The sequence below is a fragment of the Tachyglossus aculeatus genome, chromosome 7, assembly GCF_015852505.1.
Source record: "Tachyglossus aculeatus isolate mTacAcu1 chromosome 7, mTacAcu1.pri, whole genome shotgun sequence".
Lineage (NCBI taxonomy): Eukaryota > Metazoa > Chordata > Mammalia > Monotremata > Tachyglossidae > Tachyglossus > Tachyglossus aculeatus.
The window spans coordinates 15,008,057-15,072,257 of NC_052072.1; the positions used below are offsets into that span (position 1 = coordinate 15,008,057).

Here is a 64,201-nt window from a genome sequence, read left to right on the forward strand (position 1 = left end):
AGATACAAACAAAGGCTCATAGCTCCTTTCAACATCACATTCCCCTTTCAACAACTTGAGAAGCAAGCATGGCCTAGTAGAAAGAACGCAGCCTAGGAGTCAGAGGGTCTGGCTCAATGGAAAGAGACCGGGCTTGGGAGTCAGAGGTCATGGATTCAAATCCCAGCTCTGCCAACTGTCAGCTGTGTGACTTTGGGCAAGTCACTTAACTTCTCTGTGCCTCAGTTACCTTATCTGTAAAATGGGGATTAAGACTGTGAGCCCCCCATGGGACAACCTGATCACCGTGTATCCTCCCCAGTGCTTAGAACAGTGCTTAGCACATAGTAAATGCCATTATTATTATTATTAGTAGTAGTAGTAGTAGCGTTAAGGCCTCTGACCCCAAATTCCCAAGAGTTGCGAGGCACGTTTCCTGCCCCTGATACTCTTACAGTCTAGAGGGATTATCTTGCATCTTGTAGAACGAGTTGTCTACACTCGCTGCCTAGAATTCCTCAACAACAACTCTCTCCTCGACCCCCTCCAGTCTGGCTTCCGTCCCCTACATTCCATGGAAACTGCCCTCTCAAAGGTCACCAATGACCTCCTGCTTGCCAAATCCAACGGCTCATACTCTGTCCTAATCCTCCTCGATCTCTCAGCTGCCTTTGACACTGTGGACCACCCCCTTCTTCTCAACACGCTATCTGACCTTGGCTTCACAGAGTCCGTCCTCTCCTGGTTCTCCTCTTACCTCTCCGGTCGTTCTTTCTCAGTCTCTTTTGCAGGCTCCTCCTCCCCCTCCCATCCTCTCACTGTGGGGGTTCCCCAAGGTTCAGTGCTTGGTCCCCTTCTGTTCTCGATCTACACGCACTCCCTTGGTGACCTCATTCGCTCCCATGGCTTCAACTATCATCTCTATGACACCCAGATCTACATCTCTGCCCCTGCTCTCTCTCCCCCTCTCTCCAGGCTCGCATCTCCTCCTGCCTTCAGGACATCTCCATTTGGATGTCTGCCCATCACCTAAAGCTCAACATGTCGAAGACTGAACTCCTTGTCTTCCCTCCCAAACCTTGCCCTCTCCCTGACTTTCCCATCTCTGTTGACGGCACTACCATCCTTCCCGTCTTACAAGCCCGCAACCTTGGTGTCATCCTCGACTCCGCTCTCTCATTCACCCCTCACATCCAAGCCGTGACCAAAACCTGCCGGTCTCAGCTCCACAACATTGCCAAGATCCGCCCTTTCCTCTCCATCCCAACCGCTACCCTGCTCATTCAAGCTCTCATCCTATCCCGTCTGGACTACTGCATCAGCCTTCTCTCTGATCTCCCATCCTCGTGTCTCTCTCCACTTCAATCCATACTTCATGCTGCTGCCCGGATTATCTTTGTCCAGAAACGCTCTGGGCATATCACTCCCCTCCTCAAAAATCTCCAGTGGCTTCCAATCAATCTGAGCATCAGGCAGAAACTCCTCACCCTGGGCTTCAAGGCTCTCCATCACCTCGCCCCCTCCTACTTCACCTCCCTTCTCTCCTTCTACAGCCCAGTCCGCACCCTCCGCTCCTCCACCACTAATCTCCTCACGGTACCTCGCTCTCGCCTGTCCCGCCATCGACCCCCGGCCCACGTCATCCCCCCGGGCCTGGAATGCCCTCCCTCTGCCCATCCGCCAAGCTAGCTCTCTTCCTCCCTTCAAGGCCCTGCTGAGAGCTCACTTCCTCCAAGAGGCCTTCCCAGACTGAGCCCCTTCCTTCCTCTCCCCCTCGTCCCCCTCTTCATCCCCCCCATCTTACCTCCTTCCCTTCCCCACAGCACCTGTATATATGTATATATGTTTGTACATATTTTTTACTCTATTTATTTATTTATTTTATTTGTACATATCTATTCTATTTATTTTATTTTGTTAGTATGTTTGGTTTAGTTCTCTGTCTCCCCCTTTTAGACTGTGAGCCCACTGTTGGGTAGGGACTGTCTCTATATGTTGCCAATTTGTACTTCCCAAGCGCTTAGTACAGTGCTCTGCACATAGTAAGCGCTCAATAAATACGATTGATGATGATGATGATGATGCATCTACCCCAGCCCTTAACACAGTGATTGGCACAGAGTAAATGCTTGATGCGTGTCACCGTTATTGTGTTTCCGCTCCACCTTTTCCCCACAGGCAGCCAGCCCACTGCTCCGAGAAAGCTTAGACCAGCCTCATGCCTGCTGACAGGAAGTCCTGGAAACAAGTAACATATCTGGGGCGAGTTCCAAAGCTGAGCTTCTAGGATGAATAGCATCCTTGTTGGGCAGAGAGAGACCAATCCTGTTCAAAACTCACTAAAGTCTTTGGTCCCTCTGACTCCCCCCCATATGCATTGTGGATGAAACAAATTCCAGTCAATCAATCAATCAATGGTATTTATTGAGTGCTCATTCTATGCAGAGCACAGTGCCAAGGGTTTAGGAGAATAAATTAGAGTTGGTAGGCACAATCCCTGCTCCCAAGGAGTTTACAGTCTAGCAGGGAGACTGACATTAAGTTCAATTACAGGTAGGGCAAACAAATTCCAATCAATCAATCAATAATATTTATTGAGTGATTCTTCTATGCAGAGCCCAGTACCAAGTGCTTGGGAGAGTACATTAGAGTTAGTAGACAAAATCCTTAATCCCAAGGAATTTAAAATCTAGCAGGGAGACTGACATTATGTTAAATTACAGGGAGGGAAAGCAACCAAGTACAAAGACGTGTACAATAAGTGCTATGGAGATTGGATCTGGTTGAGTACTTAGATGCTTAGGGAATGTTACGAGGTAAGTAGGTGACACAGTAAGGTGGGGGAAATAGGGAGGGGGTAATGAGAGGTTAGTCAGGGAAAGCTTCCTGGAGGAGATAGGATTTTAGTAGAGCTTTGAGGATAGGGACAGTGCTGGCCTGTCCGATGAGAAGGGGGAGGGATTTCCAGGCAGGAGAGAGTGCAGGAACATGGTGGCGTTGATGGCTCCAGAGATGAGAGAAAGGCCCAGTGACCTCTCTCTTTTGCATCTTTATATTTTTTATCAATCAATTGTATTTACTGAGCTCTTTCTATTTGCAGAGCAATATACTAAGAGCTTGGGAGAATTAGCAGACATTCCCTACCTATAACAAGCTTGCAGTCTACAGTTGTGTGCACAGAGTTCAGTCTCAAGTCAGTTGCCTATCCCTTGTTTTCTGCACTCCCCCCAAGTGGTGTGCTGTGCACACAGTAAGGGCTCAATAAACACCAGTGATTGATTCATTCAATCATATTTTTTGAGCGCTTATGGTAGGCAAAGCACTGTTTGAATGCTCCTCATGCCAGCCCATTCTATCCAATGGTGTGTCTGAAACTGCCCTTATTCCACTGAGCTCCTTGAACTCCCATCAGCCCCTATCAGAGCCTCCTGCACCCAGTGGACAACAGGAATAGACTGTGGAGGATGACAGAGAAGGGTTAACCTCAGAGTGGCTTAGTGGGAAGAGCACGGGTTTGGGAGTCAGAGGTCGTGGGTTCTAATTCTGGCTCAGCCACTTAGCTATGTGCCTTTGGGCAAATCACTTAACTTCTCTGTGCTTCAGTTACCTCATCTGTAAAATAAGGATTAAGACTGTGGGCCCCTCGTGGGACAACCTGATTACCTTGTATCGACCCCAGTGCTTAGAACAATGTGTGGCACATAGTAAGTGCTTAATGAATACCATGATTATTATTATTATTGTTATTATTAACAGACCACCCCCCCTTCCAGCCCCTAGAAGAGAGGCTTCCAGGCACATTCTGGTGAGTCTTTGAGGAGTTTTAGATTATCATCTTCATCAGTGGTATTTATTGAGTGTTTACTAGTGCAGAGCACTATACTAAGCGCTTGGGAGAGTACAGTGCAGCAGAATTGGCAGACATGGTCCCTGCTCTTGCCACAGCCCCAGGCAGGACAGACTTGTCTTGTGGAGGTGGTTTGTGTCTACAAGGCAGGGGGGCCATGGCGAGGAGGAGGGCTAGGACAGCTACAAAGTGTTCAAGCCCAGGGGCTGCCTCCTTCATTTTCCATGCTAACTGCAAGATAAATTGGAGGAGGCTAATCCACCAGGAAATCTTCTCCTACTTCTGGAATACAGATCTGCCTTCTGTAACAACCAACCCTAAGCAGATCAATATTTCTCTTAGCACATCTTTGCCACTCAAATCAGAGCTTGGCATCCTCTCACCCCTCCCTCTGCCCCCATTTATCCATCCCCCTCAAGGCTTGAAATTTTATCTCTCCAAATCATTCATTTCTTGTTCTCCCCCACGCAGGCAGCTCGACACAGCCATGAATGAAGAGCGAGTGGCCATGTGACCCCGTCGCCATGGCGACAGATCCCAGCAGAAGATATAGGCATCAAAAAATCACATGAGGACCACGGAAAACCGGCTGAGGTATTTATAGAGCTGTGGCTGGTGCGTTTATGGAAATGGGTCTATATTTGAGGGCATATTAAACCTGGGTTCTCTCCCCCAGGGTTTTTTTTTTCACAGAGGGAGTGGCACAGAGCCTCCATCTGAAACTGATCTCAGAAATAACTCCCAGGTTTGGGGCCACATGGCCTGGAAAAAAACCATCTTCCTCCTCAATCCCATGACTTCCCTACTGCCGGCCACCGAACTGCTCTTTGCCCAAAAGGTCCCAAGCTCCCACAGGTGTCACGGGGAAACCCATGGGGTCATGCTGGTCTGGGGAGAGGGTCAGCCCTGGGGAGGAAGGACCGAGAGTGGAGCGAACCCCTCAGCGAGGCTGGGATTGTTCTCCAACAAACCACTTTCCTTCTGTCCCTGCTGCCAGTTGTCCTGGGCCTACACCCACTGTCTTCCCTGGGCTCTGTCTTGTCTTTAAAGAGCAAGCGTCAGTGTTCCCACAGCCCTTTCAAGACTTGCCAAAGGCTTTTTGCATTCTTCTTCATTCGTCATTCTTCCAGGCAGGCCAGGGAGAGCAGCCTCCTGCTCTGGGTGGAAATGGGGTCCAGAGAGGTCAAAGTGCTTGCATCAGATCACTCAGCAAGGCAGAAGAAGCAGGAGTGGGGTGCACCAGTTCTTTCCAGTGCTCTCCCCATTGCTCTAGAGTGTAATCTCACTGTGGGCAGGGAATGTGCCTGCTTACTGTTGTATTGTACTCTCCCAAGTGGTTAGCACAAGTAAGCTCTCAGTAATTACGATTGAATGAATGAATGAATGATCTTTCTGAGGTGTGCCTCTCTCCACCCAAGTCGGGCTCCCCCTCTGAACCAGAATTACACCAAGTAATTATCCCATTATTTAAGTAGGTACCCCATTGTTTAGACAGGGAACCCAAGCCAGAGACAAGAAGGGAACTAGCCCAGATTGTCCTACTTTGAGGATGAGGACTGGGCTTCTTGACTGGCTGCAACTGGATGAGGAGGGGAAGGGGCGTGTGTGTGTGTGTGTGTGTGTGTGTGTGTGTGTGTGTGTGTGTGTTTTGACATACAGTCCCTCTAGACTGCAAGATCATTGTGAGCAGGGAACATGTCTACCAATTCTGTTATATTGTACTCTCCCAAGTGCTTAATACACAGTACTCTGCACACACTAAGCATTCACCTTTACACCTGTCTCCCCCAATTTTTTTAAAAAATTCTCACATACTTCTACAGCTGTCACATTCACATTCACAACAACCCCTCCCCCCCACCCCCGGGGACCCTATCCTCCCTGTGATCTCCTTCTTCCCAAGATCCCCCCTCCCTCCTGTGAACCCCTCCCTTGACTGATTGATTGATGCTTTAGGACCTCCAAGGGAGGTCAAGTACCAATTAATCTACTAGAAAAGTTCCAAACCCACTCCAGGACCATGGTTTTACAGAACAGGAAAGGTGACACTGAATTATTGGGTAACCCTATCAGTTAACCAGTGGTTTTTTTGAGTGGTTATTGTGCACAGAGCACTGTACTAAATGTGGGAGAGAGTACATGCAACAGAGTTGGTAGACACATTACCTGCCCACCCTACAGGTTACTGTGATGAGATTTGCTGAGGGTAGCTTGGGTCTGTCTTCTCTTTCATTCATTCAATCGTATTTATTGAGCACTTACTGTGCACAGAGCACTATACTAAGCACTTGGGGGAGTACAATACAACAATAAACAGACACCTTCCCTGCCCACAACGAGTTTACAGTCTGGGGGGGGAGACAGATATTAATATAAATAAATAAATTACAGTTATGTTCATAAGTGCTGTGGGGCTGGGAGGGAGATGAACAAACCTCGCTTCCTCTCTGACTTGACTTGATCCATGTGGAGAGATCATGTTACCGGGACAACTTGCTGATTAGAACAAGTTTTTACTAATTCCAGGTCAATCAGTTAATCAATCAAATGTATTACATGCTTACCGTGCACAGAGCACTGTACTAAGCACTTGGGAGAGTACGAAACAATAGAGTTGGTAGACATATTCCCTACCCACAGTGAATTTACAGCTCCTCACCACTGGTCAGCTCCCATAGTGGCCTAGGGGAATGTTGAGAGCAACGGGTTGAGAATTAGCTGTTCTCACCCTCTGAATCTCTGGGTTTTTCCTGTTGGGAAACTGGCAAAACACTTGTGGCCATATTGTATGTCTTGGGGCTCTTATGGTTCTCCTTTATACCTGTCTCCTCCAGTTTTCTAAAAAGACTTACATACTTCTACAGCTGTCACATTAACATCCACAAAACCTCCCCTCCACCCCACCACAGTCTAAAGCCCTGCAAGATTGAAATTGTGAGTTCCATCCCAAGAAGAGTGTGATGGAAACTCAGCTTGACCATTCCTGATTTGGGGGAAAAACCTGGGGCAGGAGGGAGTGGAGGGAATTACACACTGTTGGCCATCTCGGGGGCTTGAAGCAGCATGGAATAGAGCATGGGTCTGGGAATCAAGTGGCCATGGGTTCTAATCCCACCACTTGTCTGCTATGTGACCTTGGGCAAGTCTTTTCACTTTTTTGTGCCTCAGTTACCTCATCTGTAAAATGAGGATTGAGACTGTGAGCCCCACGTGGGGTAGGAACCATATCCAATGCAATTTGCTTGTATTCACCCCAGTGCTTAGTACAGTGCCTAGCACATAGTAAGCACTTAATAAATTCCATAATTATTAATTATTTTTAATTATTGAAGTGGTCCAGCATGGGAAGATAAGGACCACCCCCTCCTGAATTGTCAATGCAGAGTCTTTTCCTGAATATCTATCTGGGCTCTGCCCCCTCTTCCACAACAGGGAGAGTAAACAGTCAATAAGCTTGAAGATCAATCAGTCAATCAGTGGTATTTACTGAGTGTTTACTGTGTGCAGAACACTAAACTAAGCGCTTGGTAGAATACAATATTAGAGCTGATAGACATGTTCCCTGCTCACACCGAGCATAGTCTAGAGGAAATCCACCAAATAAAACATCCCATTATGAGTCCTGACCAAATTATTGATTAGCTTCAGTCTTGCAGGGAAACCAGGACATTCCTTCCTGGAACAACTGGGTGGATGGCCAGTGCCCTTAGTTCACCAGGAAAAAAAGAAGAAACCAGGAGCTTTTCTGAAAACCCGGAGCCTGGCCTGGCCAGGACACTGCACTGACAGGGGAGAAGAGAGAGCAGGGGAAAGGGTGGCTTGGAGTGGGGGCAGGGCAGAGAGCTAGGAGGGACCCAGTGTTTGATGGCAAAGAGTAAGGAGAGCTACTCTAGGCCTTGGGCTAGACCTGTCATTTCCTTGACACTGGGATTTTCCGTCCATTTGGTTTTGTAGGTCTTCCTGCTCAATATTGGTGAGTCTTGTCTACTTCTGCTCCACTGGACTGTCAGCCCCTGACGGCTCCTCCTTCCTCTATTTCTGCCTCTCCCCACTTCAACAGCCAGACTCCAGGGCAGAGTGAGTGAGACAGAAAGAGAGAGAGAGTGTGTGGGTGTGAGAGAAGGTGAGAGAGTATTCCATCAAACTGCCTCTGCCTTTCCATAACCCTTCCATGTGACCTACCTACTCCTTCCCCGGGGACCCTATCCTCCCTGTGACCCCTTTCTCACTAAGACCCCCACCTCCCATGAAACCCCTCCCTTCCCATAACCTTCTCCTCTCCATGAGCCCCCTTCTACCTCCCTTGCAACACCCTCACTCTTCGGGACTCATTCCTTTTCTGTGTGTGGTCTCATTCATTCATTCATTCATTCATTCATTCATTCATTCATTCATTCATTCATTCATTCATATTTATTGAGCACTTACTGTATGCACAGCCTTGTTCTAAGAGCTTGGAAAGTACAATACAGCAATAAAGAGAGACAATCCCTGCCCATGACGGACTCACAGTCTGGAGGTGTGGGGGACAGACATCATTCATTCATTCAGTCAGTCACTCGTATTTATTGAGCACTCACCGTATGCAGAGTACTGTACTAAGCGCTTGGGAAGTACAATACAGCAGTAGAGACAATCCCTGCCCACGATGGGCTCACAGTCTGGGGGCGTGGGGGACAGAGATCATTCATTCCTTCATTCAGTCAATTGTATTTATTGAGCGCTCACTGTGTGCAGAGTACTATACTAAGCGCTTGGGCAGTACAATACAGCAATAGAGACGATCCCTGCCCACGATGGGCTCACAGTCTGGGGGCGTGGGGGACAGACATCATTCATTCATTCATTCACTCGTATTTATTGAGCGCTCACTGTGTGCAGAGCAATTAATCAATCATATTTACTGAGCGCTTACTGTGTGCAGAGCACTGTACTAAGCGCTTGGGAAGTACAAGTTGGCAACATATAGAGACAGTCCCTACCCAACAGTGGGCTCACAGTCTAAAAGAGTGGGCTCACAGTCTAAAAGAACACTGTACTAAAAGAGCACTGTACTAAGCGCTTGGGAAGTACAAATCGGCAACATATAGAGACAGTCCCTACCCAACAACGGGCTCACAGTCATAGTCATCAATCATCAATCGTATTTACTGAGCGCTTACTGCGTGCAGAGCACTGTACTAAGCGCTTGGGAAGTACAAATTGGCAACATATAGAGACAGTCCCTACCCAACAGTGGGCTCACAGTCTAAAAGAGTGGGCTTACAGTCTAAAAGAACACTGTACTAAAAGAGCACTGTACTAAGCGCTTGGGAAGTACAAATCGGCAACATATAGAGACGGTCCCTACCCAACAACGGGCTCACAGTCAATACAAGGAAACAGGCATCAATATACATGAAGAGAATTATGGATCTGGTGGGGGGGGGGGGGGGAGAACAAAGGGAGCGAATCAGGGGGCCGTGGAAGGGAGGGGGAGATGAGGGAAAGTGAGGCTCAGTCTGGGACCCCCCCTCCCCTCCCGCACCCGCGCACTAACTGACGCGCAGCGCGGTGAGTCAAGCGTGCGTCAGAGCGCCCGGCCGGCGGGCAGCCTCCCTCCTCCCCGAGGATGCTCAACGCCCGTGCCAAGGGGCAGAGCAGCTCGGCCGGTGCGGGCGGAGGGACGGACCCGGGGACCGAGCTGGGGCCGGGCCGGGACGTCGGAGAGCCAGGTACCCGCCGTCGCCGCCCGCCCCCGGAGGGCACAGCCGCCGCGGAGTGCCAAGGGGCGGGGCGCCCAGAGGTGGGTGGACGGGGTGAGGGAAGGGAGGGAGGGAGTGAGCCAGTGCCCACCTCTCCGCTGGGCAACGGTCCGGGCAGGGCGGGCACCGAAGGGGGCACGCCAGGACCCTGGGCAAGGACTGGAGGCCCAGGCTGGCACCCGTGCAGGGCAGGTAGGTGAAACCCGCCCGGGGCTGTCTGCGCGCATCCTCAGGGCCCGGGGCTCTGCAGGGGTATCCGATTGCATCCTCTGCCAGGCCGGGACGCTCTCCCTCCGCACTCAGGCCAGCCCCGGTTCTTCCTCCCGGGGTCAACGGAGTGCCCCTCGGGATCCCACCCCTCGCCCCGTTGATCGGTGCCACCCCTTTTCTCAGGCAGGGCAGGGAAGTTGCCTGGTACCCCAGGCGTCCTGGAGATGCCCGGAGGTGGGGAGACAACAGCTCCGTTAAAGAGCTGACCCCAGCCTGCTGCAGAGCGTGGGGGACAAGGTGCTGGAGGAGCCTCTCGTAGGACAGGATACCTCTCCTGGGGCGGGGGGCACCAGATCCCAGCCCTCCCTCCCGCCGGACCCCTCTCCCAAGTCTTTCAGCCCCAGGCTCGTTTGACCTTGACAGTAACATTGGGAAGGAGAGGCTGAACGAACGCCCTTGATGAATATTTAATTCCCAGGCCCAGGGTTTGCCGATTTTAAATTCAAAGCGGGGATCCGCCTCGTCAGAATCGAGATATTTATGGAGGTTATTGCTGGCCGGGGGGTGGACGGGAGAGAGGTGGCCATCTGGGGAGAGGGCTTGGCATTCGTCATCGCACTCCTCCCCCATGCACGAACTCGCCACACCTTCAGAAGTTCCTGGTCTGCCCAGTCGTGCTTGTTAGAAACCTGGAAGGAAATCTGGGGTCTCTGAAAGCCCCCGAACCAAACAAATCTGGAGGGATTCGACCTTTCACCACCAGAGTGCCGGGAACACCCTATAATCCACCCCCAGGGCCTGTGTGCAGATGACACTTTGTTTCATTTTCGTGGAGGCTGGAGGAGGTGTGACCTGAATTTTCAACTCTGATCACATTGGTGGAGATTTCAGTGGATTTGCTTGCCTCTAGAACAGCTTGAATAGGATAACTAGGCTGAGGGATGAGAAGCCAGTGTTAGGGAGGTCGGCTGGGGGGTGTCCTTTGAAGACACTTCCAGGAACCTCAGGGACCTAGGAAATGAATTCAGTAATGGGGCACATTTCCTGCAAGTTTCCAGAGAATAAGGTTAAACTGGGATTGCTTTTAGGTTAGTTGGATATCCTGATTTTCAGCTCATCTCCTAAATCCTCCAGTACCGTTGCTCTTCTCAGTGGGGATAGGCTGGTGATACAGAAGAAATCATATGATGTCCCTAGAACATAGCAGGCAGGAGTCACCTTGCCTTAGTGTTCAAGCTGAGGCAGAATCCAACCCAAAAGGAGATTAAAACCTATGAATAAATGAATTCATGAACTACTTTGCACAGCATCCTCTTAATCCTTCTCTTGCTCCATTCCTTCCCAGAGAGACCACCTTTTTATGGTATTTGTTAAGTACTTACTATGTACCAGGCATGGTGTTAAGTGCTGGGGTAGTTTCAAGATAATCAGGTTGGACACAATCCACGTTCCACACAGGGCTCAGTCTTAATCCCCATTTTACAGATGAGGTAAAAGGCACAGAGAAGTGCCTTGCCCAAGGTTACCCAGCAGGCAGTGGCAGAGCTGGGATTAGAAACCAGGTCCTTCTGATTCCCAGGCCCATGGGCTATCCACTGGTCACACTGCTCAGGGACAATCAGCAGTTTTGAACCGGATGCCTGTCTTGCTGCCCCTGGGGAATTTGATGGCCCTGAGTCAAGGCCGATATCCAGGCTGCATGAGCAGGTGTCCTTGACTGTGTCCACCCCACCTGGACCGCTCCAAGGCAGCTCTCATATTTCCCGAACCAGCCATCACTAAAGACGTCGCTAAAGATGTTTCTCTGGAGTGTCTGCAGCCCAGCCATCGAGCGTGACTCAGTGTGTTCAGGCAAGTCGTGCCCACCAGCTTTGATGAGCGTGAGTTTGTTTTTTCCCCAGTCACACGCAGCATCATGTGCTAGCCGTGTGGGTGCTTGCAGAATTTAACTAACAGAGTTCAGTGGTGAGCAGAGGGAAGAGAAAACATCCAGAACTTGGGAGACTCCAACTGGCTAAATGGGGCTTTATTGGTTAGGATCCCACCTTCACCCCAATTGGTGAGCGAGGAGACAGGACATGAGTGAGTGAGCACAGAACAAAAGGGTCTGAAAAAGGGTCAGGGGCCACAGTTTTTAAGACGGCCTGCTTCCTAAATCCAGGGGAGTGCAGGGCAAAGGGCTTCAGGGGTGGAAGGTGTGTGAGCCAGCTTCAGGCCCCAGCCCTGCTCCTCCATCCCCTATCTGCCTGAAAGGTATTGGTGTGGAGCTTGCTGGGAAGGTTCTGGATACGTTGACCTCTGTGATATCCTAGGATCTTGCTGTTAATCTCCCCTCTTGCTCCATCAGAACCTGTGGTCCCCTTGGTTATCTGAATTCTTTGTTGCTCTTTCCACCTCTTCCTACTTCCTGGTGTTCTGGGAAGCTGATAAACAGCCGTCACATTCCTACTTTTAAGAGCAGTAGGTTAAGAAGTGGGAAAAAATTGGTATGTGCTTCTAGAGTATTGTGATAATGGCTGCTACATGCATGGCGTTGTTCTTCTTATGGTTTTTGTTAGCCACTTATTATGTGCCAGGCACTGTACTAAGCACTGGGGTAGATACAAGATAATTGAGTTGGATAGAGTCCCTGTCCTACATAGGGCTCATAGTCTTAATCCCCATTATACAGATGAAGTAACTGAGGAACAGTGAAGTGACCTGCCCAAGGTCCCACAGCAGACAAGTGGCAGATCCGGGATTAGATCCCAGGACCTCTGATTCCCAGGCCCGGGTTCCTTCCACTAGGCTACGCCGCTTTTCAGGGTTCAGGTCACCCTCTCCCCCACCCTGCTTCAGTTCTGAGATTATCTTGCTGGGGTGTTGGTGTCAGGAGACAGCCACGTGCCCAATACTGTGACAGAAAGGCTTCACAGGGCACATTTGGCTCTGGGTGGTGGGGGCTTTCTATCCGGCCCTGCCCAGCTAGTTCCGCTGGAGAGTTTTAGAGGCTGGGGAGAATTCCTGGAGGAAAGCAGGACTGCAAGGCCCCATAGATCTCTTTCTTTTTGTCTTGCGACAATCGGAACTTCTGTCCATGTTCCCTTTAAAGCAGTCAACAACATCGTGAAATAGTCCAGTGGAAGGAAGGATGGGTTGCTTAGAGCAAGAGTGGAAGTTTCCTCTCCTGAGAATCCTTTGAGGAAAAAAAAAAGATCACCTTTAACCAGACTTTCCTGGCCCATGTTCCAGCCCTGTTAGGGTTATCATAAAAATAATAAAAAAAGTCGTATCTGTTAAGTGCTTATTATGTGCCAAGCCCTAGAATAACAGTCTGCACACAGGCACCCAATAAATACCATTGATTGATTGGAGTGAACACAACATAATCAGGTTAGACACAGTCCCTGTCCCACATGGGGCTCACAATCTACAGGGAAGGAGAAAAGGTGTTTAATCTCCATTTTACAGATGTGTAAATTGAGTCCCAGAGAAGTTAAGTGATTTGCCCAAGGTCACAGTTAGAACCCAGGTCTCCCAACTCCCCAGCCCATGCTCTTTTTTTCTAGATCACACTGCTTCTCAAGGTTATCTTTCATTCTAGGTTATCTTCCCTACTGGCTGTGGGCCAGAATCCTGTTTCAGATGAGGTCCCGGCCAGGAGTTTCTCTTAGGAACAAGTTTTTCCATTTAGTTACCTGACAAAGGGAAGATATGGAATCTAGTCAGAGAAGTGAGGCAGCATTTTGGGGCTGGGGGAAGGCCTACTACCACTGATGGATAGATACAAGATGAAAGTGAGTCATCATCTAGGAGTTGAGAGCCTCAGGCCGTTTATCAAAGTATCTTGGGGGTTAAATAGAGTGGTCATCAAGCTAAATTCCAGAGACCTTACCAGGCTCTGCTGGAGTCACCTTCAGCCTCAAACCTGGAGTCTCTTAAAACTGACTTCTGGGCTGAGTCAGGGGTTGGATGCTGAGAGGAGGGATGTGAGAACCTCAGCAGGTATAGACTTCCTGTTCCTACCTCTGATTTCTCCGAAACTGAGCAATCTGGATAGAACTGGCTTCTGATGAGAGACCGGGGAGAGGGGAAGGTGGGCTTGGATTTCACTCCTGGAGGAGTCAGGATGTCAGACTCCTAAAGACAGAGAACCCTGCGTAAAACTACACATACCGGAGATGCTTTCAGCTTTTCCTGAAGAGGGAATCTGCCATCCTTTTTTGATTTTAGCTCATCCAGAAAAGGGGGGTTATGGAGGGAAGCTGTGCTGAAGCAGTAATTGCACCCCCAAACCATACTCCTGATCCTCTCTCCAACCCTTCAGGGATAGAGTATCTGTTCCCTTCTTAAAAAAAGCTGGCACCAAACCAGTCTGCTTCTCCAGCTCTTGTGTCTCTGAGAAACCACTGACACTAACAGCAGTGGTCACACATTCTCACATGCGTATGCACAATTTTGGTCTCCTTGCCATTTCTGAAACAGCCTGAGAACAGTGTGGGGAGAAGTTCTGGTGCCTGAGGTTAGAGAATCGGAACATACTGTATCAGCAGCCACTGCCTGGAACTCAAATAGGAGATATTCCCAGAAGCCTTTGCTCCATTCAGAACCATTTTGTGAAGCCATGCCCATTTTGGGATTTTCTTTTCATTAAAAAACAAAAACAAATCCCACTGCCTACAGGTTCTGGAAGTCAATGCTCAACCTATCTGTGAGTCTGGGGAAGCAAGTCAACTCCAGTGGGAGCCCAGGATTTTGGTGTCCGTGATCATTTGCTTGCTCAGGTAAGGGGCAGAAATTTGGGCCATGTGGGGAAATGGACTTAGCTTTCAGACTCCTCTCTCTCCTTCTAACCCAGAAGTTTGGAAATGCTCCAGAGGAGTTTTGAGGCCCTCAACTCCCAGCCCGTGGACTCCCCTGGAAAGAAGTTGCTACTTATTTAACCATTCTATTATTTCTAGTTAATAGTGTAATTTGCTTTCCTCTGGATTTTGCACTTCGGCTACTTAATAATAATCATTGTGGTATTTGTTAAGGACTTACTTACTATGTGCCAGATGCTGTACTAAACGCTGGGGTGGTTACAAGCAAATCTGGTTGGACACAGTCCCTGTCCCACGTGGGACTCACAGTCTCAATCTCCGTTTTACAGATGAGGTAACTGAGGCCCAGAGAAGTGAATTGACTTGCCCAAGGCCACACAACAGGCAAGTGGCAGAGCCGAGATTAGAACCCATGACCTTCTGAATCCCAGGTCCGTGCTCTATCCACTACACCATGCTGCTTCTGGCGACCAACTTTCCATTTGAAAAGTGGAACATATTTATCGGCTTCTAGTGGTTCTGCCATTGACATTTCTTGTTCATTATAAAACCCCAAGGATTCAAAGATTTAAAAACCATGCCAGAGGGGTCGCTGGTAAAACTGTTTCCCATGGGATTTTCAATCTGTACAGGGCACTGGTGTGTGTCAGTCTGTACAGGGCACTGGTGTGTGTGTGTATCTGTGTGAATGCGTGCACATGTAATCCCGTGCCACTAGGGAAGCTGACATTTCTCCTTCGGACTGTGTTCTAGATTGGAGGGAAACACACTAGGTGAGAGTTTCAGCTACATCCTTTCTCCCTTACGATACGTCCTCCTCCACTGGGGATCAGAGCCCGGGCTTTGGAGTCAGAGGTCATGGGTTCAAATCCCGGCTCCGCCAATTGTCAGCTGTGTGACTTTGGGCAAGTCACTTAACTTCTCTGGGCCTCAGTTGCCTCATCTGGAAAATGGGGATTAAGACTATGAGCCCCCCGTAGGACAACCTGATCACCTTGTAACCTCCCCAGCGCTTAGAACAGTGTTTTGCACATAATAAGCCTTTAATAAATGCCATCATCATCATCATCACTATTTCAATCAACCTCCGTCTTCCCTTGCTAAAAAAACTAACCAAAACCAAGGCGCTATCCACGGTTCTGAAGTAACATCCACCGCTCGCTTGAGCTCTCTGAACATTGTCCTGGGCTCTACGTCAGAGATCTAACTCGGTCACGACCTACAATCAATCAATCAGTGGTATTTATTGAGCGTCTACGTTATTCAAAACACGGTAATAAGCGCTTGGGATATCACAATACAACAGAGTTGGTAGAGACTTTCCCTACCCACAGTGGGTTTACAGTCTAACGCAGACTTGCAAACTGGAGAGAAAGGACAGACAGCCTACATACATAAGAACAAATAGACCCAGTCATGAAAAGAGGAAGTTGAAGGTAGGAAAATGGGTGGCACTAATCAGGGAGAATTTCTTGGAGGAATTGGCCTTGAACTACTTACTAAAGCAAGGAAATGCTGACAGATTGGGGATTTTGAAATGGTAAGATCTTCCCTCATAATAAAAGACTCTTCCAGGATATTTCCAAAATTCAATAAGAACCCTTGAAGATGATGATCTAGTGCAGAATGCAGGATTCAGAGAAATCTGGGGCCTGATCCTGACACACTAAGGGGGCTTGGCTAAGTACAGCATTTGGATGCTCTGATTTTGTTTCCCCTGAAGTAAAGTAGACATTCTCCTCTCACCTTTCTCCTTCTTCTCCCCCAACCTTTCTCCTCCTTCTCCCCCTTCCCTGACCTTTTCTGGATTGTTTAGGGCACACTGATGAGGAAAGAAACAAATTTCTTTCATTGGTGCAAAAAAGGAGGCCCAAGATAGCTGTAATTAATAATGTTTGATAAATACTCCTTCAAGGGCTCTTCAATAGCCCAGTGTGTAACTCAGTTAAGTGGATACCCTCTTGGTTGGCCACTCTTAGAAAATAAAGAAAATGTAGGATTTAAGGAGGGTCAGGCTGAAGGATGAGGTAAACGAACACAGGGAGGATCCATCTGTCAGCAGCAGAGATTACTGTGCCAAATGAGAAGAAAAACCAAACTCAAAGGAATAAAATGGAGAGGACATTTGCATCTCTTGGACCTAGTTCTCTCTGTTCCTTTCCAGATTGCTCCGAGACCCTGCTTATTTTCATGTTGTTTTCTTGCCTCCTCCCACCATCTCTCTCACTCAACTTGCCCAGCACCTCCTGGAGAGTAACACTGTAGACCCAGGCTGCCCCTTCCTCCCCAGGCTGTACTCTCCCAAATGCTTACTGTACAGTCAGTGCTCAATAATTACAATTGATTGATTGATAATCTCCCAAGGTGGTGGTGAAGTTGCTGCCCGATTGTGATTTAGACACACAATCAGTGGAGGCAAGAATCCAGGTTCCTTGGCTTTCAGTCAGGACTGTGTCCTCTGGGGTAGTGGCCCTCCCTGAACCAAAACCTGCCAGTCTCATCTCCACAACACCGCCAAGATCTGCCCTTTCCTCTCCATCCAAACCACTACCTTGCTGGTTCAATCTCTCATCCTATCCCGACTGGATTACTGCATCAGCCTCCTCTCTGATCTCCCATCCTTCTGTCTCTCTCCGCTTTAGTTTGTACTTCACTCTGCTGCCCGGATTATCTTTCTACAGAAATGCTCTGGGCATGTCACTCCCCTCCTCAAAAATCTCCAGTGGTTGCCTGTTAACCTACGAATCAAGCAAAAACTCCTCACTCTAACTTCAAGGTTCTCCATCACCTCACCCCCTCTTACCTCACCTCCATTCTCTCCTTCTACAGCCCATCCCACACCCTCCTCTCGTCTGCCACTAACCTCCTCACTGTTCCTCGTTCTTGCCTGTCCTGCGGTCGACCCCGGCCCACGTCCTTCCTCTGGCCTGGAATACCCTCCCTCTACACATCCTCCAAGCTAGCTCTCTTCCTCCCTTCAAAGCCCTATTTAGAGCTCACCTCCTCCAGGAGGCCTTCCCAGACTGACCCCCCATTTTTACTCTCCTCCTCCCCATTGCCCCCCCAGCCCTACCTCCTTCCCCTCCCCACAGCACTTGTATATATTGGTACATATCTATTACTCTATTTATTTTACTTGTACATATTTACTACTCTATTTATTTTATTAATGATGTGCATATAGCTATAATTTTATTTATTCTGACGGTTTTGACATCTGTCTACATGTTTTGTTTTGTTGTCTGTTTCCCCCTTCTAGACTGTGATCCCATTGTTGGGTGGGGACCGTCTCTGTATGTTGCCGACTTGTACTTCCTAAGCACTTAGTACAGTGCTCTGCACACAATAAGTGCTCAATAAATATGATTGAATGAATTAATGAAATGTGGGGTCCAGAACCCCTGGGACAGGAAGGGGAGGCTCTCTGGGCCCTGGGATGTGTGCGGGGGTGGGGGTGGGGGGGGAATTAGGACCTGAGAAGAAATGAAGATTTCATGAAGGGTAAGAAGCACAGGATAGGAAGTGGAGAAGCAGAAACTTGAGAAAGGCTTCCAAACGACAGAAAAATTGGGGGGCCTGTACAGAGTACTGCACTAAGTGCTTGGGAGAGTACAATAAAACAGAATTAGTGCACACGTGCTCTGCCTATAATGAGCTTATAGCCTGGGGGGGAACAGGTATTGATATAAATAAATAATTTGTAATATGTAATTTAATGATCTGTACATAATAGTGGTATTTGGAAGTGCTCACTCTGTTCCAAGCACTGAGGTACAGGCAAGGTAATCAGGTCGGTCATAGTCCCTCTCCCAAATGGGGCTCACAGTTTAATTGGAACAGTGAACAGATATTTAATCTCCATTATACAGATGAGGAAACTGAGGCCCAAAGGTCATGAGTGGCTTGTCCAAGGTCACCCAGTAGGAAAATGGCAGAGCTGGGATGAGAACCCAAATCTTCTTGCTCTCAGACCTGTGCTCCTTCCACTAGACCACAGTGCTCATCTAAAGAGAGCACTCTAGTCACTGCTGTCAAAAGATCAGCACTTTGCCAGGAGATGTTTTTATCTGTCTCTGTGCCTCATTATTTTTTCCCCCTTAAGAACACTCACTGCTCCGTTCTTGCTCCTCTTCAGTGTGCTATTTGGGGGCTGGGCGGAGCCTCGATTGCTATGTGACCATGCAGGAACTGGGCACTTCCTTTCCCCCCATCTCTCCCCTCCCGGTCCCATTTGGATCGTCCTTGAACTGCATTTTCAAACTTGTGACTTGCTCCTGGGAGTTCCGGTCAGGTCTGCTAAGAGATCACCTGAGAAGCAGCATGGTGTAATGACTACAGCATGAGCCTGGAGTCAAAAGGACATGGATTCTAATTCTGGCTCTACCACTTGTCTTCTGAGTGACCTTGGGAAAGTCACTTCACTTCTCTGTGCCTCAGTGACCTCATCTGTAGAATGGGGATTGAGACTGTGATCCCCATGTAGGATAGAGGCTGTGTCCAACCTGATTGGCTTGTATCACCCCAGTGCTTAGCCTGACACAGAGTAAGCGCTTAACAAATACCACAGTTATTATTATTATTATTATTATCCTGGTGAGTCTCTAGCGGCTGGCCCCAGCAGTAATAGTGCCAGAGTTCAAATGCGGCTGGGCAGGCTGGAGAAGATAACCCTGCTGAAGGTCATGGGCAGGGGGGCATGTGGTTCAGTGCCCAGCACCTGCAGAGGGAGAGACAGAAGAGTTAGCTGTCAAAGAGTGTATCCATCTAGGTCCCTTGGCTTCCTCTTCCCTTTCCTGCAGACAAGGCAGACACCAAGTTGGATGTTGTGTAAGTTCTTGGTCGGTGACTGGAGGGGAGAGTTGCCCCGCTTCAAAGAGAGCTTCATTCACTGAAGAGATCTGTACAGAGTTTTTTCCCTCCTTTCTCCCCATCACACAAAGAACCCAAGGCTGTGCTGTGCCTCTTTGCTATCCTAATAATAATAATAATAGTGACATTTATTAAGTGCTTACTATGTGCACAGCACTGTTCTAAGCGCTGGGGAGGTTACAAGGTGATCAGGTTGTCCCACGGGGGGCTCACAATCTTAATCCCCATTTTACAGATGAGGTAACTAAGGCCCAGAGAAGTTAAGTGACTTGCCCAAAGTCACACAGCTGACAATTGGCAGAGCCGGGATTTGAACATTTGACCTCTGACTCTAAATCCCGTGCTCTCTTCACTGAGCCACGCTGCTTCTCTAAAAAAAAAAAAAATAATAATAATAATGATAATTCATTCATTCAATTGTATTTATTGAGCGCTTACTGTGTGCAGAGCACTGTACTGACAAAAATGGTACTTGTTAAGTGCTTACTATGTGCCGAGCACTGTTCTAAGCTCTGGGATAGATACAAGTTAGCCAGGTGATCACAATCCCTCTCCTGCATGGGGCTCACACTCTTATCCCCATTTACAGATGAGATAACTGAGGTGCAGAGAAGTTAAGTGATTTGCCCAAGGTCACGCTGCAGACAAATGGCAAAACTGGGATTAGATCCCAGTTCCTTCTGACTCTCAGGCCCGTGCTCCATCCACTAAGCCATGCTGCTTCTAGAGTAGAATACAACATCAGTGACCCTTTAAGGATCCACTGCACCGGTCAGTGACCCCCTCCAGAAGAGTGAAGCGATGCCTCTCTGCTGCTGGTCTTTGACCTCAGGCATTAGGGAAAGTGTAAGCTCATTGTGGACAGGGGACATGTCTACCAACTCTGTCCCAAGTGCTCAATAAATATAATTGATTGTTTTTTTCCAAAGACAGTGGAGTTCATCAATCTGCAGCGTTTGGGTTGGTGGACCTGGTGTGGGAGGGGTTCACCTTTATGGGATGGGAGCAGAAGTGGCTGGGTGGTAGGGAAGTGGGCTGCCAATGGGGTGCACAGAGCAGCTTTGAGGATAGATTACTGAAAACCAGCATTCTGGATCCTTCAAGGAGGAGGCGGTCTGCAGAGACCCATACCTTTCCTCAGCTCCTCCTGCAGTGACACTACCAACTCTGTTGAACTCTCCCAAGCACTTAGTACTTAGTACACAGTAATGCTCAGTAGATCTCACAGGACACTGGGAGTGGAAAAGGAACCCAAAAGTGGCTTGGCTGTTCTGGGACCAGATAATCTGATTGGTGCCCTAAATCAATCAATCGTGTTTATTGAGCACTTACTGGGTGTGGAGCACTATACTAAGCAGTTGGGAGAGAACAAAATAACAGAGTGGGTAGGATGTTCCCTACCAGCTTATAGTTTAGAGACTTGCTAGGAGGCAGTCAGCCCTAGAACCTCCTTGGCTTCCTAGAGAGGGTGAATTTTTAAATGGAGGGTGAGGTCTGGGTGATTGCCGTGAGAATTTAGGCTTCCCTCGCAGCATGGCTCAGTGGAAAGAGCACGGGCTTGGGAGTCAGAGGTCATGGGTTCAAATCCCGCTCCGCCGCTTGTCAGCCATGCGACTTTGGGAAAGTCACTTAACTTCTCTGTGCCTCAGTTATGTCATCTGTAAAATGGGGATTAAGATTGTGAGCCCCACATGGGACAACTTGAATCACCTTGTATCCCCCCCAGTGCTTAGAACAGTGCTTCACACTTAATAAGCGCTTAACAAATACCATCATTATTATTATTATCACTAGTAGATCAGGCAGGATCCGGGCCACAGAACTCAGTTTGAGTCAGTCAAAGTAAGGGGGAGTTGGTTCCAGACCTGAGGGAGTTCAAACCAAGAGCCTAAGAGTTTGCAAAGCAGTCTGGGTAGACTGAGTCAAAGTGTTGAGTACAGGCAGCATGTGGGCCAAGGCCTTCTCTCCCCACCACTAGGAAAGGGATGGTGAGGACAGAGGCTGAGGAGATCCCGGCTCTCTGTCACCTAGAGGATCACTGTCACCTGTGTCCCTCGCTGTCCTGGGGCTGCAGGCTGCCTTTGGAGAAAATGGATGGTTCTGCTGTGACCTTGCAAGAGTGAGGTCGGGTCTCTGATTCAAGTGGAAATAATGATATCTGTTAAGTGCTTACTACATCAAGCGCTGTTCCAAGTTTTGGGGTAGATACAGACTAATCAGGTTGAACATAGTCCCTGTCCCATATGGGGCTCACAGGAACTGGGGCAAACAAACTCACACAGAGAAAGGGGAATTCACAGGGAAAATCCCTGACCATGCCCTGTCTCTGCTGTTTTCTCTGAGAGATAGGATCCTCTCAGGCCAGGATCTGATGACCCCTGCCCAGCAGGTCAAGGTGATGGCACTGGGCCCCTGAGCTGAGACCTCAGGGCCAAGACTTCCAGCGGCAGGTGGTGGGGTCACTGGGGAAGGAGATTGGGATGACTTGACAGCTTTCTCCCTCCCCTTTTGGACCCTGACTCAGTAACCCCCAGGAGTAGCCCACTTTTGCCCTTGTACTCTCAACTTAGACTGAACCACAAGTAGAAAGGGTGCCTTCATTAGATGGCTTAAGGATCTGGGTGGAGTTTTTTCGTCTCCCTGAGGACAGAATATGCGGCTTGGTAAATCTGCTCTGCCTTCTCAGTCTGATGCCATGAGCACTCACTTGCTCAGAGTGCAGACGTACTACCTCTAAACAGGCACCTCACAGGAAGAAGGAAATAATTGGGCCTCCAGTTTGTTCTCTGTGGTTGCTGTAATGATACTTAATGCTGCACACGATACTTTAAAGGCTCAGCAGAACTGGATTCGCTCGAGTCCCAATTGCTTTCAACCCAGAAATACCCCAGACGGTAGCCCACCAAGGCTCCCTTGATAGGCAAACAGCCATTCCCTTGGGGTTTTTCAGCGGGAAAATGCTCTCTCCAGTTGTTCAGGATCAAGATAAACACTGCAGACTGGCTGGAATTCCCGTTGATTTTCTCCAGTTGTTTGGTAATGAATAGTAAATCAGCCCTAATGCATTGCAGATTGTTCTGATTGAATCCCGTGCAGACCAAGTAGCAGAGGAGGGGCTGGCTGGCCAGGATGGGCCAGTGATTGATATCTCGGGAGGCCGTCTGACCTTGCTCCCGGCTTGGGTTGAAAGGCAGCAGTGCGGGCTGGGAGGACAGGATGGTGCCTGTGTCCTGCTCCCCATGGGTCCACCGCTGCACACATGTTTTGTGTTTCTCTGGGTAGGTTGCCCCTGGGCAGGGACTCTCTAAACATGGGGTGGAAGGGGTGGGGACATGGGGGGAGGGAGTCCAATTCCGGTTGCCACAGAGATGGGGCTTAGAGATGATTGAGCCAACGAGATTCCTTCCTGCTCTCTGCCAGGGTGGGGCAGGGGATGGGGGACCTCCAAGGCTGCGGGGAGGGGGCTTGGGGAAGGACCTTTTGTAGGATTGGCCCTGAGAAATCAATACTGCTCTCTCAACCCCACCCTCGGGCGTGGAAGAAAGTAGAACCCATGAGGAGCAGGAGCCTCCTATGTGGGCCGGGGGTGAGGCCTGATGAAGGAAAAGGGGAGGAGAAGGAAGTAGAGACAAAAAGAGCGAAGAAGGCCTAGAGAATTATAAAGAAACAGTGTGGCCTAGTGGATAGAGCAAAGGCCTGACAGTGTAAGTCACTTTGCCTCTCTATGCCTCCCTTATGTCATCTGTGAAATGGGGATTTAGACTGTGAGCTTCACATGGGACATGGACTGTGTCCAACCTGATTAGCTTGTATCTATCCCAGGGCCTAGAACAGTGTTTGACACATAGTAAGCACTTAACAAATACCATCATCATCATCATCTGTAAAATGGGCACTGAGACTATGAGCCTCATTTGGAACATGGACTGTGTCCAGCCTGATTAGCTTGTAAATACCCCGCTGCTTAGTACACTGCCTGACATTAACTGCTTAACAAATACCATTAAAGAAGGAAAAAAAGGTGAGGCCTACCACCCTGAGGTGAAGCAGCAATTACCTGGGTGGAAATTTTGGAGGCTGCATTGTAGGGATTAGTAATAATAATAGTAATTAGCAATACTATAATAATAATGATAATAATAATAATAATTGTGGTGTTTGTTAAGCATGCACTCTTCACCAAGCACTGTACAGAGTGTTGGGTTCATTCATTCATTCAATCATATTTATTGAGCGCTTACTGTGGGCAGAGCATGGTACTAAGCACTTGGGAAGTACAAGTTGGCAACATATAGAGACGGTCCTTCCCCAACAACGGGCTCACAGTCTAGAAGGGGGAGACAGACAACAAAACAAAACATGTGGACAGGTGTCAAGTTGTCAGAACAAATAGAATTAAAGCTAGATGGACATCATTAACAAAATAAATAGAATAGTAAATATGTACAAGTAAAATAAATAGAGTAATAAATCTGTACAAGCATATATACTGGTGCTGTGGGGAGGGGAATCAGATAGGACAGTCTCTGACCTACTGGGGCTCACCATCTAAAGGGGAGAGAGAGCAGGTATTTAATCCTCCTTTAATGATGATATTAAGGCCCAGAGTAGTTAAATGACTTGTCCAAGGTCACTCTGGCTCCCTCCAATGGCACCAGCTACCAGCTGAGATGGCATCGTGAGGTCTTGCCCTAGAATACTTTGGACAGAGGGCATTCTAGGTCATTTTGCTCAGGTTCCCAGAACTTCAAAGCCCTCCTTAGTCCCAAGGGGAACAGAGATTTCAGAATCCAAGTCAGGAATCGATCACTCTCCCTGAGACCTAACTGACCCTCATGAGCCACTCAAGACCCAAGCTCAAGCCAGCACACCAGGGTTCTTCCTGCCACCCACTCATGTACCCGAGTGCTTGCAGGAGTCAACAAGGAACTTTGGGAGTGACCAGCAGAGAAGCAGCATGGCGTAATGGGTTAAGCACGGGGCTGAGAGTCAGAAGGTCAAGGGTTCTAATCCTGACTCCACCACTTGTCTGTTGTGTGACCTTGGGCAAGTCACTTCACCTCTCTGTGCCTCAGTTACCTCATCTGTAAAATGGAGTTTGAGACTGTGAGTCCCATGTGGGACGGGGACTGTGTTCAACCTGATTTGCTTGTAACCAGCCCAGCACTAGGGAAGTGTCTATCACATAGTAAGTGCTTAACAAATACCGTAATTATTACCATGGGCAGGAAATGGTCTGCAGCTCCTAATGGTTGGGGGATCTCTGCCTCCATCTACAATCCCACCACTCTGCCTTGAAATCACCAGGTGATACACAGATGGCAGAATTGACGGAAACCTAGCCATTTCAGAGGCCGTTGCTGTGCTAATATAATTACACAGATGAGTAATCTCTCTCTCAGGAAGGAGGATGGAATGGTTTCCAAGCTGTTTTCCAAATCCTTCAAGTCCTTTTAATTAGGAGGTGCTTTGGTAGGCAGCAAAAGGTTGGGATTCCTTTTAAGTTTCCCTTAAAAAAAGAAGTAGCAAAGAGTGAGAGACAAAGGAGGAGAGGAGGAAGCTGAGGGGGAGGGAGAGGGAACAGCCAGCAGCTTGTGTGTAGATGCTATCTGCACTGTTAGAACCAGCTCTCTCACATGTAGTCTTCCATCTACTTCCATCTAGAGAAGCAGCGTGGCTTACTGGAAAGAGCAAGGACTTGGGAGTCAGAGGTCATGGGTTCTAATCCCAGCTTTGCCACTTGTCAGCTGTGTGACTTTGGGCAAGTCACTTAACTTCTCTGGGCCTCAGTTACCTGGTCTGTAGAATGGGGATTAAGTCTGTGAGCCCTGTGTGGGACAACCTGATGACCTTATATCTAGAACAGCGCTTGGCACATAGTATGCACTTGACAACTACCTTTATTATTATTTTTATTATCATTATTATTATCTGATAGTGTCAGCAGGGAGGAATAACCCTGGAATCTGCTGGCAAGGAGCAAAGCAGCTGTGCTCGATTCCCTGCTCAGATGCTGGAGGTTGGAGCAGTCCAGGGCTTGGCCCTCGGGAGGTGAGGAAGTTAGCATTGGAGGGCCGTTGGGCTTTGCCTTGGGGCTCTTCGTGGGCCTGGTCAGTTCAACATGGGTGAGTCCCTTGAGCCATGGAAGTTAGGGTAAGAGTGCACCTGGATAGGACAGGAACTGTGTCTGACTAGTTATCCTTGTCAACTCCAGCACTTAGTGCAGGGTTTGGGATGTAGTAAGCGCTTAACAAATTCCAGTTATCTGCCTGGGCACCTTTCAAAGCCCAAGACACTGGGGCCCTCTTCCCTCCCCTCTGTCTGTGTCACCCCCACCCTCACCCCTTAACTCACAACTCTCCCGGGGTTGCATGGAGAGGGCAGTTTTGGTTCAGTGGGTGGGAGCATCAAGCAGGCTGAGAGTTATGGTGGCACTTGTGGGGACTCAGTTGAAGGCACATCTCCTTCAAGAGGCCTTCCCTGAGCAAGCCCTCCTTTCCTCTTCTCCCACTCCCTTCTGGATTACCCTGACTTGCTCCCTTTATTCATCCCCTCCACCCACCCACACAGCACTTATGTCCATATCTGTAATTTCATTTATTTATATTAATAGCTATTTCCTCTCTAGCCTGTAAACTCACTGAGGGCAGGGAATGTGTCTGTTATATTGTTATACTGTACTCTCCCAAGAGCTTAGTATGGTGCTCTGCACACAATAAGCACTCAATAAATACGATTGACTAACTGACTTACTGACACCTGAGATGGAAAAATCCACCCAGGAGCAAGGCAACAACATATATATGTCGCCAACTTGTAATTCCCAAGCGCTTAGTACAGTGCTCTGCACACGGTAAGCGCTCAATAAATACGATTGAATGAATGAATGAGCAAGGCACCAGCCAGGGGCCCGGGGGCCAATATTTGTTTTTCCTAGGAGCTCAGCATGGATTTTCAACCAAACCTCCTCTGGCCTTGAGGATGGGACCCCCGGAAAAACATGGTGGGTTTTCTAGTGGAAAGAGCACAGGCTTGGGAGTCAGGAGACCTGGATTCTAATCCTGAATCTTCCCCTTGCCTGCTGTGACATTCATTCATTCATTCATTCATTCATTCATTCATTCATTCAATTGTATTTATTGAGTGTTTACTGTGTGCAGAGCACTGTACTAAGCACTTGGGAAGTTCAAATCGGCAACATATGGAGTTCGTCTCTACCCAACAACGGGCTCACAGGCTAGAAGGGGGAGACAGACAACAAAACAAAACAAGTAGGTGGCAAAACCATCAGAATAAATAGAATTACAGCTATATGCACATCTGTGCATGTGCACATCGGCGCTCCTCCGCCGCTAATCTCCTCACCGGGCCTCGTTCTCGCCTGTCCCGCCGTCGACCCCCGGCCCATGTCATCCCCCGGGCCTGGAATGCCCTCCCTCTGCCCATCTGCCGGGCTAGCTCTCTTCCTCCCTTCAAGGCCCTGCTGGGAGCTCGCCTCCTCCAGGAGGCCTTCCCGGGCTGAGCCCCTTCCTTCCTCTCCCCCTCGTCCCCCTCTCCATCCCCCCATCTTGCCTCCTTCCCTTCCCCACAGCACCTGTATATATGTATATATGTTTGTACATATTTATTACTCTATTTATTTATTTATTTATTTTACTTGTACATATCTATTCTATTTATTTTATTTTGTTAGTATGTTTGATTTTGTTCTCTGTCTCCCCCTTTTAGACTGTGAGCCCACCGTTGGGTAGGGACTGTCTCTATATGTTGCCAATTTCTACTTCCCAAGCGCTTAGTACAGTGCTCTGCACATAGTAAGCGCTCAATAAATACGATTGATGATGATGATGATCTGTGCACCTTGGGCAAATCACTTAACATATCTGGGCCTCAGTTCCCTTGTTTGCAAAATGTGGTATTTGCTAAGTGTTTACTAAGTACCAGGAGTTGTACTAAGCACTAGGGTGGATACAAGCAAATCAGGTTGGACACAGTCCCTGTCCTGCATGGAGCTCACAGTCTTAATTCTCATTTTACATATGAGGTAACTGAGGCACAGAGAAGTGAAGTGACTTGCCTAAGGCCAACCAAGCAGAGAAGTGGTGGAGCTGAAATTAGAACCCATGACCTTCTGTCTCCCAGACCCATGCTGTCTCCACTATGATAAAGCACGGGCTCTATCGCAATTAATAAAATGTGGTTAAGGTATCTTTTCTCCCTCTTACTTAGGCTGGGAGGCTCACGTGGGACAGCATAATACAGTGTATCGACCCCGGTGCTTAGCATAGCACTTGTCACATAGTAAGTGCTTAATAAATTATTGCTATTATAACTGCGCCCCCACCCCAGTCTCTCTAATTAAGCAGGTGGAGACCCCTCTGACCTCAGAAGCAGCTTTTTTGGGTGTCCCCTCCTTGGGTCCTAGGGGCATGCCCCTCTCCCCTCCTGCCCTGGCCCAGGGATGCTGTTTTAACTTTCTATGTCATCAAGTGCTTAGTACAGTGCTCTGCACACAGTAAGTGCCCAATAAATATGATTGAATGAATCCTCTTCCTCCAGGTTCCCTTCATGAAAAGACACTGAAGGCCACTCCCATCCCACCTTCTCCGTGGTCACTGGGTGCCACAGGGCCCAAGAGAGGCCAGATGCCGAAGAATAGCAAGGTGACCCAGCGGGAGCACAGCCATGAGCAGGTCACCCAGTCAGTGGCCGACCTGCTGGCCCACGAGGAGCCTGTGGATTACAAGCATGGTGTGTTGGATGGTGCAGGAGAAGCCCCGGACAAACAGAAGGGTGCAGAGGAAGATTTGGACGCAGAGGACCGGCCCGCCTGGAACAGCAAGCTACAGTACATCCTGGCACAGATCGGCTTCTCCGTGGGCCTTGGGAACGTCTGGAGATTTCCCTACTTGTGCCAGAAAAATGGTGGAGGTAGGAAGCCACTGAGGGGAGGTGTCTTTCGCCGTTACTGACCAGCTGAGGATACTGGGAGAATGGATGGACAGGAAGTAGTTTGAAATAAGGGTGGGTACTGTGTGGTTATTGTCAGGACCAAACTAAATAGGCCAGAATGGTGTTGCCCTCTCTTTCCTCCTGACTTCCGTCACCCAAAGGGAGTGGAATAAATTACGTCAGTAAGCTCAGTGCTCCTCACCCTCCCATGGGAAGAAGATACAGACATTTCCCTGCTCTTTGAAACCTCCCAGGACTTATAAGGATATTTCGGGATTTTGCATCTGGGAGAGTTTCAGGCTGCCCTCGGTCTGCTAGGGAAGTAGCATGGTCTAGTGGAAAGATTATGGCCCTGGGAGTCAGACAACCTGGGTTCTAATCCCGGCTCTACCACTGTTCCACTGTATGACCTTGGGCAAGTCACCTAACTTCTCTGTGTCTCAGTTTCCTCAACTGTAAAATGGGGATTCAATACCTAATTCTCCCTCCTACTTAGACTGTGAGCCCCATGTGGGACAGGGGCGGTGTCCAACCTGATTATCTTGTATCTACCCCAGTGTTTGGAACAGGGTTTGACACATAGTAAACACTGTACAAATATTCTTATTATTAAGTCCCCAAGCTTCCCATCAAGGCCAGTTTGTGAATCATCCAATGGTGATCCCGCGGTGGGCCATTGGGTGTGGGGAGGAGGAGAACCAGATGGTGAGTCGAGATTGGAAGAGGAGTGCTACGACTCCTGGGTTCAAGTCTGAAACCCTCAGGACCTCACAATGCCATTAACTAGCTGGCTGCAGGGCAGAGTGAGGTCTTGGGTCTGCTGAGTGGGGAGCTGGGGGCAGGAGGAACAGGAAAGAGGCATCAGGGATTGCAGGGGGAGGTTATGGCAGTGAGTGGCCTGAGCTCTCAGAACCCTGTCCCGGCCTTAGCTGAACCTGCTAGGCACCCAGGCAAGGGGGACGGATGCAGTATCCACAAGTGGAATTCAAAGCCATGGGAAGTTGGTATGTCATCGCACACCAGTCCCTAGCCCTCTCCCACTCCTTCCTCTCCCTTTCTCCACCATAAACAGCTAAGCTCAAGCACAGGGGAAGACCCAGAAGATGGAGGTTCTGGGTCTCTGATCTTTTTCTGCTGTTTCTAAGGCAGAGGTTTTCCATTCCTGGGGCTACCAATCAATCAACCAATCAATCGTATTTATTGAGCACTTACTGTGTGTAGAGAACTATACTAAGTGCCAGGGAGATCACAATATAACAGAGTGCCCTGTCAGGGAATCTCCTCATCATCACCATCACCACACTTGACTGGTGCCTCCACAACCCCATGTACTTCTTCCTCAGGAACCTGTCCGTCCTCGACCTCTGCTACATCTCCGTCACCGTCCCCCAGTCCATCCACAACTCCCTGACCGACTGTCTTACCTCCTTCCCTTCCCCACAGCACCTGTATATATGTATATATGGTTGTACATATTTATTACTCTATTTATTTATTTATTTATTTTACTTGTACATTTCTATCCTACTTATTTTATTTTGTTGGTATGTTTGGTTCTGTTCTCTGTCTCCCCCTTTTAGACTGTGAGCCCACTGTTGGGTAGGGACTGTCTCTATGTGATGCCAATTTGTACTTCCCAAGTGCTTAGTACAGTGCTCTGCACATAGTAAGCGCTCAATAAATACGATTGATTGATTGATTGATTGATTGATTACGTTCCCTGCCCACAACTAGCTTATACAGTAGAGGGCCACCCAGGTACTACACAAATAAATATTGAGGCAGTGACAGATTCTGGAACAGCCAGGCGACTTCTCCCTGAGCTCTGATGAGGTGAGAAGTCTAGGGATTCTAGAAGAAGCCAATCCACAGCAGCTGGACTACATGAGAAGTGAATTTGCTCCTCCTGCTACTACTCTTGGCTTCTTCAAGCTCAGCCCTCTGCTGGGAGCACAGCAAGAAGCAGCCCCTGCCCCCAGAAGTATAGACTTTAGGGAGCTAACTGGTAGCAGGAGTGGTGGTAACAAATATCCCTTAACAAATAGCACAATTATTATTATTATTATAAATAACAGCCATTGGCAGAGGTGCGAGAAGCAACAAAAACAGTTTCATTTCTTGATTGTTCTGACTGCTGTAGCTCCCTCAGTTCCTGCTCATTCATTCATTCATTCAATCGTCTTTATTGAGCACTTACTGTGTGCAGAGTACTGTACTAAGCGCTTGGGAAGTACAAGTTGGCAACATATAGAGACGGTCCCTACCCAACAGTGGGCTCACAGTCTAGAAGGGGGAGACAGAGAACAAAACAAAACATATTAACAAAATAAAATAAATAGAATAAATAAGCTCCACTGTGAAGCTGACTTTGTGTGTGTGAGTGGTGAGAGGGGAGGAGATGAGAATGGGGAAGGGGAGAAACTTTAGGTGAAACCTGAGACCCTTGAGGTAGAGTGTCCACAGACCATTGGACACAATAATAATTGGGGAATTTGCTAAGGCCTTACTGTGTGCTAAACTTTGGGGAAGATACAATTCAATCAGATCAGGCACAATCTTTCTCCCATACGGAGCTCAAAATCTAAGGGTGGTTGGGGAGAGCAGGTATTGAATCCCCATTTTTTAGATGAGAAAACTGAGGCACAGAGCAGTGAGGTGACTCACTCAAGGTCACACTGCCGGCAAGTGGTAGAGCTGGGATTAGAACCCAGGTCCCCTTTTCACTAAGCTCTCTTGCTTGAGACCACTCATTCATTCATTCAATTGTATTTATTCATTCATTCATTCAATCATATTTATTGAGCGCTTACTGTGTGAAGAGCACTGTACTAAGCGCTTGGGATGTACAAGTTGGCAACATATAGAGACGGTCCCTACCCAACAGCGGGCTCACAGCGCTTACTGTGTGCAGAGCACTGTACTAATTAGGGTAATGTTGGAAAAAAATGCACAGGTTGAAACCCCAGCGCTACAGTCCACTCAGGTTTTTTTTTTAAATGGCATTTGTTAAGTGCTTACTATGTGCAAGGCTCTGTACTAAGCACTGGGGTAGATACAAACTAATCAGGTTGGACATAGTCCATGCCCCACATAAGGCTGACAGTTTAATCCCCATTTTACAGATGAAGTAACAGAGGCACAGAGATGTGAAGTACTCAATAAATACTATAACTACTACTATTACTACTACTGTTATTATGAGGATGTATTCATTCATCTAAGCACACACCTACACACTGCTCCTCCAGTGTGCAGTGGATTGCACTGCACACAGCTGACAAGTCCAAAGTCACACAGCTGACAAGAGGTGGAGCCGGGATTAGAATCCAGGTCCTCTGAGCCTGTGTTCTAATCCACTAAGCCTTGCTGCTTCTCAGTTGGTGAAGAACCATGATTACCACTGAGTGGGCCAGAGTGAGCTGGAGAGTGTGTTGGGGCTGCATTGGGGTGTGTTGCGGTGATTGAATGAGATGTCTGAGCTTGCTAACAGGGCTGACGGTCTCTGTGATGGAGGTCGGGGATAGTGTTAGCACGCTGTCACTGCAACTGCTGGCTCCCTTAGCTGGGAGCATTCGCCTGTGCCCAAACATGATTTTAATTCTCCTTCTAAATGCCCTGTCACCGAGAATCGGGAATGTGCCTGAATGGGACCAGACGCCTCCACCTCCTCTCGGCCTCCTGGCCCACAGATGGCTTTATAAGGCAGAATCGTTGGCAAGATCTGATTTGTCTTTTTGTGGTCACCCCGGTTACTTTTCTTGAACTGCTAAATTCTCTCTGGCCTCCCCCAATCAGCTGCAGATGAAGGTTGCCTGATTTTTGGCTTGGAGTGTGCTTCCAGTTTTAGTCTGCTAGGAGATTCCCTTTGTGTTGTATAAGCCCAAATGTGGACAAAGAGATGTGTGTGTGTGTGTGTGTGTGTGTGTGTGTGTGTGTGTGTGTGTGTGCTTCTGTATACAGTGGTTGCTGATGTGGCTGAAACTACCCCTGGAGGAGCAGTGTGTAGGTGTGTGCCTAGATGAATGAATACATCCTCATAATAACAGTAGTAGTAGTAATAGTAGTAGTAATAGCATTTATTAAGCATCTCTGAGGTTCAGTGCACTGTGATGGTGATGATGATGATGATGGCATTTGTTAAGTGCTTATTATGTGCAAAGCACTGTTCTAAGCACTGGGGAGGATACAAGGTGATCAGGTTGTCCCACGTGGGGCTCACAGTCTTAATTCCCATTTTACAGATGAGGTAACCGAGGCACAGAGAAGTTAAGTGACTTGCCCAAAGTCACACAGCTGACAAGTGGTGGCGCTGGGATTAGAACCCATGACCTCTGACTCCCAAGCCCGGGATCTTTCCACTAAGACACGCTGCTTCCCATGCTGCTTCTAATGTGGATGTGAACCTGTACAGTCCAGGATGATATATGACCCTGTGTATAGTGGTGTGTGTGAGTGTTAAAATGGTTACACCTGTGGTCCTCTTGGGTCTGTGGTGGTAGTCATGCATGCATGAATAGAAGAGGGCACATGTTATAATAATAATAATAATAATTATGGTATTTAAGTGCTTACTATGTGCCAGGCACTGTACTAAGCGCTGGGCCGGATCTTGACAGAAGGGTATCTGGATGTTTGAGAGCATGGGGACTGTGGCTTAAATTACCCATGTGGGAATAGGAGTTTTTCCACATGGACCAAGGGCATGGGTGGGTTAGAACACATGTGTGAATCAGACAGTGTTGGAAGGCTTTGGCCAGCCAGAGTCTGCCAGTTCAAAGTCTGGTGTGAGTAGTGTTTATTTAGTGCCTACTGGGTGCAATCCTTTGCACTAAGTGCTTGGCAAATACAAAACAAACAAGTGACACATTCCCTGTGCCCAAGGAGCTTAGACTGCAATGAAGGAGAGAGAGAAAAGCATTTATAGAGAGAGATATCAAAACTATTGAATAAGTGCTGAGCATGGGTCTGTGTTAAAAACCTGAATGCTAGAGAGGGTGGCTGGGTTTCTACCACTGGGGCTGCTGGGATTCAAGGGGGAAAGATTTATTCATTCAATTGTATTTATTGAGCGCTTACTGTGTGCCAGCACTGTACTAAACACTTGGGAGAGTACAGTGCAACAGTAGACACATTCCCTGCCCACAATGAACTTACGGTCTGGGGGGTGGAGGCAAACATCAGTACAAATAAATAAATTACAGATATGTAAAGAAGTGCTATGGGGCTAGGAGGGGGGATAATAATAATAATGATGGTATTTATTAAGTGCTTACTATGTGCAAAGCACTGTTCTAAGCACTGAGCACTGTTCTAAATGCTAGGGATGAACAAAGGGAGCAAGTCAGAGCGAACCAGGAGGGAGTATGCGCTTAGTACAGTGCTCTGCATACAGTAAGCGCTCAATAAATACGATTGAATGAATGTGAGAAGAGGAAAGGATGGGCTTAGTCTGAGAGGGCCTCTTGGAGGAGATGTATCCTCAGTAAGACTGTGAAGGCGGGGAGAGTTGTTAGATGTTGGAGGAGGATGTTGGAGGAGGTGGGTCCATGTGAGGTGCCAGACTGGGATTCCCTCTCTTTCCCCCTGTCCTTGCCCCTGCCACCCCTCCAGACTTCCTGATGCTTGTTCTTTTCTTGCAGGTGCCTACTTGGTGCCCTACTTGGTGCTACTCATCATCATCGGGATCCCTCTGTTCTTCTTGGAGCTGGCCGTGGGCCAGCGCATCCGCCGGGGCAGCATCGGCGTATGGCATTATGTGTGCCCTCGCCTCGGAGGCATCGGCTTATCCAGCTGCATAGTGAGTGGGTGGGATCGGGCGGGACCTGGTGGGAGAGGGAGGGCAGAAGGACCCCCATGCTGCTGTCAGATTGGGAGGCAAGCACTTGGTACAGTCCTCTGCACACAGTAAGCACTCAATAAATATGATTGACTGACTGACTGACTGTCTAAGACTTGCACCCTGGCTGGGATCCTGTGGTCTCGCAGACTTCTCTGAACGTTTCCCAAGATAAACTTCCCACCCTGGGCCCTTCCCACCCTGGGCCCTTATTTCCAGATGTTTGCCAGCTGCCACAGCCTTCAACCCCTGATCCAGCTGCTGCATTTCAGGGATTGGGAGAATGATCTAAGAGGAAAAGACCAACATCAGATCCTATGACATTGGTCCAGGGGGTTCTTAGCTGGATGCAGCGGTCCCCTGCCTGGGCTGGTGAGACCCTTCCTCCACCCCATGAAAGCTTCCTCTGCCAACCTCCAGGGTCACGGACACAAGAAGCAGCATGGTATAATGATAGAGCACAGGCCCGGGAGTCAGAAGGTCATGGGTTCTAATCCCGGCTACACCACTTGTCTGCTGTGTGACCCTGGGCAAGTCACTTTACTTCTCTGAGCCCCAGTTACCTCCTTTGTAAAACATGGGGATTAAGACTGTGAGCCCAATGTGGGACAGGGACTGTCTCCAGCTTGATTTGTATCAACCTTAGAGCTTAGAACTGGGGTTGGCACATAGTAAATGCTTAACAAATGCCACAAGAAGGACAGGTCAGATGGCACTGTTCCTTCAGTCTCCCTGATGGCTCCTGCAGAATGGCAAAACCTGATAGTGGCCCTCCGGAGGTCAATTTGGCCATGCCCCTGCCTCCCTACAAGATAGCATCTTAAACATCCCAGCCTCCCATAGCCACACTCCCTGTGGCTCAGAGCCAGAGAATCCCCTTAGACTTCTGCATCTCCTTGCTGGGAGGCTCTGAGAGAAGCAGTGTGGCCTAGTGGAGAGAGCGCAGACCTGGCAGTCAGAAGGACCTAGGTTGTAATCCTAGCTCTGCCGCTTGTCTGCTGTGTGACCTTGGGCAAGTCACTTCACTTCTCTGTGCCTCAGTTACCTCATCTGTAAAATGGGGATTAAGACTGAGAGTTCCATGTGAGACAGAGACTTTGTCCAACCTGACAACCTTGGGTCCACCCCAGCACTTAGTACAGTGCTTGGCACATAGTAAGCACTGAAGAAATACCATAAAAAAAGAACAGCCAAGCACCACTATTGCTGATGGGCTTGAAGGATTGAACTGTATCTGCCCTGTTGCCATGGGTTCCTGGTTCCCACTGTCATTGGCCGTGGCATCCCTACAGTTCATGAGTTTGTGTGTGTGTGTCCGAAAGTAACCATGGTGTCATCATCTAGAAGAATCCACCATCTCAGTTCTTACTGAACCCCGGATCTGGCAGCCTTATCCCTGGCCCTCTGGATTTTTTGATCCTCTGCAAGTGGGAATATTCAAGGTCCCCAGGATGAGTTCGGGGGACAGGGGACAAGGACAGTGTCTCACTCATCACCTGTGGTCGCTCCACCCTGCAGGTCTGCCTCTTTGTCGGGCTCTACTACAATGTGATTATTGGCTGGAGCATCTTCTATTTCTTCAAGTCCTTCCAGTACCCATTGCCCTGGAGCGAGTGTCCAGTGGTCAGAAATGGTTCCATGGCAGGTGAGCCCAAGCGATTGTCCGTGGGTGTGTGGGGGTGGTGGGGGAGGATTCTAGGCTGAGGGGGGGAGGGAGGGGACAGCCCGAGAGGAGAGCTTGATATGACTGCTTCGCAGGTCACAGTGTACATGTTTCACTGGGCTCTACTTGCCTATATGATAACAGTTTGGGTTGGCTGGCTGAGCTGGGGTTTAATGGATTTCAAAACAAAAACCATGTCATCCACCGTGGGGATGGTTGACGTTTTGCCCAAGCACATGAGTGATGGGAGAGCTATAAACCCCAGTTTTTATACTGCACTCCCTGGAGGGCTCCTTTTGTTCCGTGCCAGGCCTGAGCTGCTTACTCCAGGAAGGCCTGTCTAAGTCCTCCTCTCAGTCTACTATCACTCCACTATAGAGACTACCTAGATTACAGGGTTCCTCTGCCACCCTCTAAGGTCTTGAGAATGAACATCCCCAATTTGGTTTGGTTGTCTAGCCAAATCCAGAGCTGGGTCTGAAAATAGTTTCTTTCCTGGGTAGCAGTGCGGCCAAATGGAACAAATCCAGACCTAGGAGTCAGCCTGGCTTCTAATCCTGGCTCTCCCATTCTCCTGTGCTGTGGAACCTCGGGCAAATAACTTCCACGGGCCTCAGTTTCTTCATCTGTAAAATGGGGATTAAATCCTATGTCTTCATTCATTCATTCAATCGTATTTATTGAGCACTTACTATGTGCAGAGCACTGTACTAAGTGCTTGTGAAGTACAAGTAGGCAACATATAGAGACAGTCCCTACCCAACAACAGGCTCACAGTCTAGAAGGGGGAGACAGACAACAAAACAAAACATGTAGACAGGCATCAAAACCATCAGAATAAATAGAATTATAGCTATATGCACGTCATTAATAAAATAGAGTAGTAAGTATGTACAGGTAAAATAGAGTAACAAATATGTACAAATATATATGTGCTGTAGGGCAGAGGTGGGGGTAATGGAGAGGGGAGGAAGAGAGGAAAAAGGGGGCTCAGTCTAGGAAGGCCTCCTGGAGGAGGTGAGCTCTCAGTAGGGCTTTGAAGGGAGGAAGAGAGCTAGTTTGGTGGATGTTTGGAGGGAGGGCATTCCAGGCTAGGAGAAGGATGTGGGCCAGGGGTCGATGGCAGGACAGGCGAGAACGAGGCACAGTGAGGAGGTTAGCGGCAGAGGAGCGGAGGGTGTGGGCTGGGCTGTAGAAGGAGAGAAGGGAGGTGAGGTAGGAGGGGGCGAGGTGATGGACAGCCCTGAAGCCAAGAGTTCATCTTACTACTTAGACTATGAGCCCCATGTGGGAGAGGGACTGTGTGTAACCTGATTATCTTGTATCTAACCCAGTGCTTAATACATTGCATGGCACATAGTAAGTACATATCAAATACCATAGTTTTTATTTATAAGATTTTTCAGCTGCCTTCCCTGCTGCCTGAGGATCTGGGAATCTGGCACCCCTGTCTCCCTGGGGCTCCCTGGGGCAGTTCTATTTTTTAACTTTCTATGGTATTTGTTAAGTGCTTTATATGTGTCAAGCACTGTTCTAAGCGCTGGGTAGATTCAAGTTAAGTGGGCTGGATACCATGCCTGTCCCACATGTGGCTTACAGTCCAAGTAGGAAGGACAGGTACTGAATCTCCATTTTATAGTTGAGGAAATTGCGGCACAAAGAAGTTAAGTAACTTGCCCAAGGTCACACAGCAGGGAAGTGGTGGAACTAGGATTAGAACTCAGGACCTGGCTCCCAGATCTGTACTTTATCCACTGTCATGCTGCTTCCTTTACTAAAGTAAGGGAAGGTTTCAACAAGCAGAAATTAATGGGGTTAGTCAGAGGAAGAACCCTGGAGAAGGTGGCCTTGAGATACCATTTAAAGGATTGTGTCCAACCTGATTAGCTTTTATTGATTCATTCATTCAATTATATTTAGTGAGCTCTTACTGTGTGCAGAGCATTGTACTTAGCTCTTGGGAAGTACGAATCGGCAACATATAGAGACAGTCCCTACCCAACAATGGGCTCACACTCTTTTATCTATCCCAGCGCTTTGTACATTGCCTGACACATAGTTAGCCCTTAACAAATATCATTTAAAGAAAGGGACGAGGTGGTGGTAAGGAATTGGAAGTTTGTCCCTGTAGAAGGCACCTCTGGGCAACTGAGGATGAACTATGGGCCAGGAGAGGGGAGTGGAGGGGAGTGGTTGGAGAGGGGAGTCGTTGGCGCCTCTGCCCATCCTCCAAGCTAGCTCTCTTCCTCTCTTCAAGGCCCTACTGAGAGCTCACCTCCTCCAGGAGGCCTTCCCAGACTGAGCCCCTTCCTTCCTATCCCCCTTGTCCCCCTCTCCATCCCCCCATCTTACCTCCTGTCCTTCCCCACAGCACCTGTATATATGTATATATGTTTGTACATATTTATTACTCTATTTATTTATTTATCTTACTTGTACGTATCTATTCTATTTATTTTATTTTGTTAGTATGTTTGGTTTTGTTCTCTGTCTCCCCCTTCTAGACTGTGAGCCCGATGTTGGGTAGGGACTGTCTCTATGTGTTGCAGACTTGTACTTCCCAAGCACTTAGTACAGTGCTCTGCACGCAGTAAGCGCTCAATAAATACAATTGATTGATTGATTGACTGATCAGAAATTTGTTGGAAGAAGGGACTCGGATCCAGCCAGACCAAAGTATGGTTCAGACTCATTTGGGAGCCTCTGAGTGCTGAAAGAGAATTACACCATCTAGACTGGATCCCAATCTAGTGACCCTCTGATGACTTTTGGGACTATGTCCAACCCGATTTGCTTGTATCCACCCCAGCGCTTAGTACAGTGCCTGACACAAAGTAAGTGCTTAAGTGCCTCAGTTATTATTTTGGGCCACTGGTCTGTCTGGTAAGTAGTGGATGTGGGTCGGTCTACATCCTGCCAGGACCTCAGGTCTTCCTAGGGGCTTCTCTAGGCAGTCAGGAGCCCCTGGCCCCTGAGTCTTCTGGGTTTTGGATTGCTTGCAGTGGTGGAAGCGGAGTGTGACAAGAGCTCGGCCACGACCTACTTCTGGTACCGGGAGGCTTTGGACATTTCCAACTCCATCTCAGAGAGTGGGGGACTCAACTGGAAGATGACGCTGTGCCTCCTGGTTGCCTGGAGCATCGTGGGCATGGCTGTGGTCAAGGGAATCCAGTCTTCTGGAAAGGTGGGTGATGGGCTTGGCATCTGCCTTGGCTATGAGACAAGGAAGGTGAAGCAGTGTGGCTCAGTGGAAAGAGCATGGGCTTTGGAGTCAGAGGTCAAGGGTTCAAATCCCAGCTCCACCAATTGTCAGCTGTGTGACTTTGGGCAAGTCACTTCACTTCTCTGTGCCTCAGTTATCTAATCTGTCAAATGGGGATTAAGACTGTGAGCCCCCCGTGGCACAACCTGATCACCTTGTAACCTCCCCAGTGCTTACAACAGTGCTTTGCATATAGTAAGCGCTTAATAAATGCCATTATTATTATTATTATTATTATTATTATTATCATTATTATTATGTGGGAGTCAGGGCTGGAAGGGAGAGTTGGTGCCAGGGTCTTTTCCCCTCCACCTTCTCCCCTCCACTGGTTGAGGATGCCAATTAGGCATTGACTCAGGGCTACCATACCACACCTAAGCAGTCTTCAGTTTTAAGTGCCCAGTTCTTTAAAATGTCTCAGGTCTGGGTTCCACACTGCAGATTTGCAATTCCATTTAATGTGGCATTTTGTAAAAGCTGGGCAAAACATGGCATTTTGTGAAAACTGGCCTACTAGGGTTAATGGTGGAGGATCCAGGATGAAGTTTGTGATTGTCCCTATCATAATCTAAGCAATCCAGAGAGTTTTTGTTTTGATACAGGGGGAGAGAAAAAGGGGAAAGATCATTAGATGCAAATGCTGACACTTCATGGATTTTGCACATTTTAGTGAATACATATGCTTCCATAAACAGACAAGCTTTCTTGGGTCTGAGCCCATGGACTCCTGGTCCACCATGTTGGGGAGGGGGAGGCAGGCCTCCAGAACAGCTGGCTGGATGAGAGAGGGTGATTGAGCACGTGAGGAGAGCAAGGGTAGAGAGAGCACTGAAGCCCTTCATCTCCCAAATGCCATCTTCCATCTCTCCTAGCTTGCTGATTGGGCTGTTCTTGAAGGCTACCTCCAACTACTTTTTCCGTCACTCTTTCTCTTCCATCCTGATCCTTTGGTTCACAATCTATTAACCTCTCAGATCACACCCCTCCCAAGATCTCAACATCGTAATTGCTCCAAGCACCTGCTTAAAGTCTAGCGAAGGATGTAGATATTAGAATAAGTTACAGAAAAGAGGAGGTACTACAGTAGAAAGATACATAAGTGCTTTGGGGTGTCTGCGTACCCAAGTATCAAGAAGCAGCATGGCCTAGTGGATAAAGCACAGACCTCAGAGTCAGAAGGACCTGGGTTCTAACCCCCTCCGCCACGTGTCTGCTCTGTGATCTTGGACAAGTCACTTAATTTCTCTATGCCTCAGTTACCTCATCTGAAAGATTGTGAGCCCCATATGGGTTATGGGCTGTGTCTAAGCTGATTCCCTTGTATCTACCCCAGCACTTAGAACAGTGTCTGGCACTTAGAAAGTGCTTAACAAATACCTTTTAAAAATAGAATGTGGTTAGGTGAGGTGGAAGTGCTGAAGTAGAAATGGGGTGGAAGTAGGGTGTGGAAATGTGAGACTGATCAGGGAAGGCCTCCTGGAGGAGATGTGATTTCAGAAGGACCTTGAAGGTGGGAGGGCATTGGTGTGCTGGGCATGAAGGGGAGGGAGGGGACTGTGAGCCAGTGGAAAGCAATGGAAGAGATGAGCATGGGAAGCCCCCTTGGTGACCAGGAATGGATGATGAGGCACCGGGCAGCAGTCTCCATGGCTCAGGTGATGTGTGGGGAGCCCAGGGTGCCATCTGAGGATGGTTTGGAGATCTTTGCCCTTTCCCCCAGTACTCGGCCCACTGTGGTGGGGAAAAACTGGGCTCTGGAGCTGGGGTTGGGGGAAGGTGACTGTCCCTGGACCTTCTGCCCCTCTGTTTCTCTCCCTCTCCCTCTCTTTCTTCTCCCTCTTCCTCTGCTTAGGTGATGTATTTCAGCTCCCTTTTCCCGTATGTGGTGCTGGCCTGCTTCCTGGTGCGGGGGCTGCTCTTGAGGGGGGCGGTTGATGGAATCCTTCACATGTTCACACCCAAGGTAAGAGATCCCCCACTGCTCCCTGTGCCTTTCAGCCTGGCTGGAGATTCTTGCTGCTCCCTGAGTCCTCTGGCTTGGCTGGAGACCCCAGCTGCTCCCCAGGCCCTCTGGCCTGTTTCTGGGGACCCACCCCTGCTCCCTGGACCCCCTACCCTGGCTGGCTCCTCTTTCCCCTTGGGAATGCATAGAACCCAGCAGGCAGGCCCTATGCCAGAAAAACCAAGGGGGAAGAAAGAAAAATCACTCCCCAAGTCCACGTGCCTACAGAGGAGGGTAACGAGGATGATCGGGGGATGATTTAATAATAGTAATAATTATAATGATAGTAATGGTATTTGTTAAGTGCTTACTATGTGCCAGACACCGTATTAAGTGCTAGGGTAGATACAAGATCATCAGTATGAACACAGTCCCTGTCCCACATAGGGCTCCCAGTCTCAATGCCCATTTTACAGATGAGTTTACTGAGAACCAGAGAAATTAAGTGACTTGCCTAAGGTCACACAGTGGAAAAGTGCCAGAGCCGGGATTAGAACCCAGGTCCTTCTGACTCCCACGCCCATACTCTATCCACTAGGCCACATTGCTTCGGTGTCACCTGGTGAAAAGAGCACACCTCTGGGAGTCAGGCGATCTGGGTTGTTATCTTGGCTCGCCACATGTCTGCTGCACGACCTGGGGCAAGTCACTTAACTTTTCTATACTTCAGTCTCCTCCTATGTAAAATGGGGACTCAATACCTATTCTCCGTTAGTATGTATTACCACAGTGCTTAGCATAATGCTTGGTACATAATAAGCCCTTAACAAATGCCACAGTAATTATTATTATTATCTATTAGCTGCCTTAGGAGACTAGGCTGGAAAAATTAGGATTTGGCATCCTGGGATGATACGGGCTGAGAAGGGGCCGGATGGAGGTTTAGAGTGATGAAGAGTGTAGACAGGGTGGCCTCTGGAGGTGGTTCCCAACACTCCCCAGCAGAGACAGGACAGGTGGCCCCAAGAAAGATCAGAAGGCAAAGGTGAATGGACAAACAGGTCGGAAAGTACGGAATTTGTTCCCATAGGAAGTTGAGCAGGCTGAAACCTCCTGTGTATACAAGAGGTCTTGGGGAAAATTCATGGAGAATGGGGTGCAACGTACTTCTAGTGGGAAAGTTTGGGATATAAGGGACAAGACTATGCTCATCCCTAATTTTTAGGGTGGAAATTGAGAGCAGCCATTCACCGTACTCTCCCAAGTGCTTAGTACAGTGCCCTGCATACTGGAAGTGCTCAGTAAATGCAATTGATTGATTCAGCAATCACACTGTTCCTCCCAGTATCCCAGGGCTGTTGTGTGAGACAAAAGAATTGGGCTGAGGGAACTGTTGGTGTGACCCAGCCTTAGGACTCTGCGAGAGTGTGGAAGGAGGACAGGCAGACTTTGGGGTGCAGTCCCCAAAAGAAGGACGAACCCCAAGTCCTGTGTTTTGGTTAGAACCCTGTTATGGATGTGGGAACTCTTCTTAATAATATCTAATAAAGGTTATGGTACTCATTAAGCACTTACTATGTGCCAAGCCCTGTTCTAAGCACTGGGGTAGATACATGTTAATCAGGTTGGACACAGTCCCTGTCCTATAAGGGGCTCACATTCTTAATCTCCATTTTACAGATGAGGGAACTGAGGCCCAGAAAAGTGAAGTGACTTGTTCGGGGTCACACAGCAAACATGTGATGGATCGGGATTAGAACCCAGATCCTTCTGATTCCCAGGCCTGTGCTCTACCCACTAAGCCATACAACTTCTCACAGCCGGGTTGGCTTGGTCCAACAGGCTGCTTTGGATGCAGTTCCCCACAGCAGGGGTTGGGAGGGAGAGTATGCTGATTCGGGTGAGTGCGCCAGTGGAAGGTGCCTTCGCAGCAGGGTTTTGCTAGCGTGCAGCCCCTGCCTTCTGGGAGAAGGGAGTGTGGAGTTCTAGCATTTCTCTGTGGCGTTGGGGTCCCAAGGGCTGCCCAGGGTTCTCAGGGAGAACCAAGTTCTGATGATCAACATGAGAATAACAGGGTTCTGCACAAGGACTATGATCTCTGCCCTCTGACTCTTAAAGGGCAGGCAGGCAGACAGGCATAAGAGACTCTTCCCTAACACATGGAATTCTTGGGAGGGACCTGATGTTCTCTGTGGAGATGGGTCAGTGTAGAGGGGCTCAGAGGACACATGCCCGATCTCCGCAGGAGGAAGCAACCCCAGAGGCTGTGGGGTCTTTGAAGAGCTGTTCAGTCCAGGCAGGAGGCGAAGGAAGGCAGGGGGCCCAAGGAATGGAAAACTGTGACCTGGTTTCCTGCCCTGAACAGTTCCAGCAAATGCCAATCTCCTGGGCCTAATGAGACTTTCTCTCAGCTCACGCTTGTTCCCCATGGAAGTGACTCTGGCTGATCTCTGGAGGAGTCTGCCTCCGGGACATGGTGGGAAAAGAGGACTCATTCCAATGGATTAATCAATCAAGGGTTTTTATTGAGCACTTTCCGTGTGCAGAGCACTATAGTAAGCACTTGGGAGAGCACAGTACAGTAAAGTTGATAGACACGATCCCTGCCCATGAGGAGCTTACAATTTAGAGGGGGAGACAGACATTAGAAATGAAAATTTATTATGCATAGGTACATAAGTGCCGTGGGGTTGATATTCCCCCCATCATATTTTATCCTAGTAGGAAAAGCATTAGGGACCTGGGTTCCAATCCTACCTCTGCTACTTACCTGCGGTGTGGCCTTGGGCAACTCATGCAACTTCTCTGGACTTCTGTTTATGCATCCACAAAATACTTGTTCTTTCTCCCTCTTAGACTGTTAGCCCTGTTTGGGGCACTATGTCCACTCAGATTATCTTGCAAATACCCCAGTGCTTAGCACAAGACCTGGTACATAGTAAGCACTTAATACCATGATTATTATCGGTATCGTTACTCAGACACATACTCAAACATACTCAACTGACCTTCACATCACTCACTACACACTCACTCAGTTGTGCATATTTGGCCAGTAAGAATCCATGAGCTTGCTTGTCTTATACCATCGAGTCATCTCTGATCCAAAGAGATGCCTTGGACACATCTCTTCCAGAACACCCCACCTCCATCTGCAATCGTTTTGGTAGTGTATCCATAGAGTTTTCTTGGTCAAAATACAGAAGTGGTTTATCATTGCCTCCTTCCAAGCAGTAAACTTGGGTCTCCACTCTTGACTCTCTCCCATGCCGCTGCTGCCCAACACAGGGGAGTTTTGACTTGTAGCAGATTGGCTTCCACTTGCTAGCCACTGCCCAAGCTAGGAATGGAATGGCTATGCCTCTGTTCGACTCTCCCTCCCATAATCGAGACTGGTAGAGTACTGGAAACTCTCCAAGTGCGACCCTGAGAGGGGAAATCCATGAGCACATTCAAAGTTCTTGCCGACCATACAAGCAGTCCACCCAGCCAGTGTCCCATCTCCAACTTGGGTGTCAGGATGTTTGGAAGAACTGTGAGATGGTTGTTTTTCTGGACTTCCATTCTCATGGTCAGGGCTAAACCATCCAACATCCTTTAACTTTTCCCTTTCCACCACTGCCTTTCTCTCCAGTTACAAAGCACGCATCATTCACCCTTGGATCCATACAAATCCTTCTGGACCCACTTGTTATTTTCAGTATTGCATTAGTAATATAATTCATTCATTAGTAATATCATTAGTAATGTAATTCTTTAATCAATCACGGGTATTTATTCAGCATTTACTATTGCACTAAGCACTCAGGAGAGTGTAATGCAACTGAATTGTGTTGTACAGACTGGGGAATCAGCATGGCCTAGTGGATAGAGCCCAGGCCCAGGAGTCAGAAAGACCTGGGTTCTAATCCTGGCTGCAGCACAGCCTCCCATGTGACCTTAGGCAATTCACTAAACTTCTCTGTGGTTTAGTTACCTCATCTGTATAATGGAGATTAAGACTGTAAGCCCCATGTAGGACAGGACAGGAACTGTGTCCCACCTGATTATCTCTTATCAACCCCAGCGCTTAATACAGAGCCTGGCACATAGTATGTACTTAACAAATACCATTAAAAATAATTCTCTGGCCTCAGCTTGCTCTCCTCCTGTGTTTGTACTCTCATCCTGATTCGGTCCAGAGCTGAGCACCCCCCTAGCCCAGCCCTGACTCTGCCCACCCTGGTTGGATGTTTTTAGGCTCTAGGGAGTGGCTTAATAATAGTAATAATTGTGATATTTGTTAAGCATTCCTATGTGCCAGGCACTGTACTAAGAGCTGGGGTAGATACAAGGTAATCGGATTGGACACAGTCCCTGTCCTACAGAGGGCTCAGAGTCTTCATCCCTATTTTCCAGATGAGGTAACTGAGGCCCAGAGAAGTTAAGTGACTTGCCCAAGGTCACACAGAAGACAAGTGGTGGAGCCGAGATTAGAACCCAGATCCTTCTGACTCCCAGGCCTGTGCTCTGTCCACTAGGACACGCTGCTTCTCCTTTTTGAGAACCTGCTGTCTGTTCCCAGATACCTTGCCTGCAGTCTTGGTCATATACCACCTAAAAGGCTGGATGATTGGGGCTGGCCCTCTAATGAGGCCTATGGGCAGTGGGCAAAAATTTGTCTGCTAACAATCCTGCAATCAGGGGCACTAACCAGGCAGCAGAACCCCCAGTTAAATGGATTCCCAGAATAAAATCTAAGACCAGATGCTGGCAGATGGCAGGCAAGCCAGTGTTTAGGCGTGGGGGGCTTGGAGGAACCAAGCCTGGGAAGGGAGCCAGGAGCCCAGGTCCTTCCCTCCATCAGGGCATTCCAAAAGGATGGGTGGATCCACTGATCTTCAGAGCTTCCTTGTGTCTGGTGGGAAGGGGGGGATGGAGGGGATAGAAGGAGGAAGATAAGAGCTTGAGCAGGAATCCCCATGCTGTTCGCCACTAGCCAGATGGAACGGGAGTGACTCAATGTGATCTCTTTCCTTTCCTCCCTCCCCGCCCCCTGCCAGCTGGACAAGATGCTGGACCCTCAGGTGTGGCGGGAGGCAGCCACGCAGGTCTTCTTTGCCCTGGGGCTGGGCTTTGGGGGCGTCATTGCCTTCTCCAGCTACAACAAGCAGGACAACAACTGCCACTTCGATGCCGCCTTGGTCTCCTTCATCAACTTCTTCACCTCTGTGCTGGCCACCCTCGTGGTCTTTGCTGTGCTCGGCTTCAAGGCCAACATCATGAACGAGAAGTGTGTGGTGGAGTAAGTGACTTCTTGAGGGCCTCTCCTGGACCCCTCCCTCACTCCCTTCCAGAAGACAGTCACCCCCAGCCTTGGCATAGGAATGTGGGGGTCCTGGCTGGCTTGGGGCCCTGGGAGAGGGCAGATGGGAATGGGGAGAGGGCCGTGGAGGAAGCAGGATGGGGGCTATCAGGAAGTATCTACACCCAGATAAATTCTCCCTCCACCTCCTGGCCTCTGCACCTGGTCCCATCTTCCCCTCACCCACAGGAATGCAGAGAAGATCCTGGGATACCTGAACAGCAATGTCTTGAGCCGCGACCTCATCCCACCCCATGTGAATTTCTCCCACCTGATGGCACGGGACTATGGCGAGATGTACAAGGTGATCCGGATGGTCAAGGAGGATCACTTCCAGGAGCTGGGTCTGGACCCCTGCCTGCTGGAGGATGAGCTCAACAAGGTGCCAGCCTTGCCCCTTCACCCCAACACCCCAGCCCCAAGCCGAGGGAGCCCCTGGTCCCTCTGTGCCCTCCTCCACCCCTTCCTGATGCCAGGCTCATTGGGAAGGAGGGGACAGGGTCAGAACCCATGAGAGTCAGACCTAGATGGAGATCCGTGTGTGCTTTGAGAGCCAGCACAGTGAGGGGTTGTGCCCATCAAGGTGGTGCCAATCCTGGCCATGCCCGGTCCTGCCCCCTTCTGTTGCCCCCTGACTCCCAGCTTCCTGGTAGTAGAGAGAAGGAGCCATTGATGGGCTTCCATCACTCCTCACCTCCCCCCTAGTGGTACCGAATCTATGACCTCTGACCCCAGGTACCGAATGGGCACCTGTGGTAGTTGCCGCCCCCTCAGCCATGGCCTGAGCATGCAGGAGAGCCATGCCCAGTCCTTGTCTGAGTGTGTGCAGACGAGGGTTCCCTGCCCAGGTGGGGTTCGGGCCTGGGGCTGGGTGTGCCAGAAACTGGTGTCCACAGTGAGAGAAAGCCGTCCCCTCAAGCCCCCTTCTTCCTGCCACCAAACAGTCCGTGCAGGGCACCGGCCTGGCCTTCATCGCCTTCACCGAGGCCATGACGCACTTCCCCGCCTCGCCCTTCTGGTCCGTCATGTTCTTCCTGATGCTCATCAACCTGGGCCTGGGCAGCATGATCGGGACCATGGCTGGCATCACCACGCCCATCATCGACACCTTCAAGGTGCAGAAGGAGATGTTCACGGGTGAGGAGGACACCCCCCCCAACACCCCCTCACCTTGGCCTGCTTGCTCCCAGCTTCTTTGGGAGGGAGGAGCTTCAAGCCTACTCCCGATAGGCCCCAGTTCCTACCTGGAGTCTAGTGCCTGCATGTTGCTCACTTTAAATAATAATCACTGCGGTACTTGATAAGTGCTTTCTCTTTGTCAAGCACTGTTCTAAGTGCTGGGGTAGATACCACATAATCAAAACAGACACAGCCCCTTCCCTGAAGGAGCCTCCCAGTCTGAGAAACTTTGGGGCCAGGTCAGACACAAGGGCTATGGCCCAAGGGCTGACCCTTCCCCTGACAAATCTGTCCAATCAATAATAATAATAATAATGGTATTTGTTAAGTGCTTACTTTGTACCTGGCACTGTACTAAGCGCTAGGGTGGTTACAAGCACATCGGGTTGGACACAGTCCCTCTCCACATGAGCTCACTGTATCAGTCCCCATTTTACAGATGAGGTAACTGAGTCACAGAGAAGTGAAGTGAATTGCCCAAGGTCACACAGCAGGCAAGCACTGGAGCCAGGATTAGAACCCATGACCTTCTGACTCCCGGGCCTGTGCTCTATCCAATATGCCATGCTGCTAACCCCAGGGTGGCCCGGGCCCTGACCCTGGGGAAGGGAAGGGCTAGGTGCTCAGGCGGAATGAGTGCGTGCCCGCTTCAAGCTCCTGGGCTCCTTACAGTTGGCTGCTGCATCTTCGCCTTCCTGGTGGGGCTACTGTTCGTCCAGCGCTCGGGGAACTACTTTGTCACCATGTTTGATGACTACTCAGCTACCCTGCCCCTCACGGTCATCGTCATTCTGGAGAACATCGCCGTGGCCTGGATCTACGGCACCAAGAAGTGAGGAAGGGGCCAGTGTTTCTGGGGCGGGGGCCATTCGGAGTCAGGGGTGGGCACCAGAAGGTTCTGGGTAGGGGAGTGGGCCCCCAGAATGACCCTGAGGGGAGCCCTCTACTTAAAGGGGATCAGCCAATCAATTAATTGTGTTTACCGAGAACCTACCATGTGAGGAACACTGTCCTAAGCACTGAGACCTGCTGGTGGTCTCAGTTGGAGACTGAGGCTGGGAACTTGGGAGGGGCAGGGAAGATTCCCACCCCCATACCTAAGTTGTGTTTTGAGAGGCTCCCACCCATCCCCATTTTTGTCTCCATTCCCTGCCCCTCGAATTTCAGGTTCATGCAGGAGCTGACAGAAATGCTGGGCTTCCAGCCCTACCGCTTCTATTTCTACATGTGGAAGTATGTGTCCCCGCTGTGCATGGCTGTGCTGACCACAGCCAGCGTCGTCCAGCTGGGGGTCACCCCACCTGGCTACAGTGCCTGGATCAAGGAAGAGGTGAGCAGGAACCCCTGGAGATCCGCTGGACAATTTATTCCCAAGGGCCAAGCCACGAGGCGAGACACCTTCATGCAGGGTGCACTTTGGGGGATGGGGGAAGAGCTCCCCAGGGGAACCAGAGAGGCTGTTGGATCACCAGGAGGACCAGCCCTAACCCAAACCTCCCAGTTAAAATAGTGGTGGTATTTAAGTTCTTACTCCGTGCTAAGCACCGGGATAGATGCAAGCTAATCAGATCAGTCACACATAATAATAATAATATTTGTGGTATTTAAGCACTTACTCTGTACCAGGCACTGTACTAAATGCTGGGATGGGTAAAAGCAAAGCAGGTTGGGCACAGTCCCTGTCCCATGTGGGGCTCCCAGTCTCAATCCCCATTTTGCAGTTGAGGTAACTGAGGCCCAGAGAAGTGAAATGACTCACCCAAGGTCACCCAGCAGACAAGTGGCAGAGCCAGGATTAGAACCCATGACCTTCTGACTTACAGGCCCGTGGTCTATCCACTGCACCATGCTGCCTCTCACAAAAGGAGCTCACGGCCTCAGGGGCAGGGAGAATGGGGATTGAATCCCTATTTTACAGATAAGGACACCGAGGCTCGGGGAAATGAAGCGATCAAACCGCAGGCAAGTGGCGGAGCCAGGATCAGACGCCAGGTCATCTGAATCCCAGCCTGGTGCTCTGTCTGCTCGGCCTCTCTGTTCCTTTAACCCTGGGCTTAGGGAGGGAGTAGGGAGAAGCCTGTCTGGGAGGCGGGCCTGCAAAGCTTCATCCCAGGGATGGATGTTGGGGCAGTGGCCACAGGCTAAGGGCAGAAGGGCATGGGGGGAAAGGGAGCCTCGAAGCTGGGCAATTTGAGAATATGTCCTGGGATTATTCTGGGCCCCCAGCTGCTCAGCAGGAAATGTTTAAAGAGGTTGGAGCAGTGGGGATGAGTGGGTAAGTGGCATAGGGATTCTTGGGCAGAGCGGCGGCAACCGTGTCCCCGACCTGAGGTCTCCCCTCCCTTCCCTGCAGGCTGCCGAGCGGTACCTGTACTTCCCCAACTGGGCCATGGCCATCCTGATCTCTCTCATCGTGCTGGCCGTGCTGCCTATCCCCGTGGTGCTCACCCTGCGCCATTTCCACCTGCTGTCGGATGGCTCCAACACCCTTTCCGTCTCCTACAAGAAGGGCCGCATGATGAAGGACATGTCCAACCTGGAGGAGAATGACGAGACGCGCTTCATCCTCAGCAAGGGGCCCAGCGAGACCCCCTCCCCCATGCCCACCCACCGCTCCTACCTGGGTCCGGGAAACACCTCCCCCATGGAGATGACCGGCGCTCCCAATGGACGCTATGGCAGTGGCTACCTCCTGGCCAGCACCCCTGAGTCTGAGCTGTGACCGTGGCGGCCTCTCTCCTGGCCCCCCGGCCCATGCCCTTTGTGCTTCCCAGAGGTCCTTGAGGGAGACACATACACACACACACACACACAAACACACACACACACACACACACACACAAACAGACATACACACACACACACACACGAAACAACCACCTCAAATATGGGGGAGACACACACACACACACACACACACACACACACATCAAACAAAGGCCTCAGAACTGCCTGCTCTACTCCACTCTCACAGACAGAGGAAGAGTTGGAATGGGCAACCCCAGTGGACTCATCCCCCATCCTGCCCCCCGCTCCCCAGCCTTTCTGCCAGTTGGGCTCCTCACTCCTCTCACCAGCCAGCCCTTTGATTTGCTAACTCAGGTGGTCCTGGGGGCAACTTCAGAGGGGACACACTGGGTTGCTGGGATCAGCCCGGAAGTCCAGATGCCCGGCCCAGGGTAGACCCAGTGTGACGACACCAGGTGATCTACCATGCTTCCAGCTTCCTCCCTCCACATCTTACTCTTTGCCCCGTGGGGTCCCTCTGTGTTTATTCCACCAGGATGCCCCTGACTACTGAGCACAATAACCTTGTCCACGCAACCGTCTTCTTGGGTGTGACCAGCTCCCTGGGCACTGGACTGTCTGAGGATCAGAAACCCTGTGCCCGCTAGTGGCACCTTTCTCCCAAGCCCAGGTGGGGCATCTCCAAGGGGCATGGGCCCAGGGAGGGAAGAGGCTCAGGGCCCTCTGCCCGCACCCACCCAGCAGCTGGGCCCTGAGGAGGCTTTGTGCTTTCAATCCCAGGGAAACTTTTCTCCTCCCTTTGGGTACTGAACTGATGCTGTTTCCACCTCCTGAGAGGGAGAGTGTGGCCAGGTTGGGTTTGCGTGTCAGCGTGCCAGCATATCTCTGTTCTTACTCGGCTTTTTTCCAGCTGCTTGTGGTGACTGCCTGGTGGCTGGATGAGTCAGGGTGGTCACTCAGCCCAGACACCTGCCCCCTGGGGTAAAGGCTGGCTTTGGGCTAGAAGCGCAGGGACCCAGGGTTTGCCTTGCTCGTGCTGACCCTGTGGTCCACCCAGCCCGGCGTTCTGGCTCCAGCAGTGGCAGCTGGACAGGTTTCTGGAGGGTCGGCGGGGATGGTTGCCCTTCTGGACACACCTGCCTTCTCGTCAAACCCCTGACATCACCCTCTGCATCACTAGTAGTTCGAGAATTGTTTAGCTGGAATTTATCCAAATTCTGAGGGCCTGGGGGTCTTCCAAATGACAGACTTAGACCCTAAGACATAGGCCTGGGGGCAGGGCCTTGAGAGGTGGGCTTTGGAGAGGGGTTCCGAGGGTTTCTGGCCCTTTGGAGAAGCGCTCCTGCTTTCTGAGGCCCCTCTGGCTTGTGTCCAGGCCCACCCGAGGGGCAGAGGACCAGCTCTGGACTCCCCCTCTTTGGTCCCTGACCCCTGACGGACCTCTGAAACTCTCCAGCACTTTTTGCCCCAGGATCCCAAAGTACTTTCTAAACGGCCGGTAAGCTTCCGGTGTTTCATTTCTCTAAGGGGCCCTGTGGCAGACTAGAGTCTCCTCAGTCCTTGTTCCTGCTGAAACAGTGCCAGGAGCCATCATAGTGGGGGAACCTCAGGCAGGCAACAGGTCCACCAAGCCCTAAAGTCAGCTGGTGAACACCCCTGAATATCAGGAGGATCTTTTAGGGTCCAGCCAGCTGAGCCCCTCTTGAGCACTCTTCTCTCCTTCCTCCTCCTCTTCTTCCCAGGTGAAGACATCCCCCCAGAACCTAGGAGTCATCCGAGCCTTTTCCAAATGCAAGGTCAGAGTGCTCACTGCGTTTCAATAGACAAATCAAAATATTCAGAGGTAAAAGACCTCTGATCCAAAATGTCTTTTCTCAACATTCCTCAACTCCATCCCCTTCAGCCTCTCTCAGGGGAATCCCAGGTTTCGAGTTCATCCCCTCTAGCCCCCCCACACCTGGATCCTTTTCTTGGGATTTTTGGATTCCAGGGTGAAATCGCTGACGATCCACTGGGATCCTCTCCTGGGAACGCTGCACCTGGAGAATGCTTTCTCCCGCCTCCTGCCCGAGGACTGATCAGCCCCCTGCTCTAACTTAAAATTGGTCAAGGGTGGCAGACTTTGAGCCCCTTGTGGGGAAGGGACTATGTCCAACCTAATTTAACTGTTTCTACTGCAGCACTTACAACAGTATTCGACATACAGTAAGTGCTTAACAAATACCATTTAAAAAAATGAAAAATATTAGCCAATCCCTGCTCTTTTCCCAATTCTCCCTTGTGAGGGTTCTAGCTAGAGCCACCAGCTGAGATTCTGATACTTAAAGTAGACTAGCTTTCTGTTGGGGAGGCGGTTCTCAGTAGCCAGTTTTCACTTGTCCTAGCAACTTTCAAGGTTTCCCTATCCTACCCTATTGGTGGGGCTAACTTGAGTGGCCGACCCAGGCCCACTCAGCATCCTGGGTCAGAGCCAGCACACCAGTCTTTCTGGAACTGTTCCAGTCAATCAGTCAATTGTATTTATTGAGTGCTTACTGTGTGCAGAATACTGGACTAAGCACTTGGGAGTGTACGATACAACATTATAGCAGACACATTCCCTATCCACAATAACCTTACAGTCTAGAGGGGGAGACAGATATTAATATAAATAAATCAATTACAGATATGTACATAATTGCTGTGGGGCTGGGGGTGGGGGGTGACTAAAGAGAGGAAGTCAGAGTGATCCAGAAGAGAGTAGAGTCCCTTTTAGAGCCCCTTCCAGAGCCTCCCAGTGTCGGGGTAGGGATTGAGGGAAGGGCACTGGTATCTGGAATCACAGGGTCAGTGCTGGGTCAGACGCTGCCACCTGTCCCCCTTTTTCCCCTCGGATCTTCCATACAGGGCCACCCTTGGCCAGCGTGGGAGTCCAAGTGCTTAGTACAGGGCTCAGCACCCCAGTAAGTACTCAAATAGCAACTGGCTGATCTACTGTGTCAGAGCTGGAGGCTTTGGCTCTTTGGAGCAGAGACTTTCTCTTCCAAGGGATGAAGGGGGGAAAAGGAAGACCACCACCTATTTGACCCAAACTCATCCTTGCAGAAGTTCTGGACTTCCCTTTTCTGGCAAGAAAAGCAGGTTGGGCAGCAGGAGGAGTGAACCAAGCTGATGGGGGTGAGGCTGGGTGGAAGAAAAGGCTAAGAGGCTGGGCTCAGGATGTGAGAAGGTGCCTGAGTTCACCCCCAACGCCTTCCATCCCTTCTCACCACCCCCTGCTTTCCTCTGTTCCCCCTTCTCCCCTCCTTTCTTCACACCTTCTATCTCCATGCCTTTCTCCATCCCTGGCTCTCCTTTTCCCATTGTTTCCTCACCTTGTTCCTCTCCCATGCTTTCGGGAACCCCTTTACCCCCCAGTACCTCCCCAGCCAGCAGCCATTCTCTAAGCTGCGTTGGGGATTGCCAAGCCCCACATCCTGCCCCTCAAGTATCGCTCAGGCCCCAGTTGCTGTGAAATTAGGAAAAGATAAGGACTCCAAGGGAGGCAATCGACTATACATATATACATTCTAGTCTATAGATTCTATTGTATATTTAATCTGTACATGTTGGTGTAAATGCTGCTAAATGATGACACAGATCTATACATTGAGACCCATGGACCCTTCATCCTCACACTGTACAGAGCAATTTCCATTGTACATTAGATATGTTTATAATTTTTTAGTGTGTGGCAGGCCCAGCTCCAGGCCTCCGATGGAGGGGCCGAGGTGGCTGGGCTGATGCCTGTGCGGTTCAGTATTGAGTTGTGACTTTTGCCGTGTGCCAGGGCCTGGGGCTTCATTCTCGTTGTGTGGTCCTTGTGTGTGTTAGGTGTAGGGCTCACTGATTCTGTGTGTGTGAGTACGTGAATACTTATGCACGTGCGGGCGAGTGTTTAGGGTTAGTGATTCATGTGTTTCCACTTTCTCTCCCAGCTGTTCCTCTCTGCCCTGGAGGTTGACCCAGTTTAAACAGGATGGGCAAAGATCATCCCCCTCTTCCCCGGGAAGCTCCCCGGGGGCCTGTTACCTCAGTGCAGTCTGCTCCCCAGAGTCAGGCCCGGGGGTCTTTCCCAGCAAGTTAGGGCTGGGGGCTGGTTTGGTCTTACTTCTTTTCCCTTCCCTGGCTTCCTCCCTCCTCCCATCTAGCTTCCGGCTGCTGGGATGGGTCAGGAGATACCAGGCTCGACCCAAGATGGGGGCCAACCACAGGTTCGGCCCAGGATGGGATCCACCTGTGGGTTCAGCCCGGGATGGGGCTTACCTGCAGGGTACCGACAGCCTGGAGGAAGTCACTGCCAGATGAAGTGATTTGTGCTCAGCTTGTTGCATTTGGGGGTAAGTAAGCCCTCCCATCACCCTCCCTGCTCTTAGTTACTGCCGGCCCCGGATGGCTTTCCTGCCCCACTCCCCATGTCCCGAACCCCTGCCGTCCACTCTTTTCCTCTGCTCCTGCAGCCACCTCCCCCCTGCAGGCCAGCTAGCTCTCATAACTGATCTGGATCTTTTCTGTGCTTAACTGTTTCATTTTTAACATAGTGGCCACTGTCCGTGCTACCGCCACCTCATCCTTCCCCAGTCTCAGCACTCCTCGCCTGTGCTAGGCAAAGTCTAGGGGGCTGGGATAGGTGGGGTGGGATGGGGGGAGGGGACCACTGCCTATCTTTCCCTTGTCCCTCCCTGGACGGCCTGTCCCCCCAACCCCAGCTTTGGCTGGGACAGATTGGAGTGCAGTAAACTGGGGAGAGGATGGTGGTGTCAGCTACTGCTAAGTTAAAATAAAACAGTTTTTGGGGGTGGGTTATGGGGGCTGGGAGGATCTGTGAAAGTGGTGGCTGGGAGGATCTGTGAAAGTGGTGGCAGGGAAGTTGTGGCAGCTGGCAGAACTCTATCAATTGATTAATCGAAGGTATTTATTAAGTGCTTAACGTGTGCAAAGCACTGTAGTAGCACTAAATTCTAAGAGCAGGAAGACGGCAGTGAGGGAATGGGGAGAGCCACCTAGTCTGTGAGCCCTGTGTCAGACAGGGACTGTGTCCAACCTGATTATCTTTTATCTGTCCCAGCGCTTAGTACAGTGCCTGGCCCATAGTTAGTGCTTAACAGATGTCATTGTCATTATTATTATTATTATTATTAGAACATGAGAGGAAGCAGGTTGTTTGCAGCGTGTTGCACCTGACGTAGCAGGGCAAGTGTCACCATCTGGTGTTTCTACTGCAGCCCCTTTCCCCCTACGCACTGACCAGTGCTACCACTCTAGACCCCTCTGGCCTGCAGAGGTCATCTCAGCCCTTCCCCTGCCTCCAGGCAAGCTTGTATAGTTCGTTCCCCCCAGGCCTTCTCTCTGGAAAGTTCTTTCCCAACAGGAGCAGGTTTTAAACACCCATGGGGGTGGGGGTTCCAACTCTGGAACCTGCAGCCCTTTGGGGAGATTAATTAGAACCCCCTTGCTGAGCTCAGCAGCCTGGGGTGTAGGCAAAGAAGGAAGAAATGGAGTGTGTTTGTGTATGTGGTGTGTGTGCATGTGGGGGTGTGGACCCCTCTGCCTTGGCATGGTAGTTCAAGCACAGAATTGAATGTTGAGAACCACAAGCTGTCCCTGTGGACTCCCGTGCCCCCTGCCCTTCAGTCCTTGAGGCAGGGGAAGCCAGGGGGTCCCATCAAGCACAGTGAGGCTGGCCGGCTCCTCTGGGCAGCAAGTCAGCCAGAGGACCAAGGGACCTTGGCCAAGGCCCCAAATGTCTCCTCCCGAGAAGGCAGCAGAGCACAAAGTCCAATAATAGGGCTCAGGCCAGGGTCAGTCAACATGCTGGAAGTGACAAGGCCAGAACCACCCGAGCTTGGGACATCAGCTGCCCGTGAGGGCAGCAGTCTCTCTGAGCAGCTTGTTTTCCAGCAATAAATTCCTCGGGCACTGCCCTCCACAGTCCCAGGCCCCTTCCTCCAGCATTGATGTCCCCGACTGGGTTGGCCAGGGCAGGAGATGCCAATGAAGTCCAGGGCACTGGCCACAACTGCCTCCTCTGCAGTGAGAGACCAGGTGCCCTGTCCCAAGGGCAGAAGGGCTCAGCAAACCTTCCCCACCAGCATCAAAAGTTCTCCTGCCTACCTTCCCACCATTTTTACTCAGAGTCCAACCTCTCTGCCCCGGCCCCATCCCCAAGGATTTGGCTCCACCCCTGAGGCAGGGAGCTGAGGGACAGAAAGGGCTCTGCTCTTGGAGCCTGACTGCATGGGCATGTAGCCTCCACCCCAAAGCCAGCACAGAAAAGGCCCTGGGCACTGCTACGTCCATTCTATGGAGCTGGCTTCCTCCTCTTCTGCCTCCCTCCTCTCCCATTTTGAAAGAGAGATGGAGGGTCCCTGTGGGCACCAACTGGGTGGGAAGACTGTGAGATCTTGGTGGCAGCATGGGGAGGAACAGGGAAGGCTGCAGTTTACCTGCTTTGGGGTGTGAGTTTGACTTTGGCTCAGGCTAGGGAAAGAGGGTATTCTGGGATTGGACACTACTTACCCAAACCTTGCTGTAAAATCACTTGTTTTCTGGTTGGAAAAAAAAAAAACCCATCCACAATCTGCTCTTCTCATGTAGCCTGTCTGAGCTCTAGTTATCAACTGCCCTGTGCTAGTGGGAGGTGTCTGGGGGCTGGGCAGACCCTGTATCACCCTGTCTCTGAGCACAATAAAGTCTGTTCTTACCAACCCCATGTAATTTCCTTTCTTCCCTGCGGGATTTGTCTCTGGTTGGGGAGATGTAGGTGAGGAGCTGCTGTGGCCAAGTTGGGGGACAGTGAGGGGATGAATTAGTGAGGAGAGATTAGAGCGTTGCATGGGCTGAGCCCAATGCAAAGATCCTCAGTAGCATGACCTTTTGGAAAGAGGATGTGCCCCGTAATTAGAGGATCTGGGTTCTAATCCTAGCTCTGCCACATGCCTGTTGTGTGACCTTGGGCAAGTCACTTAAACTTCTCTTTGCCTCAGTTACCTCATCTGTAAAATGGGGATTAAGAGTGTGAGCCTCACATGGGGCAGGGATCATGTCAAAAATGATTAGCTTGTATCTAGCCCGGTGCTTAGTACATTGCCTGCCACATAGTCAGTGCTTAACAAGTACCTTAAAAAAAGACTACCCCTTGTCGGGCCTGAGGAAATAACCCCTGGCCAAGCTGAACTCTGGCTGGCTCGGGCTGGGCTCAAATACCGCTGTCAGCATTCTCAGACGCATCCCTTCCTCTCCACCCTTATACCCTCCAACCTGATCCTCTTTACCTTCCCTTGGATTATGGTATCAGCCTCTTCACTTATCTCCCTGTTTCACCCCTCTTCAGTCCCTCCTGCACGAGCAGTCTGGATCATCTTCCCAAAATGCTGTTCAGAGGGCTGCTTTCTACAGAAACCTCCAAACGCTACCTATTTCTTTTCACATGCAACAGAAACTCCTGGCCAATGGGATCTAAGGCTCTCCAGCTCACACTCTTTGCTCCCCGCAAACTACGTTCACAGCTGTACATTGCTCAAAATACTTCTGCCTCCAACTCACTGCACCCATGGTCCTTCACATTATATGGCATTCCTCAAGTAATAATAATAATAATTATAATTCTGGTATTTGTTTACCATTTACTATGTGCCAAGCACTGTACTAAGTGCTGGGGTGTATACAAGCAAATTGGGTTGGACATAGTCCCTGTCCCACGTGGGTCTCACAGTCTCAATCCCCATTTTACAGATGAGGTAACTGAAGCAGAGAGAAGTGAAGTGATTTGCCCAAGGTTACACAGCAGACAAGTGGCAGAGACAGGATTAGAAACCAGGTTCTTCTGACTCCAAGGCCCTTGTTCTATCCACTAGGCCATGCTTCATTCAACTGTATTTACTGAGCGTTTACTGCATGCGAAGCTCTGTACTAATCCCTTGGGAGAGTACAATATAACAATAGAGACACATTCCCTGCCCACATCAGTGCACCATCTGTATCCCTCCCCTGCACTAGGCTTAATACCTAGTAAGCATTTAATAAATATTAGACCTAACTCAGCCTTTTTGAGTTTGTCAAGTGGGGAGCTGGGGGGCAGGTTAGAAATGGGTGAGGCATTGACCTTGGGGCTCTGGTTATTAATCAGCTGGCATTCCCCCAGGCCACTCCTGGGTTCAATCAGTCAATCAATCAATCGTATTTATTGAGCGCTTACTGTGTGAAGAGCACTGTACTAAGGGCTTGGGAAGTACAAGTTGGCAACATATAGAGACAGTCCCTACCCAACACTGGGCTCACAGTCTAGAAGGGGGAGACAGAGAACAAAACCAAACTTACTAACAAAATAAAATAAATAGAATAGATATGTACAAGTAAAATAAACAAATAAATAGAGTAATAAATATGTACAAACATATATACATATATACAGGTGCTGTGAGGAAGGGAAGGAGCTAAGATGGGGGGATGGAGGGGGGGATGGAGAGGGGTCGAGGGGGAGAGGAAGGAAGGTTCATTTATTCATTCATTCAATCGTATTTATTGAGTGCTTACTCTGTGCAGAGCACTGTACTAAGCGCTTGGGAAGTACAATCGGCAACATATAGAGATGGTCCCTACCCAACAACAACAACAATAATAATAATGATAATAACAACGATGGCATTTATTAAGCACTTACTATGTGCAAAGCACTAAGTGCTGGGGAGGTTACAAGGTGATCAGGGTGTCCCACCGGGGGAATCACAGTCTTCATCCCCATTTTACAGATGAGGAGGCTGAGGCCCAGAGAAGTGAAGTGACCTGCCCAAAGTCACACAGCTGGCAAGTGGCAGAGCCGGGATTTGAACCCATGACCTCTGACTCCAAAGCCCGGGCTCTTTCCACGGAGCCACGTTGTTTCTCTAATGGGTTGTCCCCCTTCCTTCTGATGTGGCCCCACAGCCCTGCTTTCCTACCCAACTCAGCTGGAGTTGCATCCCTTCTTCTTTACTTGGAGTTTGGAATTTGTCCCGTTTCATCCCTGATGATCTTCGTCTTTTACCCAACTTTCTTGTGTTCCCCTCTGTGGATCTGCTCCACTTTCCCTTTTCCTTCCCCAGAATCCAGCTGGGCCTCTAGACCAGAAACCAGGCACAGGTTTGGGGTTTAGCTTTAATATTTTAAAAAGTGATCTGGGGAGTAGAATTGAAAAGCCTGAAAAATCCATCCCCAAGGGAATAAGAGCGGAACGCAACTAAGCGCTTAGTACAGTGCTCTGCACACAGTAAGCGCTCAATAAATGCGATTGATTGAACGCAACGAAACAGCTCTCTCTGACTGTTATTCCACATATAGCCACAAGAGGGCGAGTGCAGTTCAATTCATTCATTCATTCATTCATTCATTCATTCAATCGTATTTTTTGAGCGCTTACTGTGTGCAGAGCACTGTACTAAGCGCTTGGGAAGTACAAGTCGGCAACATATAGAGACGGTCCCTACCCAACAACAGGCTCCCAGTCTAGAAGGGGGAGACAGACAACAAAACAAAGCATGTAGACAGGTGTCAAAATCGTCAGAACAAATAGAATTATAGCTAGGAGCACAACATTAACAAAATAAGTAGAATAGTAGATATGTACAAGTAAAATAAATAGAGTAATAAATCTGTACAAATATATACAAGTGCTGTGGGGAGGGGAAGGATCCCAGTTTCTGGGCCTCATTGTTTCCCGCTTTTCCTGTTCCACTTATTCCTTCATTTATGCGGTCCTTCGGCCGTGGTATTTATTAAGAACTTACTGTTTGCAGAGCACTTTTCTAAGCTCTGGGGAAGACTTGGCACTGGCCCCCAGAGGCCTCACAACCTAAACGGGGTGAGTGAGCTGGGAAGTGGTGGCAGGCACACGGGGAGAGATTTTGAGGCACAAAGACAAAGCCATATAAGCAGAGCTCTGGCCCCTGACACAACTGTACAGTCAAGGACCCACCTCCCACAGCTGGTTTTACCCAGAGGCAGAGGACCAGAGTATTAGTATTATTGTGATATTTGTTGAGTACTTACAATATGTCAAGCACTTGAGTAGATACAAGATAATTAGGTCAGACACAGTCCCTGGCCCACATGGGGCACCCAGTCTAAGCAGGAGGGAGAACAGGAATTGAATCCCCATTTTACAGATCAGGAAACTGAGGCACAGAAAAGTTAAGTGAGAAGCAGTGTAGCTTTGGGAGTCAGAGGATCTGGGTTCTAATCCTGACTCCACCACTCGTTTGCTGTGTGATCTTGGGCAAGTCACTTAACGTTTCCATGCCTTGGTCATCTCATCTGTAAAATGGGAATTAAGACTGTGAGCACCATGTGGAGCATAGACTGTGTCCAACCTGATTATCTTGTATTTACCCCAGCACTTAGTAGAGTGCCTGGCATATAGTAAACACTTAAATACCATTAAAAAAAAAATCCCTATTTTGCAGTTTAGGGAACTGAGGCATTGACAAGTGAAGTGACTTGCCCAAGGTCACCAGCAGGCAGGTGGCCGAGTCATGATTAGAATCCAGGTTCGCTGACTCCCAAGCCCATGGTCTGCTCCTCAGTTGAGTAGGTAGAAGCTGCCCAGTATGGCAGTCGGGGAATCCTCCATCCACAGGCTCTGGGCGATGGGATGTGCTCATTCCCTCCCCATCTATGGTTGCCAGAGAGAAGGCCCTGTATCCAATTTGAACGAGGACAGGTTGTGTTGGGATGAAGGTTGGCCCCCATGGGGGCAGGGAGGAGCGGGAGGGCTGCAGGGATAAGCTACTGGTTTTCTCCCCATTCTCCTTTTCTGAATCTCCCTAGGCAACTACCCTCCCCCGCTTCTTTGATGTGGGGAGCCTCCTTGGACAGACTGTGTCTGGATCAATAGCTTTGTAGCTTTTCTCAGTTCTGGGAACAGAGCCCTGCACATGCTAAGTGCTTAGCAATTGCCATCAGTCAATCAAATAATGGATGGAAACTAGTCCCCTCCCTGACAAAAGTGAACATATTTTCTGACACTCAAAGTCGGACAGGGCAAGACCAACAGAGAAAGACTGGGGTGGGGGGGGGGGGTGGGGGGGGAGGAAGGGGAAGAAGCCAGGCGAAGAGTCCCAATACAGGCAAAAATAGAAAGAGACTGAGTCACGCAAAGGCAGAGGACACACACGCGCATCTACAAACCCACGCACGTGCTCAAGGTCACACAGATAATAATAATAATAATAATTGGCATTTGTTAAGCGCTTACTATTTGCAAAGCACTGTTCTAAGCGCTGGGGAGGATACAGGGTGATCAGATGAACCAGCACTCACTACTGCTTTCACTGACTGCCCACTGCTGAGGTCCAAAGCAGGACTACTGCGGATCTGGGGGTCATTTTTCAGGTGGAGACAAGTGGCTGAGTTCCACGAGTTGTCCCACACATTGTAGGACTTCCTGTCACCTTATGCTTAGGGCCTCAGAATGAGAGCGTGGGGCTTTCTGACTCTAGGGTGCAGAAGGAGAAACTGAGGCCCAGGGAGTCTCAGAGACTGGCCCAAGATAATAATAATTATGGCACTTGGCTCCCCCACTTGTCTGCTGTGTGACCTTGGGCAAGTCACTTCACTTCTCTGAGCCTCCCTGGGGATTAAGGATGTGAGCCCCACATGGGACAGGGACTGTATCCAATCTGATTTGCTTGTGCTTAAAACAGTACCTGGCACATAGTAAGCACATAACAAATATCATTATTATTATTATTATTATTATTTGCTTATGACGTCTCAAGCACTGTTCTAAGCTCTAGGGTAGGAACAAGTCAATCGGGTTGTACACCGTCTCTGTCCTACATGAGGCTCACACTCGAAATATCCCATAGGATCTTCAGCCTGGGATGGTCAGTCATTCGATTGTATTTATTGAGTGCTTACTGTGTACAGAGCACTGTACTAAGCACTTGGTAGAGTATGATACAATAATAAACAGGCATATTCCCTGCCCCCAGTGAAAGTCCTATTTCCCCCAGAGGAGCCCTGGAGCCCAGGGGGCTGAAGCGGTTGTGAGCTGCGACCCTGCCTGCCCCATGGCAGCCCCGGAGGGGTAAATAGCCTCTCTGACCCGGCCCAGAGACCAGTAAAGGCAAGAAATGGACTAGCTATGAGTGCCTGCCCTGCCCTGAAAGCCAAGGTGGGAGGGGGAGCCTGTGGCACTGCCCCCACATTGCCAGCCCCATGGGAGTGTTTTCTTTTTTATAGGCATTTGTTAAGTACTTACTGTGCCCCCACATTGCCAGCCCCATGGGAGTGTTTTCTTTTTTATAGGCATTTGTTAAGTACTTATTGTGTGCCAGGCACTATACTAAGCACTGGGGTAGATACAACTAACTGAGTTGGACACAGTTCATGTCCTTCATGAGGCCACATTCTTAATTCCCATTTTGCAATGAGGTAACTGAGGCACAGAGAAGTGGAGTGACTTGCCCAAGATCACGCAGCAGGCAAGTGGTGGAGCCGGGATTATAATCAGGTTCTTCTGACTCCCATGCCTATGTTCTATCCATTAGGCCACACTGCTTCCATTGTCCCATACCATCCTCCCACAGGTCCCAGTGGAATAGACCCCACAATCCTGGATAAGCATTTCAACCTTCCCTTTTGGCTGCTGAAAGAACACCTTAATCACTGTGATTATTATTATTATTATTGTAATTATGGTATTTGTTAAGCGCTTACTATGTGCCAAATACTGTTCTAAGCGCTGGTGTAGATACAAAGTAAGCAGGTTGTCCCAGGTGGAGCTCACAGTCTTAATCCAGATTCTACAGATGAGGTAACTGAGGCACAGAGAAGTGAAGTGACTTGCCCAAGGTCACACAGCAGACAAACGGCGGAGCCAGGATTAGAACCCATGTCCTCTGACTCCCAAGCCCAGGCTCTTGCCACTAAGCCATGTTGCTTCTCTGTGATGTGATGACAAGGTCAAAGAACCTGCTATTTAACTTGGAATAATAATAATAATAACAATAATTGATAAGCGCTTATACTGTGTGCCAAACATGGAATAATACAGACAGCTCTATGGGAGAAGCCCCAGCTCTGAGACCTCACACCTGGGTTGGTCTCAGTCCCTGACAGGGTGGTAGATGGGGAAAGGGGGTGGGGAGCAGTGTGGGACCCCTGTCCATCAGGAGGTCCCATAAATTATAAAAATAATAATAATATAACATGGTATTTAATAACAATGATAATGATGGTATTTATTAAGTGCTTACTATGTGCAATGCACTGTTCAAAGCGCTGGGGAGGTTACAAGGTGATCAGGTTGTCCCACGGGGGGCTCACAGTCTTAATCCCCATTTTACAGATGAAGGAACTGAGGCACAGAGAAGTTAAGTGACTTGCCCAAATTCACACAGCTGACTGTTGGCGGAGCCGGGGTTTGAACTTATGAACTCTGACTCCAAAGCCCGGGCTCTTTCCACTGAGCCATGATGCTTCTTACTATGTGCCAGACACTGTTCTAAGCACCGGGTATAGAAACAAGATAATCCAGTTGGACACAGTCCCTGTCCCACACAGGGCTCACAGTCTTGATCCTCATTTTACAAATGAGGGAACTGAGGCCCAGAGAAGTGAAGTGACTTGCCCAAGGTCACACAGCAGACATGGGGCAGAGCCGGGATTTGAACCGAGGTCCTTCAGACGACTCCCAGGCCCACGCTCTATCCTTTTGGCCACGCTGCTTCTCAAGGACATGATCTCCTCCTTATTTTTTTAATGGTATTTGTTAAGCACTTACTATGGGTCAGGCACTGTACTAAGCACTGGGGGAGATACAAGCTA

At 49.5% G+C, this 64,201-nt stretch overlaps 1 protein-coding gene and 1 non-coding gene across 7 annotated transcripts; one reads left to right on the forward strand and one right to left on the reverse strand.

Moving 5' to 3' along the window:
- The first annotated feature begins 9,444 nt into the window (after positions 1-9,444).
- On the forward strand, positions 9,445-50,488 carry SLC6A17 (solute carrier family 6 member 17). 6 transcript variants are annotated; one of them, XM_038749670.1, is made up of 14 exons: positions 9,449-9,611; positions 14,443-14,543; positions 27,681-27,752; positions 28,011-28,382; positions 34,043-34,200; positions 35,758-35,884; positions 38,905-39,086; positions 41,017-41,127; positions 46,149-46,390; positions 46,640-46,832; positions 47,395-47,587; positions 48,302-48,461; positions 48,797-48,959; positions 49,983-50,488. In XM_038749670.1, exons 4-14 carry the CDS (start codon positions 28,097-28,099, stop codon positions 50,349-50,351), a joined length of 2,184 nt encoding a protein of 727 aa, XP_038605598.1. In that variant the 5' UTR covers positions 9,449-9,611; positions 14,443-14,543; positions 27,681-27,752; positions 28,011-28,096; the 3' UTR covers positions 50,352-50,488. The 6 variants fall into 6 exon arrangements, with proteins under 6 accessions (XP_038605600.1, XP_038605598.1, XP_038605599.1 ...); XM_038749674.1 differs by having other exon boundaries at positions 9,452-9,540; XM_038749671.1 differs by lacking the exon at positions 27,681-27,752.
- Positions 44,405-44,542, reverse strand: LOC119931061. Its single transcript, XR_005451928.1, has one exon. It is a non-coding gene; the product is annotated as a small nucleolar RNA SNORA7 (small nucleolar RNA).
- Positions 50,489-64,201: the final 13,713 nt, after the last annotated feature.

What these genes read in the sequence shown, in the direction of transcription:
- SLC6A17 (XM_038749672.1), top strand. Translation starts at nt 28,097, where the DNA reads ATGCCGAAGAATAGCAAGGTGACCCAGCGGGAGCACAGCCATGAGCAG. An exon ending in TCGGCTTATCCAGCTGCATA is followed by an intron (nt 34,201 to 35,757) that starts GTGAGTGGGTGG and finishes TCCACCCTGCAG; the next exon opens with GTCTGCCTCTTTGTCGGGCT. An exon ending in TGGATCTACGGCACCAAGAA is followed by an intron (nt 48,462 to 48,796) that starts GTGAGGAAGGGG and finishes CTCGAATTTCAG; the next exon opens with GTTCATGCAGGAGCTGACAG.